This window comes from Carassius carassius, chromosome 27 (assembly GCF_963082965.1).
Source record: "Carassius carassius chromosome 27, fCarCar2.1, whole genome shotgun sequence".
NCBI lineage: Eukaryota > Metazoa > Chordata > Actinopteri > Cypriniformes > Cyprinidae > Carassius > Carassius carassius.
The window spans coordinates 24416364-24478730 of NC_081781.1; the positions used below are offsets into that span (position 1 = coordinate 24416364).

At 41.1% G+C, this 62367-nt stretch overlaps 3 protein-coding genes and 1 long non-coding RNA gene across 6 annotated transcripts; 2 read left to right on the forward strand and 2 right to left on the reverse strand.

Moving 5' to 3' along the window:
* Positions 1–720: 720 nt before the first annotated feature.
* Positions 721–3690, forward strand: LOC132107330 (uncharacterized). Of its 3 annotated transcripts, none has more exons than XM_059513565.1 (2): positions 721–765; positions 1244–3690. In XM_059513565.1, the coding sequence occupies exon 2, from the start codon at positions 1312–1314 to the stop codon at positions 2719–2721; it is 1410 nt and encodes a 469-aa protein (XP_059369548.1). In that variant the 5' UTR covers positions 721–765; positions 1244–1311; the 3' UTR covers positions 2722–3690. The 3 variants fall into 3 exon arrangements, 1 of the variants encoding a protein (XP_059369548.1); XR_009424276.1 differs by lacking the exon at positions 721–765 and having other exon boundaries at positions 1234–3273; positions 3483–3690; XR_009424277.1 differs by lacking the exon at positions 721–765 and having other exon boundaries at positions 1234–2936; positions 3142–3690.
* Positions 3691–5872: 2182 nt separating this feature from the next.
* LOC132107332 (uncharacterized) lies at positions 5873–6930 on the reverse strand. Its single transcript, XR_009424278.1, has 3 exons — positions 6760–6930; positions 6088–6145; positions 5873–5985 (listed from the first exon to the last, which is right to left on the reverse strand). It is a non-coding gene; the product is annotated as an uncharacterized LOC132107332 (long non-coding RNA).
* Positions 6931–13867: 6937 nt separating this feature from the next.
* Positions 13868–15866, reverse strand: LOC132107333 (gastrula zinc finger protein XlCGF57.1-like). The gene has a single exon (XM_059513566.1). The coding sequence runs from the start codon at positions 15664–15666 to the stop codon at positions 13951–13953; it is 1716 nt and encodes a 571-aa protein (XP_059369549.1). The 5' UTR covers positions 15667–15866; the 3' UTR covers positions 13868–13950.
* Positions 15867–50655: 34789 nt separating this feature from the next.
* On the forward strand, positions 50656–52799 carry LOC132107334 (uncharacterized). Its single transcript, XM_059513567.1, has 3 exons — positions 50656–51990; positions 52196–52327; positions 52516–52799. The coding sequence occupies exons 1-3, from the start codon at positions 51427–51429 to the stop codon at positions 52651–52653; spliced, it is 834 nt and encodes a 277-aa protein (XP_059369550.1). The 5' UTR covers positions 50656–51426; the 3' UTR covers positions 52654–52799.
* Positions 52800–62367: the final 9568 nt, after the last annotated feature.

The following is a 62367-nucleotide window of genomic DNA, read 5'->3' on the forward strand; positions in this document are numbered from 1 at the left end:
CAGTCATACACTAAAACAGCTCAACACTGAGTGAGTAAAAGTGCGAAGAATTTTGCCGTTATCAATTTGCAATGGTAGGATTTTGGTATTTTTCCTGATTTATTATTAACAACTCACATTCATAATAAATGTATATAACAACAAAAATAGTAGAAATAATAATAATACATCACATAAAACATACACATTGTACATAAATATTAATGGATGTGCTTGCTATTCTTTTTATATTGTTAAAGATAAATGTTACAATCTTCATTCTTGCAAATATGACGGTGCTAATTTTTTCAAATAGTCAGTAAATAAATAAATCATGCCAGAAGAATGACGTCAAGCTGCCATCAACCGGTGAAGTCACCTGAAGTGAAGCGGTCATACTGATAAAGGGCATCTTTGCCTGACAGCCAAAACCTTGACCTAAAATCACCTCAATAGCAGAGTTGCAAAGTATACTGTAAGTTATATAGCTGACCAACAACTTAGGCTGCTGCGCTCTGCTAATCTTATATTCACTTATAGTATTCATTTTTGCAATAAATGAAGCTATCTTTTTAAATAAACATTTATTTCTATAATGGTTTGTAATAATTTTAATATTTATAGCAGATGTGTCTTTTCAAGAGAATTTTCAGCCAATGAGACCAGTGGATGTGGTCAATTATTACGTCATAATGATCGCTGCATTCCATAGAACGTTCGGTGAGTAGTCTATAAATATGCAGTGCAGATGGATCTTGCATTTGTAGCGAGTTCTGGCGAATGATCGTGAGTATACTCTTTACATCTGAATTAGATTTTTTCTATAAAATTTTCATAACTTGGAGAAAAATATTTCTTTGATAAACAGGTGTGCTACACACTGGAGGTCTGATTGGAAATTTTAATGTTGGCTGATTTGGAAATTAATAATGATGAAAGCTATGACCGATTGGAGTAATAATATATTTTTCTAGCATATAGTTGTGTAACATTTTGCAGTAAATCAAAGGAACAAATACTATGACCATTTTAATCATTTATTCATAAATATAGAGATCTGTAGTTATCTTGTCTATGTGAGAAACTCCACCCATCCTTTATTATGATAAATTCTGAAAGCTGATACTGAAAGCTTTAATAGTTTAATAGCTATCTCTTACAATGACCAGAAGAAGGTATACATATACAATATAAGCATCTCCAACTTCCAGGCTCTTAAATGTGTACTATTATATATCTCTTGCCTTTCTCTTTTCTGCCACAGAGTTTTACAGATAAAAGCAGTATTGTTCATTTCTTTGATCATCTTTCACCATTGTATCACACATCAAAATGATTATGTCAACCATCCCCATCGGTTTTCCTGAGAGTGCAGTGCAGTCCTCATCTTCTGAGCTCTCAGATGAGTTCACCGCTGCCCTCGCTGCAGGACGGTGGTGGGCAATAATGGAGGTCTCCTCTCCTATATCTGAGGAGCCTGAATATGGGGACCTAACCTCACTCAGGTTCCCGCACTCAGGCTTCTCAGAATCAACACTGAATACCAAGGAATCTTGGAGGCAGAAGAAGACACAGAGTACACCCATGCCTCCCAGGTACCTAAAGGGAGCACCTGTGCCTGCCTTTGCTGAGAAGAGGGACCACACCTCATCACTGGTCTTCAACAATGCATCGGAGAAGGCTGTGTCTCTGCACTCAGGCTTCTCAGATGCAAAGCTCAAGACCACGGAGCAACAGAGGAAGTGGAGGCAGAAGAAGCCACAGGGACCACCTGTGCTTGCTGGGTCTGAGAAGGTTGAGTGTGGGAACTCACTGAAGACCACTAAGCAGGTGAGGCAACAGTGGAGACAGAATAAGCCTCAGGGATCGCCTGTGCTTGCTGGGTCTGAGAAGGCTGAGTATGGGAACTCATTGAAGACCACTAAGCAGGTGAGGCAAGAGTGGAGACAGAAGAAGCCTCAGGGACCAACTGTGCCTGGTGACTCCCCCCATGGACATCCTGTGCCCACTCGGTCCCAACAACGTGGAAAAATCAGGATCCCTGAGCATCTGAGGCAGCACCTGCTACAGGCCGCCAATGAACTGGGAGCAACTGTGCCTGCTAGGTCCCCACAGGGACCACCAGTTCCTACAAAGTCTCTACAGATAGAACCTGTGCCTGCCTCAAAGGTGCAAAATTTAAATACCCCTGAGCCACTAAGGCAGGAGCTACAGCAGAAGAAGCCTCAAGCCTCTTCTCACAAGGGAGCACGTGTACTCAACAAGACCCCGGAGAGGCAATGGCTAAAAATCCCTGAGCCGCTGAGGCCGGAGCTGCTGCAGCTGTCTTACCGAGCCTCATCAGTAAAGGGAGAACTTGTTCCCCAAAAGACCCAGGAAAAGCAGAGGCTCAAGATGCCTGAGCCATTAAAGCAGGAGCTGCTGCAGGTGTCATCTAGAGCCTCTACTGAAAAGGGAGCACCTGTGCCTCAAAAGATCCAGGAGAGGCAGAGGCTCAAGATACCTGAGCGGCTGAGGCAGGAACTGCTCCAGAAGCCTCAAGCCTCTCCTGCAGAGGGTAAACCCATGTCTTCCAAGTCCCCAAAGGAAGCACCTTTATCTGACAGGAACCCTGTTCATACCGGGGGCTCACAGGGATCAGGAGTGCTCTCCAGTTCTCCACTGCCCACTGGGTGTCTGAAGGAAGCAGCAGTACCCACCAAAACCATGAAGGCAGAAAAACGGAGGCTTGCTGAGCACTGAGCATGCCTGTCTCTTCCACCCAAGGGCTACATATGCCCTCCTGGACCTCAAAAGTGGCACCCGTGTATTCTGGGACCTTACAGGGAGCCCTTGTGACCAGAAGCTCCCCACGACTGGGAGCAAACCCAAGAATCACAGAGCAGCAGAAGCAGAAGCAGAAGCGGAGGGAGCAGTGGAGACAGCAGCAGAGACAGCAGAGAGAGCAGAAGGCATCAGTAAGTTCTTTCCATTTCTGATTTTTACTTATTCTCAGATTTACGTCTTCAGTCTTCACCTAAGCTACTATGTTATCTACTGTAGGTCATTTACTTAAAATCTCATGACTTATATTTCGAAATGATAGGAAGATATATCTTTGGAATTAAGAAGCACTCCTTAAACCTGCGTAGCATCACATGGTTGTGTCCCTTTCTTCAACAGGACAATATAGATGTGTATGAGCCTCCACAAAAAATACTCTGTGTGGAAATCGACAAGGTGCCACTGAAGCCTAAACTGCAGAAGCAGAACCATCAAGCCCCACAGCTCATGTCCCAGCTCACCCTGAAGATGGTTAGTCCCTTCGATCCCACAGTTTTACACTGGCTTAACTAAAGCACTAAAGCTTCTATTTTCAGAAGTCTGGGATGTGTATCATATCCTTTTCAATTCATAAACCTCTCTAATACTGAAATAGTAGAAGCAATATATCTTTAGATTTTCTTAAATAAGCACTCATTAATCTGCTTAGTGTAACAACATAATGTCTGTTCCTTCAACAGGACAATGCAGGTGTGAGCTGGTCACCTCCAGAAAAAAGGGAGTGCATGGCGAGCGAAATCAGAGACCAACAACTGGGGCCAGGCTTAAAGCATTTATGTAGTATATTCATATGTTTAACAGAATATTTAAATATTTAGTATTCATGTGTATTGTATTTGAATTGATTTAATATGATTGTATGTATAATAAAAAATAAAATCTAAACGTTGCAATCTAAACTCACATCTATTAACACTTTAAGGCAATATAGATTATTTTTGGGGTGCCTGTCCCAGGCTTATTTCCAGTGGGTAATTTATATGAAAAAAAAAAAATTATAATAGGAAAAAACATATTCTTCTTATATGTTTCTCACTGGAATACAATAAAAAATCCAATACACCAAAAAGTGCCATTGTATGATTGGCAGCTGACATACTTAGAGAGGAAAAAATATATATACAAAATAATATATATAAATATATATATAATTGTTTGTGAAATACATGGTTCTGAATGAGTTTCTTAATTTGTTTATACAGTACTGAATTTTGACCATTTAAAAGACACAATTTAATGCATGTTTATCAATTTTAAATGTTAAAACTGACCAGTCTTTGTGAGTAGAAAAGGGAGTGAATCGTGAAGATTGAGTTGTGCAAATGAATCCACTAAAGGGAGGAACTGACCACGATTTTAAGAGTCAGATCTTTAGTTCATTGTTGAAGCTACCATATTTACAATATTGTTCCCATGCTGTTTAGTTTCAGCTGATAAACAATTTTTAATTTTTCAGTAAGACAAATAGCTACATTAAACTAACTGTTTCATAATGTTTTCATTAAATGCCTTTTGTTAGATCAAGTATGCATTCCAAGTCACTGCTCAGGGTGTAATAAAAATAATAATAATACATCAAATAAAACATATATTGTACATAGATAGATATTAATGGTTGTGCTTGCTATTCTATTTATATTGTTAAATATGTTACAATCATCATTTTAGCAAATATGATGGTGCAAAATTTTTCAAATAGTCAATAATTAACCCAGCCAGCATTTCAACTTTGAAACAACGTCAGATACCATGGTTGAATCAACGTTGAATTACCTTTTGATTTTAAAAACATGATATTGTGACGTTGTTTAATCGTTGAAATTGTGGACTGTTTCAATACTTCTTAAACTAAATTGGCCCACATTCTAGTATATAAAAGTAAACTTTTAAGTTTACTTTAAATATAACAGGAGCAAACTTTGACTACACAACTAGTTTAACCTCTATGTTTGTAGTTTGTACTGCAATTATACTAAAAGTGAACTTATAGGTTTACTGATAGTTTACTAATGAAATACTTTCTACACTTTGAAGTGTAGTCTCAGTAAACGACTACTGTAGTTTAGTAGTTTTATACTGCAAGTATACTCATAAGTTTTCTTTAAGTGAACTTTACATCATACTTTAAGTATACTACTGTCCATATTTAGGTTTGAATTTGTATTTATTTTGTTGTATGAATATCTGAATATACAAAACATCCAAAGAAAGAACAGGGTCTCTGTTTGTAAACAAAAAAAAAAACATTCTAGCTCCATGCAATCTATTTAAAACACTTTAATGTGGGTAAGTTTCATAAAAAAAATAAAGAAATAACATTTTGAACAAAGCAATTAATGAATACATTTTTAATAAATTTAATAGCATTCCAAGCATTTTGTATATGTCCTTTCTTTCATGTTGTCCTTGCATAGTCTCCACCATGGTTTGCTGTGCTGCATGGGGTGCTCCACTCGGTCAGAGGAAGGTGTGCAAATGTATGGCTTCCCCGCTGACATGGAGAGGTGAAAATAATGGTTGGATCAAGTCAGCAGAAGCAATCTAAATATAAATAAAAATTACAACAACAAAAAATTGTTAGGTAATTATACTTAAATTTATTTAAACCCAGGGAGCTGAGACATTGCAGGGAGTCTGTGCATTTAATATGTGGGTAGAAAAAAAAAAAAAAAAAAAAAGTTGTGTGTGGAAACTAAACTCAAGTCACTCTGCAGGCACATTGAGGAAAACCAATTTGTCATGACCAAAAAATTAAAGAGTAGGCTGAGACCAGGTGCTATTCCGACAACCTTTGTTGTCAAAAAGAGGAGTGCCCTGCTCCACGGTGCACCCCTAGACCTGTAAACATACAACAAATCGCTGCTGATTACAGCTATATTATTTCAGGTGATACATATATAATAAGTACAAACTCGTACTAGTTGAAGTAATATTTCTAATTTTGAAGTGATGTGATATTTTCAATATTTAAAATTAGCAATTCCATGTTTTCTGCCTCTATCAGTTTCAAAGGTTGTGGAAAAAATGAATGAGGACACTTAGAGAAGGGAAAGTGACAGTGAAGAAATAGAGGATATGGCTAGAGAGGAGAGACAGGGACAGCTGACACTATCCACTCATCCAGCAGCAAGTCAGTCAGCAGCCAGTCAGCTTTCCAGTGAACCATCAGCCAGTTACCTGGGTCTATTAAAAAAATTAAAGAGACAAGAAAAAAAAATATCAAACAATGCAAAGGCAGCACTAAGAAAAATAAAGAATGAAAAAAGTCCCCTGAGCACTCCTGACCTGCATCCTCACTGATGCTCCATCACAGAACAGTCCAGTGGCACCACTAATCCTCCACCTACCAGCACCCACAGAACGTTACAGTATGTTACTTTTATACACTAACAAGTTTAAGTATATAATACAGTAGTATTATAATATAGATAGGTTATATAATATAGACAGGCAATAGTCAATGAATCACAATGACTAAAAACACTCCACCCATGTTTTTCCAAACTCAATTCACTCTAAATTTATATCAATAGGGTGCATTTTATTATTAAGGAATTTAATTATTTAATACGTGTAATAAGGAACAAACTTTATAACCTCATTTTACCACTTCCAGTTACCGCTGTCACACGCGGTCAAACGTTAATATTGAACTAATAGGCTATGTAACGTTAGCTTTCCCCACCCAGCAAAAAAAAAAAAAAATGTTTAGACTCCTTTTCTCTAATTCCAAACACGATGGATGAAACTGAATTAAGAGAACAGATTTTACAATTAATAGGGTGTTCGTTACTAACTTTATTCAGCTACAATCCTAGCCTAATCTGTTAGTTATCTGATAACATCCCTTAAATCTACTCATTTAATGAGTTATAATCTACTAGAAGGTTTTAACTTACAGTTTATTGTTATTAAGATGTACTAATAATTTACAATCGTATTATTTAAACGTCTTACCTTTTAAAAGTGCGTCGCAAACGGTTTGTTCTGCTGCATCTCTACGGCGCGGGTTTGCTGCTACTTCCGGGAACTATTGAGAGGCTACACGAGCCGCCATTGCTGAAAAAAAAAGCGTTCCATTGGAGTCAATGGAGTTGTCGCAACTCTCTCTCTATATGGCTCTGGACTGGGCTATTGTAATGCACTGCTAGGTGGTTGTCCTGCTTCTTCAATAAACAAGCTACAGGTAGTCCAAAGTGCAGCAGTTTGAGTACTTATGTCATGAAAATATTATCATTACCCTGATTTTACAATGGCTACCTATTAAGTTCCGTATCGGTTACAAAATATTACTACTTATAAGGCCCTTAATGGTTTAGCTCCTGTGTATCTAACTAGGCTTCTACACTACAATCCATCAGGCTACCTAAGGTTGCAAAACTCTGGAATTTTGCTGTCATAGTATCTATGACAGCAAAGTCCACTAAAGGATAGAAGTCGACCGTATGGGTTTTTCACTGGCCGATGCTGATATTTAGAAATCAGGGCAACTGATAGTGGATTTTGCCGATACCAATAGCTAGGTTGGACCACACTGGTTGATACAGATTAATTAATTAATTAACACTTAATGATTATCTAATCAAAATAAAAGAGCAGCGCTGAGTCTTGGAGAACTCAAAGGCATCACACACACTCCAGACAATGCATTCAACACAAGCAGTGGTCTAAAACAGTTTATTTAATCTACAAAATGGACACAATTTTACTTCAAGAATGAACAATGAGACATAGAGATGTTTGAAGTATATATTCACATTTGAGTATATACAGTACATTTATTTGTGTAGAAATGCATTACATGTAAAAAGAAAATTGATTTTACACACATTTCTTTTATAGAAGTCATACATAGCGATGCAATTTGCTTAAAGTAATATGAAATTCAAATTTGTCTGACCAAAAATATTGTTCAAAGAGAGTTTAATTATAAAAATCATAATTAAAGAATTAAGCCAAAGTGACTGGGAAAAACCGAAAAATTAACTATTAATAAATACCAAAATGCATAAAATATTTTCAGTATTTCATTAAAAAATTGTACTATGTAAATGTCCCCAAAACAAATGAAGGACATCTCATGAAAAACACAGTTATGAAGGATAAAATTGGCAAAACAAAAATGAATAATGACAGAATAGATTGAAAATCCTCCACCTTGCAACTGAGGTCTAAAAATTAAGCCAGAATCAAATTAATCTTAAAGTTGAAAAAGTTTGGTCTGAAAGTTGCTAAATATAGTTCTGAAGTCATGCTTGTGTGAAGTGACGGCTCTCAAATAGTGTCGCGTTCCGAACTTTGTTTAGACGACAAAGGTATTGCGGTATTTTAAAATTTGATATCATACGAAAAATAAACACCAGTATTCGGTGTGAAACAGTATACCGCCCAGCATTAGAGTCAACCCTTAGAAATCTCCTTCCAGATCAGTTCAATTTCCTCAGGGCACAGTGAAAGCGATGAAGATGAGTTCTGACACCAGCTTTCCAAATCTTCTCACACAGACGACTTTGCTTCACTGTGAATTCTCATGTGAATATTAAATCCCTGCTTATTCGCCTTATTCACCTCGAACGTTCCACCGAGCCTGAGGGGTACACTTACCACTTCCGGGAGTTCTCACTCAGCGCGAATTCTGAATTCTGTCAGTGCAATGGCGCCTCACTGCTGTGTTCCCAAATGCACATCATCACACAGGAAAAAAATAGAATAGAGGACAAACTTTTCACCGCTTCCCAAAAGATCAGGGACTACGTTGACAATGGATAATAAACATCAGAAGGGATCCTGGTCGTAATTTTAAGGTAAGTTTATGACTGGTGATGTGAGGCTAAGCCGTCTCCATACGTTAGCTTGTGTCGCTAGCTAGGCTAGGACAGAACTAACAAGTTTTAGTAGATAGATTAAGGCGGAGAGCCAGGTTGTTGAAATATACAGCATAGTCAAAAATTAGTAGTATGTTATTTAAATCTACCACCACAGATTCACTAGTATAAGCATATTCTGAGTGACCTTGTTTGTATTAGCTTCTAGTCACAAGCTAACCTAGGGAACACATCGCATCAGTTTTCATTGCTAGGAGGATGTACAGGAGTCAGATTGATTCTGATCAATAAAATTACATGTAAAAATGTTTATATGATTGCATTTTACTTGCTGATGCAGATAAACATATACACAAAAGTGTGCTCGGAGCATTTCCTCCCAGACTGCCTTGTGAAAAGCAAGACTGGCATCACCAAGTTGAAACAGGGAGCTGTGCCAACTGTGTTTGCATGGAGTTCTGTCAGATCAGAGAGGAGTATTGTTAGAACTGCAAGGTAGTATTTAACATTAGATGAATTAAGTTACTAGTTTGTAATGCATATTAACTGTGTGTATTGACAGTATTTCTCTGTTGATGATTTCCAGTAATGTTTCCATGGATCTGGATGATCGACATGGTGTGAATGTGTTGAGGTATGTAAAAGATGTAAATTGTTACATGAGTTGAACATGAGTATCATTGTAAAACACCTAATGTGTCCATCAGTATGTTATCTTATACTTCCAGTGAAGAGACACCCGCTCCGCACCCAGACCATGAATATGCTGCACTGCCTCCCTCACTTCAAGATCAACTTGAGGAAGCCCGCAAGACCATCGGTGATCAAGAACTTTTAATTTTAGAGCTTCAACAAAAACAGTTTTTGATTTCAAATTTTCAAGGTGATGATAAACAGATATCATTTTATACAGGGTTCCCAGATTACGATACATTTAAAGCTGTGTTTATGGCCCTGCAACCTACTGCAGAAAATATGGTGGGATGGAGTCAGACTCAGCGACTTAAACATTCAAGTGGGGAGGTACTTCGTCAAGGCTTTAGCGCCTCTAAATTGTCCACTATGGACCAGTTTTTTATTTTTCTTTGTAGGTTGAGGCAGGGATTTCCTGAGCACGATCTTGCAACCCGTTTCCATGTATCACAGTCAACAGTAGGCAGGATCTGTGTGACCTGGGTCAATTATTTGTATTTTATGTTGGGATCACTTCCAATGTGGCCTTCAAGGAAAACTGTGGATTAACTTATGCCAGATTGTTTTAAATGCACGTTTCCGGCTACTAGAGTTATATTGGATTGCACTGAAATTCATGTACAGAAACCTAGCTCCAAGGTCCTTAACTCAGCGATTTATTCACACTACAAAGGTAACACCACATTTAAGGGCCTAATAGGCATTGCCCCCTCAGGTGAAGTGACTTTTGTCTGTGATTTATATACATCTGTCAATATCTGACAAAGAAATAACCAAAAAATCAGGTATCCTTTCTGTTCTTGAAGAAGGAGGTATGGTAATGGCCGATAAAGGCTTTCTCATCGAGGACCTTCTCTCTGAAAGACAGGTCTCCCTTGTAATGCCTCCTTTTTTAGGCCCAAGTGGACACTTCACTGCAGATGAAGTACGAAATACTCAAGCGATAGCAAGACTGCGAATTCATGTAGAGTGCGCAATTAGGCGGATTAAAGAGTACCATATTTTTGATAAAGTCTTACCCATGACACTGGTGGGCTACGTTAACCAACTGTGGGCCGTCTGTGCCCTTTTAACTAACTTTCAAGGTCCTCTCTTTTAAAATTGTAATGTTAATGTAAATATCTAACACTGTTATGTAAATCTCTAAAACTGAAATCTTAACCATCATTATTCTTCTTCTTTATGAATCTGTACAAAGCCTTAACCATCATTATTATTGTTCTTTATGAATCATCACAAAGCCTTAACCATTATTCTATCTCTTTATGAATCTGTACAAAGCCTTAACCATTATTATTATTGTTCTTTATGAATCTGTACAAAGCCTTAACCATTATTATTATTATTGTTGTTGTTTATGAATCTGTACAAAGCCTTAACCATTATTCTTATTTTTTATGAATCTGTACAAATCCTTAACCATTATTGTTCGTCTTTATGAATCTATACAAATATGTGAACTTGTATTGTTACCATAGCACCTTATCATGGTCAGTGTATCACAGGATCAGTCCCTGTCAGACCTTATAATCACTTCTCATGCTCTTTACTTTTACATACCTGTGAGTGATTGTTTACATGTATGTGTGTGTATGTATAAGCTACTGGATGTGTATCTATCTAAAGAATAAAGTAAATTTTGTATTACACATGGATGATGTCCTTCTTAACTTTATGATTTAATATACCAGAACAGGTCGGAATATCAGAAAACATCAAACAAACATTGATAGGCACACTGCTCTAGGTTTGTAAAGGTAACTTTGTACATAGAAGTTGGTACAAGGGAATAATGTAAAATGGCCTGCCTGTATACTGTAAGCATGGAAAAGGAACCAGGACATCAGAAAACAGGCCGTTCAAAAAACATTGATAGGCACAATGGTCTAGGTTTGTAAAGGTAACCATGTACATAGAAGTATGAAAAAGGAACCGGAACAGGTCAGAGCATTAGAAATTACATTAGGAACAAACCATTTAAAAACATTAACAAAAGAGAATTATATATATATATATAAACAGATTATCAGTGATGTATTACATGATTTTGTTACACAAAGATGGCAGAAAGTGAGAGAAAAAGAATCTGTCCAATTTACATTTCATGTTCTCCCACTCCTTTGGTTGGAAGTGCACCCGCTCCAAGTGATGGTCATCACTGCACTTCACAAAAAAGTCACACCACTTCAACCCAGTGATGCCCATCTGCCCCATCACTTGAAAATAGTACTCGTGTGTGGTCTTCAGGCTAAGGCTACCATCAGCCTTGCAATGCAAGTACTTGCAATCCCTCACGCTCTCTTTGTTGGGGCACTTGATCTCCAGGAGGCCGTGCGTTGGTGATGCACTGGGGTCAATCACTTTTCGGTCAGATGAGGCACCTAGGTGTGGGGCGTGGTGGTTGATGACGAACCCACAGGGGAAGATCTCATAGCCAGTGAGGTCTTGATATTCGGCAGCAGCAACAGGCTCCAGTTCCAAACCTCTCTTCATCACCTTAGTCTGCACTATTTTCTTTTTTATATTGGCAGCTAATATGTTGTAGTCTGCCACCCTTGAACAAATCCTCTTGAAGGAAGAGGAGGTAAGACGGTTGGCTCGAACTTTATGCCAGGTCTTGCTATGGCTCTGTTCCCTTGTCTCGATCTCCAGTTGTATTGCAACAGCCTGAGTGACCACCAGGCCACCATAGTAGCATGACTCAGTTTCATCCAGGACAGTGTAAAATGAGCATGGCTGTGATGGTAAGGGAAACAGGGGATCATCATTAGCCCTGGAAGACTGTGTTGCGTGATAAGTAAGCACAGATCCCTTAGGAAGGTCTCCAAAGTCGGTAGAGACAAGAGCAGCAGGCTGTTTTCTGTTCTCTTCCAGCAGCTTAAACATCTGACTCTTGCTTTTTATTTGACTCAGGTTTCGGTGTAGGCTCTCTGCAAAGGCATTTGATGAAAGCGGGAGTGGGACAGGACAGTACAGGTTTGACATCACCCCTTCAGACGAGCGTTGCCTCTTTGGCGGAGGTGCGTTGGTCACCGGAGGTTTTAGCGTTGAGACACTCACAGAGCTCACCGTTCTTGGACTGACACCCAGGGCCCTCGATGGAACGTGCCAGGCTTGAGGCAGTGATGTCTTACTCGTTGTTGGGGGGACAGATGTGTAGCCCATCTTGGCAAAGTGAGCGAGAGTGTAGAGCAGCCCGATGAGATGGTTGCACTGTCCCAAGCCAGCTTTGCAGTTGCACTGTTTCTCCCTTATAAATGGCTGCTCAAGTGACAGCTCCACCTGAAAAGATAATCAAACTTTAGACACTTGACACTTCAGAGTTGCTATTAACAAATATATGGCATATATATACACATATACACACACACACACACACACACCGAGTGTGCAGTGAATTAGGTACATCTGGCATTTAAATGATCTGCCATGAAAATATTACAGCTACATGCTGGTACTGGTAGGTTGTTTACAGCTGTGATACTTGTGAACACAACTTGAAAGATACATAATATCTTGCACACTCATTGTACAAAAAAAGTCAGGGTTGTGGAAAAGCTCATATTAAGATTGAACAGTATGGATTCCATATTATGTTAATTTTAAACAGATTTGTAAGCTAATTACATTTCGAAGAACCTTCCTCAACCCTGGATACACTGCTCCAAGAACTGAGCAACTCTTATCTTAATATGAATGTTAATACTTACCTTACCACTTACCTGATAGTTATACTATCATTACACTATCATTATCAACAAGTAATAGCAACATGCACCTAGCCCTGTCTGGCTTTGCTAATTTAAAATAAGATAATATTTGAGAGTAGATATTAATGAGGCTTATGTGATATTACATCAACTACAGATAACATGTTAATGAGATAAAATCAACATGTTATTTTTAGTAAGACAGGGAAGGGTACATTGTTGATATAAACTCATAATGAACATTTAGCAAGCTGGTTTAACTGTGGCACTGCTCTGCGAACTGAGCAGTTTGTACCACTTAGCACCTGTATGTTGTAAGGTGCCTCATTTTTCCGCACCGAGGAAAAAGACCTTGCCCTCACAAATATGTGTGATGGGCTCCTATTAACTGTCGATTAAAGACATGTTAAGTGTTAAATAAAATCTAACATAGACATGTTAAGTGTTAAATAAAATCTAACATAGTACACATAGTCAACAACTCAATATCACAGCTAAACTTACCCCTAACGTTAGCTGCTACAAGCTAGCAGAAACTGAGGTAAATTAGCGTCCATTCATACCTTCAATGTCGTGGATAAAACCTTCGATCCAGTTACTATATCCCTTAATTAACACAGCCTGGGGGATGTTGCAGTCGGTACTGGCCCACTGCTCCACATTTTGTATAGTTAATTCGGGCAGACAGGAAAGATTGGTGGTCCACACTGGAGTTTCCATTGCTGGTGCTGCATCGGAATCAAACTTCCGGGTTTGTGTACCCCTCAACGGCGTTCGAGTTTTCAAAATGGCCGCCAGGTGAATAAAGCGAATAGGCAAAACTGATTCCACACTGAGAGCAAGTAAAAGGCTTTTCCCCATTATGGATTAATGTGAATCTTAAGACATTCTTTACGACTGAAATGGTTTCCACTCTGAGATCAGGTGAAAGACTTTTCCGAAGAGTGAGTTAGCAAATGAATCTTGAGTTGAAATTTCTGAATGAAACTCTTTCCACACTGTGAGCAGACAAAAGGCTTTATTCCACTGTGAATGAACATGTGATTCTTCAGGCTACCTTTCTGTGTAAAACTCTTTCCGCACTGAGAGCAGCTGAAAGACTTTATTCCAGCATGAATTATCATGTGATTCTTAAGGCTTGCTTTACGTGTGAAACTCTTTTCACACTGAGAGCAGGTGAAAGGCTTTTCTGAAGAGTGAATACGCACATGCTCATTGAGATGTTTTTTGTGTTTAAAACTCTTTCCACACTGAGAGCAGCAGAAAGGCTTTTTTCCAGCATGAATTATCATGTGGTGCATAAGGTTTCTCTTCTGTTTGAAAGTCTTTCCACACTGAGAGAAGTTGAAAGGATTTTTCTCAGTATGCATTATCATGTGATCATTAAGGCTTGCTTTACGTGTGAAACTCTTTCCACACTGAGAACAGTTGAAAGGCTTTTCAGAAGAGTGAATACGCACATGCACAGTGAGTCGTTTTTTCTGTGTGAAACTCCTTCCACACTCAGAGCAGGTGAATGGTTTTATTCCAGCATGAACTAACATGTGGTAAATAAGACTACTTTTCAGTTTGAAAGTGTTTCCACACTGAGAGCAGCTGAAAGGTTTTTCAGAAGAGTGAATACGCACATGCACAGTGAGTCGTTTTCTCTGCGTGAAACTCCTTCCACACTCAGAGCAGGTGAATGGTTTTATTCCAGCATGAACTAACATGTGGTAAATAAGACTACTTTTCAGTTTGAAACTCTTTCCACACTGAGAACAGTTGAAAGGCTTTTCAGAAGAGTGAATACGCACATGCACAGTGAGTCGTTTTTTCTGTGTGAAACTCCTTCCACACTCAGAGCAGGTGAATGGTTTTATTCCAGCATGAACTAACATGTGGTACTTAAGGCTTCTCTTCAGTTTGAAAGTGTTTCCACACTGAGAGCAGCTGAAAGGCTTTTCAGAAGAGTGAATACGCACATGCACAGTGAGTCGTTTTCTCTGCGTGAAACTCCTTCCACACTCAGAGCAGGTGAATGGTTTTATTCCAGCATGAACTAACATGTGGTAAATAAGACTACTTTTCAGTTTGAAACTCTTTCCACACTGAGAACAGTTGAAAGGCTTTTCAGAAGAGTGAATACGCACATGCACAGTGAGTCGTTTTTTCTGTGTGAAACTCCTTCCACACTCAGAGCAGGTGAATGGTTTTATTCCAGCATGAACTAACATGTGGTACTTAAGGCTTCTCTTCAGTTTGAAAGTGTTTCCACACTGAGAGCAGCTGAAAGGCTTTTCAGAAGAGTGAATACGCACATGCACATTGAGTTGTTTTTTCTGAGTGAAACTCCTTCCACACTCAGAACAGGTGAAAGGTTTTTCAGAAGAGTGAATACGCACATGCTCATCGAGTCGTTTTTTCTGAGTGAAACTCCTTCCACACTCAGAGCAGGTGAATGGTTTTATTCCAGCATGAACTAACATGTGGTAAATAAGACTACTTTTCAGTTTGAAAGTGTTTCCACACTGAGAGCAGCTGAAAGGTTTTTCAGAAGAGTGAATACGCACATGCACAGTGAGTCGTTTTCTCTGCGTGAAACTTTTTCCACACTCAGAACAGGTGAAAGGTTTTATTCCAGCATGAACTAACATGTGGTAAATAAGACTACTTTTCAGTTTGAACGTCTTTCCACACTGAGAGCAGCTGAAAGGCTTTTTGACCTCAGTTATCTGAATGTTGCCATTTTCAGTTTTAGAGAAACTCACTGATTTTTGTTGAAATCATGATCTTTCTGATCCTGATGCTTCTCCTCCACTTCATTCAGATCTTGTCTTTCCTCTTTCACTTTCATCAGACCCGAAATGAAAACATTTTAATGATGAAAATCATTGATGCATCCAATGTGAGTGAAATACCCACGCTCAGTTGTCAAGTCATCATAGCCAAGTTATGGCAATACACTGCTATTATAGGTTTTCTGAGGATGTCACCAACTGTTAAAGCATTAGATTTAAAGGTGCACTAAGTGATTTTCGTTAAATTATGTTGATATTTGAAAGCTCCAAAACAAACACGGCAATACCCCAACAGGGGTGTATTCCAGAAAGGAGGTTCAACAAACTCTGAGTTAAAACTTGATTTGACTTACCCTGAGATAGGAAACTCAAGAGTTTTTGGCTTCAGAACAACTAAATTGTGTATGTTGACTGAGTTTAGAACGTGCATTACGACTATTGGGAAGCCATGATCAACGGATCTCTGAAATTATGATCACCATGGCAACAGCACCCAAAAAAACTTCCGCATACTACACAATACTTAACTTTATTTCTTAATCACCATTATAATATCAGAGGTGAAAACCATCAGAACAGTAAGTTATTAAACAAATCTTCATGTGCATTTTAGCCAAGTGGTGTAACTTTGCTTTGAAAAGTGGTGGGGACACCGCGCAACTCGTTTTGCTAGATTTTTATTTAATAACCTAATTTAGGGGACTGGGTTTAGAGTTGGAAAAATTTTTTTTTTGCTATTTCAAAAATATCATCAATGTACCAGGGGCGGCGCCAGAAAATTTTGAACGCAGGTGCTGAGAGGTGCTAGATCACTGACGGGGAGCTGCAATTCAAGTTGCATAACGCGAGGTAAACAGCAAAGATAAGCTTTTCAAAATGAAAATAAAAAAAATATAAGTACAACTAAGCGCTGCCGGTGAAAGTGCTTTCATTTTTTTTTTTTTGTAATTTAGTGTTTTTATTTATTTTGAAAAAGTTTACAAAATATTTGCAATATAGTAAAGAAACTTATACAACTACTAATTTACCTATAAAGCCCTCATCCCGCCCCACCCCATTGCACTTCGGGACATTGAGCAGTATCTGATTAACAAGGGATAAAATAAAATTCATACAGAGAAAGACAAATAAAATAATGCTAATGGTAACACCCATACGTAGCTGCAGATTAATTAGCCAGAAATGTCTTGACTGTAGATATCCAGTTCTCCCACATCAAAACAGTCCTAGGATTAGCGTGATTGGTCCGTGCAGATGACAGCTCCAGGTATAATATTTCCAGTAAGGAGTGAAGCCAATGTTTAATAGAAAGGTCATGGGGAGGTTTCCATCGTTGAACAAGAAACTTTTTTGTGGCGGTCATGGCGGCTAACCAGAATTTCCGTACCTTCTCACATAGAGGAAATTGAGAATTGTCTTTCAACAATAAAATAACAGGATCTTTGGGGATACAAATCCCCGACGCCTTGTACAAAACATCAAGCACCCTATCCCAGAATTTTTGCACATCTGGACAGTCCCACAGCATATGTACCAAAGTGTCCACACAACCCGGTCCACAGAAATTACAAAATGGGTGGGGTGATAGACCCATTACATATCGTATGCGTGTGGTTAGATATGCCCTGTGAATAACTTTAAGATGAATGAACTGGTGATTTGGGTTTGTGGATGCATGAAATGTATTATCCCACACTGTATCCCATTCAATTGTCCTGTTAGAAACTTTCAGATCTATTATCCAAGCTCCAGCTTTAGAAAAGTTATTTTGAAAGCAGAGATAAAAATATGACACAATTCCTGTGCTTGGAGCGTTTGAGATCCAGTTCACCACTGGGTGAGTATGAAGATTTGCACCCCAAGGTACCTTATGGGCCTTTAGCACGGCACGTAATTTGAAATACTGTATAAAAATAAAGTGTTAGACGAGATATTAAATCTTCCTATTAAGTCACGAAAATCCAAAATTGAATCTTCCCCTTTTATGTCGTTTAATGTTAGAATGCCTTTTGTAGACCAGGAAGGCTGAACGAAAGGTTGACCGCCAGACAGTAAGTTCAGGTTGTGCCAAATCGGGGTATGAGTGTGCCATAAAGTTTTAGATGCAAAACAGGCTTTAATCTTTTTGAATATTTGAAGAGTGTAGGAAATTATAGGACCATAATACAGTGAGCATTTCTTGTGCGAAAGGCCTGAAAATAAAAAATCTTGCAAACGAATTGGTGAAATACGATCTTTTTCTAGTTATTTCCATGAAGACTGTGAGCTCGAATCAAACCATTTCAAAACTGAGAGCAGAATAAAAGACCAGTGATACCATTTAAAATTAGGGCAGCCCATTCCACCTTTTACTTTTTTGAAGTGTAGACCACTTAATACGAGGAAGCTTTCCATTCCATATAAATTTTATCAATAAAGAGTCCAACTTTTTCCAATAATTCACTGGTGGGGGGAGAGGAAGCATAGAGCTAATAAAATTGATGCGGGGCAAAATATTCATTTTTATTGTTGACATTCGGGCGGATGGAGATGAAGGCAGACACATCCATCTTTGAATATCTGACTCAACTCCCCCATAAATTGACGTATAGTTAACTTTGGAAATAAGGGGCAAAGTAGGTCTCAACTGAATCCCTAAATATTTGACTTGTGTTGAAATCTGAATATTACCTGGAATAGGAAAATTAAAACCGTCTGAATTGAGAGGCATTAAAATAGTTTTAGGATGATTAATTTTAAACCCCGATAATATACCAAATTCGTCTATAATTTGAAGGGCGTTAGGAAGTGAGCGTTGTAGATCAGATAAAAATAGCAGAGTATTGTCAGCATATAAAGAAATAGAATGGTTTGATGAGCCTAACTGAATTGGGGTAATACGTTTACATTGTCTAATATACTGTGCCAAAGGTTCTAACGATAAGTTGAACATAAAAGGAGAAAGCGGACACCCCTGTCTTGTGCCTCGGCAGATAGTAAAAGAATCTGAAATGAGTCCACCAGTAGAAACCCTGGCCATGGGATTTGCGTATAGAGTTTGAATCATTCTAATAAAATGGTCACCAAAATTGAACTTCTTCAATGTATACCATAGATAGCTCCATTCCAGCCGATCAAAGGCTTTTTCAGCGTCAATAAAGAGGAGGCCGCTGGGTGTTTCTAATTTCTCGGATTCAGCAATGATATGTAAAACTCGACGAACATTGTCGGAAGCCAAACGACCTGTTATAAATCCTGATTGATCTGAGTCAATTAGTTTATGAATCACTGACTGTAGACGCCTGGCAATAACTTTAGCATACAGTTTAACGTCATCATTAATCAAGGAGATGGGCCTATAATTAGAACAGTCTGAATGATCTTTGCCAGGTTTGGGCATAACCGTGATTAGAGCTGTATTGAGATCTTTACGAAAATGACCTTTGAATATGGACTCATTTATAGTATCTAACCAGATATGACCAAGTTGATCCCAAAGCGCTAGATATAAATCCACTGGTAAGCCGTCGATTCCCGGGGACTTACCTTTATTTGAACTTAATAATGCGCAGTGTAATTCTTCTATGGTGATTTCAGATTCAAGACTGTCAGCTTCCTCCTTTGAAAGTATGTTTAAACTCAACTGATCAAAAAATTTTTTTAACTGATCATTACTGGGTTGCGTTTCTGAAGAATATAATTTTTCAAAAAATGACAGGAACTTTTTGTTAATCTCGGTGGGATGTGAGGTGAGAAAATTTTTTGAGCTCTGGATAGCTTGAATGTTAAAACGACGTTCATGTTTTTTTAAGAGTAAGCGCAAGGAGTCTGCTCGGCCTGCTTCCATCTATATAATATTTATGTTTTGTAATGTGCATTAAATACTCTGCTCTTCTTCGCAAAAGATCATTAAGTGCGACCCTCTCTAAATGTAATTTTTGTTGTGTATCATTGGAAAACTGATTGCTTAATTCCTTTTCTAATTCCCCACATCTTTTCTCTAACATTGATATTTGTTCAAGATGAATTTTTTTAAGCTTAGCCGAAAAGGAGATAGCATTGTTCCTTAAAAACCCTTTGATGGAAGCCCATAGCATTTCCTGATTATCAACAGAGTCCTTGTTTATATTGATAAATTCAATCAGTTCTGCTTTCAGTTGAGAAAGAAAGTCTTCATTTTGCAGTAAAAAATTATTAAATCTCCATTGGGATGGTTTACAAGATGTATTAATCTGAAGATGTGCTAGTACAGCATTATGATCGGAAACGCTTTGTGGTAGAAATTCAATATTGATAAGCCCTGCAAGTAACGAAGATGAGAGTAAAATATAATCAATTCTTGAAAATGATTTATGACTTGGGGAGAAATAGGTGTATTCTTTGGCTATTGGATTATGAATACGACAAGCATCACATACATCTATATCTTTAATGAGCGATCTCAGTGCTGTAGAAGACTGAGTTTGTGCTACTGAAACTGAAGGATTGGAATGGTCCAAAACTGTGTCGACCACAGCATTCATATCAGATCCAATGATAAATGAATAGCCTTGGAGAGATAGTATGATTTTGGAAACATTTGGAAAGAAGGAGGTGTCATAAGAGTTCGTAGCATAAATATTAACAAATGCTAACCTCTTTCCTTCTATTAACGTACAGCAATAAGCAATTCTACCATTTTCATCGGAACCTGTGTGCTCAATAGTAAAGTTAGAATTACGTTTAAATAAAATTGTCACTCCCTTCTTCTTAGATTTACAGCTAGATGATACTATGGGGATATAACACCTATTTTGCATTATTTTAGCATCCATGGCAGTCAGGTGGGTTTCCTGAAGAAATGCTACATCAACCTTTTTCCTGTGTAAAAGATCTAACACTCGTGTACGTTTAATAGGAGAGTTTAACCCCCTGACGTTTAAAGATAGCGTGTTTATTTTAACCATGGTCTGTAGTAACCAGACATTCACAAATTAGCATGTAATGGTTAGGGCAAGTTATTGAGTGTACCATTAAAGTTCCAACCGTAGTAACAAAAACAAAAACAGAAAAGGTCCCGAGTGCTTTACGCGCCTAATCGTCCCCTCCCTTTCTCCCCTTCCCCTTTTAGCAAACGTCTGTGGCGATCGCGAGGCAATGTCTGAACACTATTAACCTTCTTAGCCCCCTATGAATTTGACAGATGGGGAGGTTAAAATAAAAGAACAAATATTCCAAAATTAGAATAACTGTAAAACATACACTATTCTCATAACTAGAATTACAGCAACCAGATTTAACTAAGCTAAGGATTGTAATTTAGTCCGCATTTTCTGAGTAGAACCAGACCTTCATAATTAACTATTTACAACCAGCACAATTTGAAAATTGAAAAATGAGTTTTGAAAACTGAAAATAGTTTGATATAATACAAATATTTGTAAATAAAATAATTTACCATTTCACTTTGGTGAACTAAAGTCCGAATAAGCCGATAGAGAATTGGTCCATGTATTGTTATTCAGCAAAAAACTCAAACGATGTCACCTTATGATCAGTTCTACCCCTCCATTTCCTCCGGTAGCTGGAAGTTTAAGGATCTACGAACAGTGGATACTGACGCGTCGACATCAAGACCCTCGAGATATTTTTCAGCACTCTCCGGTGATTCAAACGAGTATTTCTGACCCTTGTGGGAGACTCTCAGCGATGCTGGGTAGATTAGGAAAGTTTCTGCGCCTTTCTGATGAAGCTTGAATCTTACGGTCGAAAAAGCTTTCCTCTTTTGAGCTGTCTCGTGATTGTAGTCCGCGTATAATTCCAGGCGCGCTCCTCCGGGCAAAGTGGGTTTTGCTTTCCGGGCTCCCTGAAGGATGGCTCGCCTGTCAGGATAACGGAGGAGCCGGAATATCAACGATCATGGTTTTGGTGAGTTGGAACTCGAATACACTCGGTGAGCTCTATCAATCTCGATCGGACTTGAGCGCGCCAAAAGGTCGGGGATCCATTTAGGTAGCATTTTCTGTAGAAAACCGACCGGATCATCCCCTTCCATTCCAGTTGGTAGATTGACCAGGCGGACGTTTTTGCGACGTGACTGATCTTCGAGGTCATTGCATTTTCGTTGCATCTGTTCAAGCTGAGATAGGCAGAGGTTCGCGTTCTTTTTAGTGCTGCGTAAACTGCCTTGAAGATTATCCACTTTGGTTGTGATTGACGCCACATTTTTACTCAAGGAATCCATTTCCTCTTTCATCGAACGAAGAGCAGCGTTGTTTTCGCCGATAAAGTCCTTGAATGGCTTAAGGGCCGATTGTATTGCCTCTGTCAACATGCGGGAAACCATTTCGTGCATGGCCTCCTGTTGGGCTTCGATTGCATAGTTAACAATTGAGGCTACGTCGTCCTTGAGTGTTTTGATTCGTTTGCAGCCCGCTGCTGATTTCTGTGGTGAACTCGATTTCTTAGTTGCCATACTTGAAATAAAACTTGTACAGCTGTGATAACATGTGATATTTTCCTCAGCGTGAAGAAACAAGTTCAATTAGGAGGTTTTAGTCAGGAGCCTAGTGCTGTGCAGCCATCTTGCAGCTCGCGCCACCGGAAGTCTCCGGTGAAAGTGCTTTCAAAGTTTTTCTTCCCCCCACAAGAAATCAAACATGTTCACCTTCTCTGGTTTAAGAAACAGTCTTTTACTTAAGCGTGAAAACCATCAATATTCGCATCATTTTTGCTGTGCACCTTGGCGCTCCTGCTCAGCAAGTATGGAGAGCACGGGGCACAAAGTAACGCAATTAGCAAGTGGTTTGAATATTTACCAGTTACATTATCAACATTATACAGAAACAAATGTGTGGCAAAATTCAATAATCTTTTGAAGATATCACTGAACATTTATTTTAACATAGTAAAATTACAATTCTGAATTATTAAGTAAAATTTTCATCCCAGTTTTCTTTATTCATTTATAATGAGGCAAATCTGCTATTATTTTAATCGCCAATCTGTTATTTATAAGTTCAGATCAATAAACACCATTGTTTTATTGAAAAAAATTTTTTTAATAAAAAAAATATATAATATACTTTTAAAATTAAATTTCAATTCATGCATTTAGCAGACGCTTTTATCCAAAGCGACTTACCCATCATGTGTTCCCGGGGAATCGAACCCCGTACCTTGCACTTGATAGCGCAATGCTCTACCAATTGAGCTACAGGAACACTTAATTTAATATATATATTATATTTTATTTTATTAACAAAATTATATATATTTTTTCATTCTATCATATAACATTTTAAGCGTTCATATGGTCAACGTGCCCCTCGAATGTTACAATGTACCCCACCTACGGGGCATGATGTCACATTTCACTTCCATTTTTTGAGGGTAAATAAAGAAAAACGTATACACTGCAATTACAAAACAAAGCGACATATTCTAGGGCTGTGCAAAAAAATTGAATGCGATTTTCATGCGCATCTCCTCAGTAAAGGCGCTCCTGTGATTAGTATATCTCCAGCATTTGTGTTCAGATCAGGATTGCGAGGTTTTCAAAACAAAACCAGCCCAATTGCTTCTCAAAACTATTCCAATCGCTTTTCGGGTGATAAAATACAAGTTTTTTTGGCGGGTTCCCTTGATCTAATATTCGAATTTTAGTGGCTAACCAACCTGCAGACTTGGCACCACTGGTTGGCATTTACTACACAGAGCCGTAATTCACAGACAATCTACACAAAATCGATTTTAAAACCGCAGGCGATTCTTTGTCGATTTTGAAAGCGATTTTGTGTTAGTTGACGGTAGACTACGGCTCTGTGTAGTAACTGCTGCTCCACCTGAACCAGTGTTGCCAAGTCTGCTGTGGTTTTTCCATGTCCGCGGTTTGAAGCAACCCCAATACCAATAACGTGATATTTAGCGCCTAAAATGCGAATTTTACCTAGGCAACCCTGCCAAAAAATTTATATTTTAACCCCGGGAAGCAATCTTTTACCGGGGTTAAAACCATTCGATTTTTTTGCATAGTCCTAATTTATCATTGACAAGTGTAAAATTACAGTGGATAAAATAATAATAATAAATAAATACAAATCTGAACCCCAAGTGGATGCACACAAACTGAAAACGTCAAAAAGTGTTACTTTGCACCCGCTTTCCCCATATAAACCAGAATGCACTCAAAGCGCACAATTCATTTGGTCGCAGTCTGGAGACCTATAACCAAAACAGGTTATTATAATTTTTTATATATGAATAAGAAAATAAATATAATGAAAACTCGCCCACTCGATTTTAGTCCGTATGAAAGGTGCATATCTATGAAAGGCCTCTCTCCCTCTCTTTCTCTCTCTCTATCACACACACACACACACACACACTATAATTTGCTATTATACTCCATATAACTCCATACAAGCCAGAAACTAAGCCTTTTTTTGCACAGGCCTATCTAAAGGGTTAATAGTCCCACCTAGTGATCAACTGTAAAAAATAAAAAATGTTACCTCTTCCCAACAGGGAAAACCACCAACAATCAAGAATCTCACACACACACAAACACTATAATTTGCTGTTATACTCCATATACAAGCCAGAAACCAAGCCTTTTTTTGCACAGGCCTATTTAAAGGGTTAATGGTCCCACCTAGTGATCAACTGTAAAAATACATTTTTTTTACCTCTTCCCAAAAGTGAAAACCACAAACAATCAAGAATGCATGATTATATGGTGTCATGGCTTTGCAATCAAAAAATGTTGTTATAATGGAAGTCAATGGGGTAAAAACAGCCACCAACAACAAATTGGGGAGAAAAAAAAATTAATATAATGCTGCACAAAAACTAACAATGCATCAAAGCCAATCTTGTTACTAATCTTTGACATGCCCAAGACTGTGACCGTTGTGCTTCTGTAAAATAATTAAAGCAAACAAGATTCAGTTTAGGTCTCCATCATGTGAACTTGAGGGAGAAACTTCGAAACTCAGTGTATGAAAAATAAATCTAGAGAGTGAAATGTCTACTTTCAAATAAAAGAAAGAAAAAAAGAAAACGTGTGGGTTAGCATAGATGATTTAAATGAAATGTAATGTGTGGCTTTCAGTTCATTAACATAAAAAATACATTTAAAAAATGTATTTTACTAAAGTGGGCATGCCGGAATTTGTCAGTTACATTGAAAAAAAAAACTGTGTTTTTTTTAATGTAACTGACAAATTCCGGCCAAAAATGTCACCCTCTACTGCAAATCACGTCGTTATTGCGCTATACGAGTTATGCATGAATAGGAAGTCAAATGTATTAGTTTATTAATTCATCACCCCAATTAGATTATGAAGAATGATTTGTTGATCTTGTATTCCATTTAATACATAGGCTACTTTCCGCAGGATATTTTTCAAAAAGTGGTAGGGACAATATCGACCCTGACCAAAAGTGACATGTCCCACCAGTCCAGGGCCGGAGTGGGACTCATTTTCAGCCCTGGAGTTTCATGCCTTAGACCGGCCCACTTGGTTATTTTGATTTTTTTGTACTGGTCTTTTCAGTGTATTTTCTGTTATACTTTTTTTTTTTCTATTATCTTTTGCTCACATATCTCCAACAATGACTTGTTGCTTTTTTTGAGCAAGGTGCCGCTTTCAGGGAAGTCACAAGCCAATTAACAATTGTGATTCCTTATCTTATTTTTTAAGAAAATAATGTTTATTCTTGTATTATTGTTTATTCTTTAAGAAAATAATGGACAGAATAAGGCACGTTCCAAATATTTGTACTGTATACCATAATGTAGGCCTAAGTCTGCTTGCAGTTAAAAAGTTATGCGAAATAAAAATAATTGTTTTTGCTTAACCTATTTATGTACACCTATTCTAAAAATAATTTTAATGTCATACAAAAAATGTCATCAGCCTGAGTAAATTGAACCATCACAGAATTGTGACATAACACGTGTAATTTAGGTGAAAATACTGTGAAATTAAAACTGCCATTACATTTGAAAGCATAACAAGGTCTATGAAGCGTCAGTCAATCAAGTAATTATTATTTTTTTTTTTTTTTATGTTTTGAACTAAAATTGTATTGCAACTTTAGCCTTTGGATGAATGAAAATGCTTTTTCTTTTTTTTCAATTAAAGAAAACTTAGAGATTGTGGACCGCTTGCTTGGATTTGTACTTCAATAATGACGTCCAAGTTTAAGAATAGCCTACGCTAGAAGGATTTTATTTTATTTATTTATTATTTTGTATACCTAATGCATTTTGCCCCTCTCTGTTTAAACAGCATTAACTAACAATGAAAGACGTCTTCCCTCAAGTAGAGTCAATGTTTTCCTGCCGTGCTGGATGTGGGGCTTATTATAAATAAATTGTTTGCATAGTTCAAACCAGTGGCACGCAACACCGGTGTCGCGGCCCAAAAACAAACCGGCCCACCGGGAATCCTCCCGGTGCTCCCGTTTAGCCAATCCGGGTCTGCACCATTCCCACCTGAATATTACACCTATGTGGTGGACTATCCCACGAAAAAAAAAACAACAACAACATGGCAGCAGAAAAAAATAAGGTAAAGGTATCAGTTAAAATCAATCAGGTAAAGCTTCAAAACCTTTTGTAAAAGGTTAATGTAGACATGTTTTTACAAGCATTTGACATATTTAATAAATATTCAAACAAAAGCCAACACTGATAAGTTTTTTATCCATTTCTATCTGCTAATATCTGTCCTGTGCACTCAAATGGCGCGCTCTCTTCAAGACACACCCACTCTTACTGCTGATTGGCTACAAGTGTGTTTTAGGTCTCGGTCCGATACTGGGGTCAAAAGTGTTTTTCCAAAATCGCTTAGTGCACTTTTAAGTGAATATTAATGGCACACTACAGTGTGGTGTTTTGTGGTTCTGAAACCAGCAGGATAATCAATGCCCCTTCACCGATAATTCACCGTTCACCGCGGTTATGTTAAATTAACTAAAATACTAAAACTAAAACTTCTCAGCAATCAGAACACCAGCCCTGCGTCCCATTGTGCATACTATCCACCCTATCTGCCCTAAATAGTACTGAAATGTACTAAGATCACAATTTAGGATGGATAGTGTGCACATTGGACACATGCTAGAAGACACACATCATCACATCACGCACCTGCAGCACATTACAGTTAAATAACGTTAGGTCTACACGCAACTGATTTCCCTTATTAATTAACAAAATGAAAGAAAACGTACTCGGTTACTAACGTAACCTCGGTTCCCTGAGATGAGGGAACGAGTACTGCGTAAGCTAGCTTACGCTATGGGAAAAGGTCCCCTTTTCTCGAGAATATGAAGCCAAAAATTATCCTTAATTTTTAAATAATGTAAAACGCAGTGCTGCAGCACAGCAGACCCAAGCGAAGCGGCTCGCGCGCTTATTGGCTGTGCTGCGGCAACTGCAGCAACCTATGGTGAGGCGGCGGAGAGTAACGAACCAATGGGGGCGCTTCGCGCCCATTGGACGTCAGAGCGCGCCAAAATAGGCGTGGCTGGAACTATATAAGCCACCGCTTCACCATAGGGATCAGGTTTTAAATCGACTGAAGCGATCACCCGGTTCGAGCACATAGCACGGCAGGTTACGCAGTACTCGTTCCCTCATCTCAGGGAACCGAGGTTACGTTAGTAACCGAGTACGTTCCCTTTCGAGAGTACTCTCGTACTGCGTAAGCTAGCTTACGCTATGGGAACACAATGTAAAACGCCGTGCGTGCTCGGGAACTTCGACCTGTCACAGCCCGAGGCGAGAGCTCGGGGCTTTATAGCAGGAGAAATCCCAGTCCCAACAGCCAACCTTAGTGAGCTTTATATAGGGAACGAAAAAAGGGGGACGTGATAAGGCTTAGCACGTCTATATAGAAAGTACCCTGGCCTGCAGGGCAGGGACTTGCAGATTATAGAATCTAATAAATGTGGACGGAGAGGCCCAGCCTGCCGCCGCACAGATATCATCCAGTGGTATCCCGCAGGACCACGCCCATGACGAGGCCATACCTCGGGTGGAATGGGCTCTGATGCCGAACGGGCAGTGAAGGCCCTTAGATTTGTAAGCCAGCGAGATAGTGTCTACTATCCATCGCGATAGGCTTTGCTTCGTGGTGGCGAGACCTCGGGTGCGCCCACCAAAGCATATGAAGAGCTGGTCCGACCTCCTGAATAAGGCGGAGCGCGCAATATAGGTTTTAAGAGCCCTGACGGGGCAGATGAAGCTCGCGTTGCTTTCGTCGCTTTGCGAGGAAAGGGCTGACAGCGAGATGACCTGCGCTCTGAACGGTGTTGAGAGCACCTTGGGGACATAGCCGTGTCTTGGTCTGAGAATGACTCTGGAGTCATTAGGCCCAAACTCGAGACAGTCAGCGCTTACAGATAGCGCATGTAAATCCCCCACTCGCTTGACTGAGGCCAGAGCCAGTAGAAAAGCGGTTTTGAACGAAAGAAGCTTCATATCGACAGACTGAAGCGGTTCAAAAGGGGGGCCCTTTAAGGCCTCTAGGACCGTAGACAGGTCCCAGGAAGGGATTGAAGGGGGTCGGGGAGGGTTCATCCGACGAGCTCCCTTAAGGAAACGAATGACCAGTTCGTCTTTTCCCAGTGATAGGCCGGCCACCGGAGCATGAGAAGCTGCAATGGCTGCCACATACACTTTGAGCGTAGACGGGGATCTGCCCGCATCTAAACGCTCCTGTAGGAAGGAGAGTATCTCCGTCACGTCACATAAGTGAGGGTCTAGGTTCCGTGTCCCGCACCAGGTGGAGAACACTGACCATTTCTGCGCGTATAGGCGCCTGGTTGAGGGCGCTCTGGCTTCCGTAATGGTCTTTAACACTCCCTCAGGGAGGTTCCCGGGTACCCGTTGAGGGGCCATACATGAAGGGCCCAAAGTTCGGGGTGGGGATGCCAGAGCGCGCCCTTCAGCTGCGTGAGGAGATCTTTCCGCAGCGGTATTGGCCATGGGGCTGTACTGGACAGCTGCATCAGCTCGGAGAACCAAGGTTGGGTCGTCCAGAGTGGGGCTACTAGCAACATAGCACATCTGCTCTTCCTGACCCGATCGATGACCTGCGGTAGCATCGCGACCGGTGGGAAGGCATAAAGCGGTCTGTCGAGACTACTTTCCATTTCGAGACAGCGCCCGTGCTTACGCCTAACTGATACCAGTTGGCTATTTTCCAAGGGGCCAGAGCTGTGATGCAGCCGTGGGTCACCCTGATGCGCGCGCGGCCGGAAATCCAGGCGCGCGCTGGAACACGGTCTCTCAGCCAGCGCTGTAGTGGCCCTTTAAGGCCTCTAGGACCGTAGACAGGTCCCAGGAAGGGATTGAAGGGGGTCGGGGAGGGTTCATCCGACGAGCTCCCTTAAGGAAACGAATGACCAGTTCGTCTTTTCCCAGTGATAGGCCGGCCACCGGAGCATGAGAAGCTGCAATGGCTGCCACATACACTTTGAGCGTAGACGGGGATCTGCCCGCATCTAAACGCTCCTGTAGGAAGGAGAGTATCTCCGTCACGTCACATAAGTGAGGGTCTAGGTTCCGTGTCCCGCACCAGGTGGAGAACACTGACCATTTCTGCGCGTATAGGCGCCTGGTTGAGGGCGCTCTGGCTTCCGTAATGGTCTTTAACACTCCCTCAGGGAGGTTCCCGGGTACCCGTTGAGGGGCCATACATGAAGGGCCCAAAGTTCGGGGTGGGGATGCCAGAGCGCGCCCTTCAGCTGCGTGAGGAGATCTTTCCGCAGCGGTATTGGCCATGGGGCTGTACTGGACAGCTGCATCAGCTCGGAGAACCAAGGTTGGGTCGTCCAGAGTGGGGCTACTAGCAACATAGCACATCTGCTCTTCCTGACCCGATCGATGACCTGCGGTAGCATCGCGACCGGTGGGAAGGCATAAAGCGGTCTGTCGAGACTACTTTCCATTTCGAGACAGCGCCCGTGCTTACGCCTAACTGATACCAGTTGGCTATTTTCCAAGGGGCCAGAGCTGTGATGCAGCCGTGGGTCACCCTGATGCGCGCGCGGCCGGAAATCCAGGCGCGCGCTGGAACACGGTCTCTCAGCCAGCGCTGTAGTGGGCGCATGCGCAGCAGGCCCAGTTTGAGAACCGCAGAGGCTGATGCCATCAGACCTAGCATTTCCTGAAATCGTTTGAGCGGGTAAAGAGACCCGGCTTTGAACGACACGGCTAAATGCTGAATAGTGAGAGCGCGCTGTGACGTCAGACGCGCTGTACATGTCACAGAGTCTATGTCTATCTCCAAAAAGGAAATCCTCTGGCTGGGAGACAGAGCGCTCTTGACAGTGCTGATCGTGAGACCCAGGCATTCTAAATGGCTGAGGATCCAGGATCTGTGTGTCTTCAGTAGTTCCTCGGAATGGGCTAAAACTAGCCAGTCGTCGAGGTAGTTCAATACTCGCACTCCCCGCATTCTCAGGGGTGCGAGAGCGGCATCCATGCACCGTGTAAACGTACGGGGCGCTACGGAGAGGCCGAATGGAAGAACCATGTACTGATAAGTCTGCCCCTCGAAGGCGAATCTCAAGAATGGCCTGTGATGGGGTGCTATTTGAATGTGAAAGTAAGCGTCTTTCAGATCCACTGAGAAAAACCAATCCCTCGGGCGAATTTGCGCGAGTATTTGTTTGGTAGTTAACATTTTGAACGATCGCGTCATAAGCGCTTTGTTCAAACGTCTGAGATCATGGATGGGTCTGAGACCGCCATCCTTTTTTGGTACGAGGAAGTAGCGGCTGTAAAAGCCTGACTCGCGCTGCGCAGGGGGGACAGTTTCTATCGCCCCTTTTGCAAGAAGGTTTATCAGTTCGGCGCGAAGGACGTGTGTCATTTCGCTTTTCACTTTCGTTTCGACCACGGCGCGAAAGCGCGGCGGTCTGCGAGCGAACTGGAGCGAGTAACCTCGTTTTACTATATTCAAAACCCAATTTGATATGCCGGGGATGGCCTGCCATGCAGCGGCTCGTGCGGCTATGGGTTGAATGTGCTTCGGGCACTGGCCGCCTGTTATGAGGGGACCAGTAGCTCGAGTATGCTGTGCTTGTGACACTGTGGTGACAGCGCTTATCTGTAGGGTTGCGCACTGAGAAGTGGGCACGCGCGCTACATTTAGAGCACCTCCGGCGCGAGCGGGAAGGTGGGCATGAAAGGAGACCCGAGTGAGTCTTTGTGACACTTGGGGGAGTGTGTATACATGTAGGGGTGCGTACTGTGTAGTGGGCACACTGCCTACATAGAAAAAGCTCTTTTTGTGCTTTATTGAGGTCGCCGTGAAAACGGCGTTTGTGTGCAGGCGTGCGTGCATTGTAACAGGCTCGTTTACTGCAGTATAGACATCTCCAACCGCCTTTAGTGAGGGGATTGGAGGAAGCATGTGAGGTTTCTTGTGTGGTGGTCCGGCCGCAGCGGGACTTAACCACGGTCTTTTCAGCCCGAAGGTCAGGAGGGCTTCGGAGGCTCGGGGTTCAGCACAATCCTGGGCCGAGGTCCCTGTCTCTCTGGCGGTTTGCGGCTCGTAGAGCGAGAGCGGTGCTGGGTTTTGGTCGCTGGGCGAGACTGTAAGTCTGGCTGCGATGGCTTCGAGGTCTGAGGGGGCGGCACATTTCTACGGCGTCCCGCAGCAGAGCTAGAGCGTTTCGGCAGGAAGTGTCTTATTGCCTGTGACGTTTTCTGAGCCTCAGTGAAGCGTTCAGCGAAACCCTTAACCGACTGGCCAAAGAGGCCGGAAGGCGAGATAGGAGAGTCGAGAAAGGCGGATTTGTCGGCGTCTTTCATCTTCGTGAGCGTGAGCCAGAGGTGTCGCTCTAAAACAGCGAGGCTTGCCATGCTTCGGCCGATCGCTTGTGCTGTGGTCTTTGTCGCACGCAGGGCTAGATCAGTAGCGCTGCGGAGATCTTTAAAGTCATAGGTATCTGGGGCAGACTCGTCCAGGTTACGGAGAAGTCTGGCCTGAAAAACCTGCAGCACAGCCATGGTGTGTAGAGCCGAAGCAGCTTGACCAGCGGAGGTGTAAGCTCGGCCAGCGAGAGCTGAGGTGGTGCGGCACGGCTTGGATGGATGCACAGGCTTCGACCGCCATCCAGCGGCTGAGGGCGGGCAGAGGTGTGCAGCAATAGCCTCCTCGAGAGGGGGGAGGCTCTCGTAACCGTGGTCTCGGGCGCCGTCGACAGAGGAGAGCGCTGACGAGACAGAAGTCTTCGAGCGTGCGGAGAATGGGGCTTTCCACGACTTCGTGAGTTCATTGTGAACTTCCGGGAAGAAGGGGGCGTTTCTTTGCGGAGGGGCCGAAGGGCGCCCCTGCAGGAACCATTCATCCAGCCTGCTTTTAGCGGGCTCGTCTGGAGGAGACCAGTCGAGCTGAAGGTCGCTGACAGCCCTTGTAAGCACGCGAGTAAGCTCCGCGTCGATATCGGCGCATTGTCCGGTGCAGCTGGGTGCTGTAGAGGGGGGGGGGTCCGCAATGGAGCCCGACCATTCCTCACTACTGGACGCGGCGAGAGAAAGGCTGTCGTGTCTGTCCTCTTCCGCCTCAGGCGCTCCGAAGGAGAAGGGGGCGCTGGTGAGCAGGGACTGGCGCTGCTCGTCCACGAAGAGGACAGGCGAAGGAGAGAGAGCGGGCGAGGCACGCGGGGAGTGTTCCGGCGTGAGCTCGCGTGTAGCAGTATGCTCAGGCATTCTCTGAATGCGGCGTTTCTTACGCGGCACTTGAGAGAGAAGAGGCGGAGCGGGTGGAGCATCGTGGCTGGTTTGAGCTAATCGAGCCCGCAGGGTCGATATAGCCATGTCGTCGCACTCAGGGCAGCTGCCCTTGAAGAGTGCGCTCTCAGCGTGCTCGCGGCCCAGGCAGGAGACACAGATGATGTGGCGGTCCTCGCTGGGCAGAGGGCCTCGGCAGGAAGCGCAGGCCCGAGGCATTTGAAACAACGCCTCGAATTCTGGAGGAAAAAAGTGTGATGCAGTGGCAAACACACTAGCTTTGAAAAGGATATAGTCACGCCGGATGGCGCAGCAGGAAGCGAGTGCTGAAGGCGGCGTCGAGATGAAGCACGAGCCGGCGTCCTCAGATCTGCGTTGCAGTGCTATCCCGCTGAGAGGCTTTTCGACGGCGTGTAGAGGCTTCTCCGGAGAAGACAGCGAAGTGCAGGTGAGATCGCTGAAGGAGATGAAATCTGATCCCTATGGTGAAGCGGTGGCTTATATAGTTCCAGCCACGCCTATTTTGGCGCGCTCTGACGTCCAATGGGCGCGAAGCGCCCCCATTGGTTCGTTACTCTCCGCCGCCTCACCATAGGTTGCTGCAGTTGCCGCAGCACAGCCAATAAGCGCGCGAGCCGCTTCGCTTGGGTCTGCTGTGCTGCAGCACTGCTTTTTACATTATTTAAAAATTAAGGATAATTTTTGGCTTCATATTCTCGAGAAAAGGGGACCTTTTCCCATAGCGTAAGCTAGCTTACGCAGTACGAGAGTACTCTCGAAAGGGAACCCGCACACACGAGCGAAAATAAAATGTAAATCTTCTCTGTTCAGCTGCATTTTAAGACATTTGAAACGTTTTAAGCGTCAGTGGATAATAAAGAACAACCACCTTGGTCCTCGTGTTTTATTCCGCTGGTTTCTGGTTCCTCGTGTTTTATTCCGCTGGTTTCTGGTTCCTCGTGTTTTACTCGTGTGTTACATTGCTAACTAATTTGTATTTAAGGCATGCATAATCTCCAAACAATACCAACCAAACCAAACAAAGGTAGCAAACAATAGATGTCATTGACACCAGATGACAGGAACATTAATAAAACGACCTCAATTTATAGAATGGGTAAGGGAGGAATTGTGTGAGATGGCCATTGAACACAGGACACATGAGGTAATGAAAAAGTACTTTAATTTAAAAAGTCAAACAAATGCTATTGACAAAAAATGAGCTGTGCGACAGAAAAAAGGTTTTGTAAACAAGTGCAAACAAAAATTAAAAGTGCAAACAAAGTAAACGAGTGCAAACAAAAAACTAAATAAGTCCAAAAAAATTAAACAAGTCCAAAAAAGTAAACAAGTCTAAAGTGCTGTGTGCAAAAGAGCACAAGTGGCTGGATCATGGCACAGGGTTGGGGCGACTACTCAACGCCTGCACCAGCTGACTGAGCGTGCCGAGGAAGGCCTGATTGAGGCTTGCAGACTGCTCCATGTGTTGGCGAGTTAGTTCAGCCTCATGCCGCCTTGCCTCACGTGCATCCTTCAGCATAAGTTCGAAGCGCCGGTCACGGCGTTCCTCCATCCTCTCCAACCACTCCTGCTGCTTCTCATCAGCTGCCTGCATCTCAACCAGGGCCGCATGAACATCCTGTTGCCCCCTTTTCCTCTTGCCTGGAATGCAAAAGAGACAGGAATGTTGGTTTGTTTAGCGAAGCATTTTGATCCTTGTGATTTGAGCCAACCAATATTATGGGGAGATATCTACAGTACTACAATACAATGTATAAATTGGACATGTATATATTAACATATGACGATAATGAACTCATGATACAATATTGCGATACTCCACGCCATATGATAAAAGGTAAAAAAAAAAAATTGTCGATTAAAATGAAAACTTGGATATTACATTGTGGGTTTAAATGGATAGGCTTGGACTTGGTGCTTGTAACCCAAGGACAATGGTGACACCAGAATAAAAATATTCATGATTCTGAAGCTGAAAATACTGAATTATTTTAGACGAATATTCTTAACGTTCTGGTAATAAGACATCTGCCATTATGAGGACCCACAAATATTCCCCCATTGCATTAGTATACATCATAAGCAACATTATATAGTAATTTAATGTAGTACTGACACTCTGAAAACATGAATTTTTTCTCACACAGTAATTTTTATTTTGGGAGAACTATCCATGATACATATTGTCAACATCCACAATACGTTTTGTTGCGCTTTTGTATTGCGAAATATATTATGGCACGATATATTGTTACACCTCTAGTATATATTATTACAGTATTATACATTTCTTTTCACTCTGGTGTTCATGTCTTACCGATTGTAATACGCCGAGGTTCACTCGAAGTTGATGGAGCAGATTCTGGTGGTGGTGTCGGGGTTGATGTCCTGGCAGGCGAACTTGAGCTTTCAAGGGTGGAAATCTCATCAAGTGCCTCCATTTCCTCCTGACAGCTAGGATGCTCAACTGAAAATTTACAAAAGTCACGTTAATAACACAAACGGCAACAATGCGGTTGAGATAAATACAGAACATACAACGTAGTAGGACTGAGTGGGTAGCCAAACAAAGCATTTTTACTTTGTATAATGTACATAAGTATTTTTTTTTTTCAAGTATCTATAATTTTATAAGAGTAACTTTTATTGCACTACATTCCAAAGCATAATATTGTACTTTTTACCCCACAACATTACTGTACTGTTTAAGCCTATTGAATGTGGACATTTTCACCTTGCGCTATTTCATAATAATTTTCAGACGGAGTTCTTACTCTTTCCTTAAGCTATATCATTGGACCCATCTCTCTTTAATATATATTTAGTAGAATATGTTTAGTAATAAAACAGTTGTATTTTTTACACACATCATCACCTGCAGCACATTACAGTTAAATAACGTTAGGTCTGGCGTTAGGCAACTGATTTCCCTTATTAATTAACAAAATGAAAGAAAACCCGCACACACGAGCGAAAATAAAATGTAAATCTTCTCTGTTCAGCTGCATTTTAAGACATTTGAAACGTTTTAAGCGTCAGTGGATAATAAAGAACAACCACCTTGGTCCTCGTGTTTTATTCCGCTGGTTTCTGGTTCCTCGTGTTTTATTCCGCTGGTTTCTGGTTCCTCGTGTTTTATTCTGCTGGTTTCTGGTTCGTCGTGGTTTATTTTCCAGGTTTCTGGTTCCTCGTGTTTTATTCCGCTGGTTTCTGTTTCGTCGTGGTTTATTTTCCATGTTTCTGGTTCCTCGTGTTGTATTCTCCAGTTTTCTGGTTCCTCTTGTTTTATTATCCAGGTTTCTGGTTCCTCGTGTTTTATTCTCCAGGTTTCTGGTTCACTCGTGTTCTCTTCAATCTCTTCTTTAACAAACTCCATCTCCACAGCCGCAGATCTCAGTTCAGTTGTTACTCTTCCAGATATCTCTGCTTACTGTGAGGACAATAATATATATATTTTTTAAATGGATTCAAAACCTTTTTGCACACTAACGTTACCGTTAAATTTCTAACAGTTAGTATTAAGCCAGCATCACAAAACAGAGAGCGCGGTTGAACTAATCTTCTTCCTCTGAGGTTTAATGGTGGTTTGCAAACAAACGTATGCCTCTTAGCGCCTCCCGCTGGACTGGAGAGTGAAATAATACGGCGAAAGTAGCACCTTTATGACATATAATTATCTGCTAAATGCATAAATTTAAATTACACATTAATGTTCTATTTGGGTTCAGTTTAAGGAGGTGTTTAGAAGACACAATATTCATAGAAAACAAAATAAGCTTTTTATGCATTTTGGCCGTTTATCTACAAATTGCAATTTGGGTGCCGTAAATTGTGAACTCCTGAAAATGGGTATCAAAGTGCAAAAGTTTACAAGCTACAGAAATACACATTTGTGAACAGTGAGGTCATGCACGTCCAGTGTTGGGGAGTAACTAGTTACATGTAGGCTAACGGCGTTACGTAATTTAATTACAAAATTATTGTAACTGTAATTAGTTACAGTTACTACGAAAAAATGAGTAATTAAATTACAGTTACTTATGAAATTTTTAACGATTACAAAGGGGATTACATTTGAATATTTACACACATCCACATGCAGATTTAACTGATTTCTTTCCCAGATTGCACTGACTATTCTGAGACATACCGCCCTAATAATTTCCGGGATGCGGAAACACAGTCTGGTTTGTAGAATCCAGTCATAAAAACGGAATGCCTATAAGCGACGGAATATGCCACATTTTGGATGACTAAATCAAAAGTAGGTCAGTACACTTGAATCAAAACATGACATGGACTAGTGTCTGTGAATATTAAGCCCCAAAAATGCAATATATGACTTGCACATTCTGCGTGTCTGTGGAAATCAGGCGCGGACTGGACACCGGAAGAACCGGGACAATTCCCGGTGGCCTGACAGCCGATTTTGCCCCACTATTTAATATCATTATTGTATAATTGCCTGCCGAATGTACTAAAGCAATCATTTGCGAATCCGCCATTTGATAATGAAATCTCTAATAAATCATGAATTGTTAGTCATGACTCGCGCGCTCTCCGCGCCTCCGCCAAACGGTTTGGATCAGACTCAGAGTAATCAATGCGAGAGAGAGAGAGAGAGAGAGAGAGAGAGAGAGAGAGAGAGAGAGAGAGAGAGAGAGAGAGAGGGAATAGAGTGGACTGCTGGAGCAGAGAAGCAGAACTACTGTTCAGGGTTTTAGGTCAGTTTCATCTGTAAAGATGCTTTTTTGTCTTTGTTTTTTATTTATTTAATCAAGCAGCAGCACGTTGCTCACCAGTCATCACTCAAAATACTATATAAAGGACATCATTATTATCTGTTGTAATGTTACGTTTAGGGGGAGCTACTACAGACAACAACACAACCCTTACGGAAATTAACATTTTAATATTTAACTATAAATCCAGAGAAAATAGTTACTATTGTTTAACAGTAATAACCAAAAATGTAACATTATTTTACAAATGTATTTATTTAAAAATAAATACAAATCCATTTGCAAAAAAAAAAAAAAAATTAAACAAGGTTATTTGACTTTTATATAGGCTAATAAAAGCATGGTTAATTTTTGTAAGGGAAAAATATGACTCGTGTACAGTATTAGGATTTTTCTATAAAGCTATAAAGCTATAAAGTTTTGTTCAATCTTGAGTATTAAAGTCATGAGAGAGATGGATAACGGCAAAATAAAGAGACTGAAGAGAAAAATGGAAGTGAAGGTGCAGTTAAGGAGAGAACTTTTAATTATTTTGCATGTCCCCAAATTAAAGATTTAAAAAATAGTTTTGTCCATGAATTAGTTTGTATGAGTTTGAATTTTCCAGTCTGATTTTTTTCCCAGTCCGCCCCTCCTGTAAATTAATGGCAAAGACATGGTTTCATTTTCTACACATAGGCCTACTAGTGTTTTCAACCTCTGCCGCCTCAATATAGGAGTACACGAGCACATAAACATAATTTCTAGAACTGCTCTGTGTCACTTCATGTGCATTTTACTTATTTTGAGAAAACTATCATCATATACAGAGACATCAGTTTCAAAAAAACACCAATGTTTCAGGAGTTTATTACACAGAATACGTCACATGCTTATTAGATAACTGTATTTAAGTTGATGTATATGCTTTTATTTATTATTCTTTAATTTTCACAAATTTAGAAAAGTAATCAAAAAGTACTCAAAAGTAATTAGTTACATTACTTTAATAAAGTAATTGAAAAAGTTACACTACTATTACATTTTAAACAGGGTAACTTGTAATCTGTAACCTATTACATTTCCAAAGTAACCTTCCCAACACTGTGCACGTCTATATGACGTGTTCAGTCAATAGGTGCATAGGGTGTACCTATACCATAAATGTCATATATTTCAAGAGAGCATCTTGCTTTATTAATGTTCATTATGAATTCCTTAAGACATGTTAACAATATAGGGGCAGATCCTTTTAGTTAAGCTGATGACACTGTCAAGTGCTGCTGGAGTGGTCAAAAATATTCCAGTGCTGATCCTTTGATTCCTCTGTCTTCATTTCTTTTCCTTGAATCCTTCCCTCACATCCTAAGGGGGTGGAGATAAGACAAGAGGTAAGGCAAGGAAAGAAAAAAAAGGAGGATCCACAAACAAAGAAATGAAACCCAGTTTTTCTTTACAGTGACATTGCCATCTACTGGTCTGTCAGCATAACATCATGTTTTAGTTAAGTTCTCTTACGAGAGTTCTCTCGTACTGCGTCTTAGCTAAGACGCTACGGGAAAAGTCTCTTTTCACGAAATACTGAAGCAAAAAATTATCCTTAATTTTGAATTTTTGTAAAGCGCATTTGCAGCAGTACACAGCCATAGGCGAGACGGCTCGCTCGCTCATTGGCTGCTCTGCGGCAACTGCACAGCCTATCGAGCGCAGGCTGATGCCATATCAGACCAATAAGGGCGCTTCGCGCCCTTCACGCCACTTCCCGCCGAAACGGGTGTGGCCCAACCTTATAAAAGGAACTCGAAAAGGCTGACTCACCTGATTTTTCATCTCTTCAGCGAAGCTCACGCATCGCTGGATCACGGAGGAAGCAAGCGCCGTCTGAGAAGCATATCAGCGGGACGAGCCATTCTGAAGCTGCTGGCCTTCGCCGCCTTCCACTGCCGTTCCTGCTGCGCTGTCCGGCGCCTATATCCTTTCAATTCTGTTATATCCAGCTGTTCTTTATGCGTGTGTGTGTGTTCGCCCTGTGACACACACTCGTAAAAGAGCTTGCATCTTTTTTAAGATGCCTTCCTGCGGCTCGTCAGAGCCCCACTCAGCGAGGGAGACCGGTACGTCATCTGTGTCTCCTGCCTGGGTGAAGATCATGCAGCGCTCGCGCTCGCTGACGGCAGATGCCCTCCCTGCGAGCTGTTGCCATGGTGACTCTGAGGACTCGCTTGGCCTTTTTCTCTGAGCCTGCATTCTCCGCTGCGCTGAGGCGCTGTAAAAGCGCCGCTTCCAGAGGGCTGGGCGAGCTCCGAGGATCTCGCGCCTTCTGCTCGGAAGCCCAGCAAACGAGCTGACATCGAGAAGGAGCCGAGGCGAGTGCTCACGCTGGCGGCGACGAGTCTCGGCCTCGAGTGGTCTGCACCGGCGCCCCTCCTCTCGGATGAGCGTACTTCTCAAAGCCCGTCTCATTTCTTCCTGAGCTTCACGAAGAGGTGGCAAAGGCTTGGAACGCTCCATATTCAGCGCGAACTCGTTCGTCTGTCTCACTAGCATTCTCCACACTGGGACGGAGGGCTCCCCCCCTCTCCTGTCCTGGGCTCTCTGTGAGTCCCTCGGGTGTGCACTGTAAATCCTGGGCGTTGCTTCAGGTTTATTGGTGTGTGATCCCTGCGCACACGGCGTTTTACATGGGGTTCCCGTAGCGTCTTAGCTAAGACGCAGTACGAGAGAACTCTCGTAAGAGAACGTACTCGGTTACTAACGTAACCTCGGTTCTCTCTAGAAGAGGGAACGAGTACTGCGTTCTCTGCCGTGCGTACGATTCACTCTGGTTCGCTTCAGGTGAATAAATCAGGTCAGTTAGCCTTTTCGAGTTCCTTTTATAAGGTTGGGCCACACCCGTTTCGGCGGGAAGTGGCGTGAAGGGCGCGAAGCGCCCTTATTGGTCTGATATGACATCAGCCTGTGCTCGATAGGCTGTGCACTTGCCGCAGAGCAGCCAATGAGCGAGCGAGCCGTCTCGCCTATGGCTGTGTGCTGCTGCAAATGCGCTTTACAAAAATTCAAAATTAAGGATAATTTTTTGCTTCAGTATTTAGTGAAAAGAGACTTTTCCCGTAGCGTCTTAGCTAAGACGCAGTACTCGTTCCCTCTTCTAGAGAGAACCGAGGTTACGAGGTTACGTTAGTAACCGAGTAAGTTTTCATGGATCTGTGTTAGCAGGGATTGTTTTGACAATGTTGTCATCTGTATGGAAAACTTAAAAAAGAAAATGCAAAGAAAAAATGTTTGCTTGCTGTTGTGTTGAAAGCACCCAAATTTCCTTTTGTTTTCCAAATGTCCCAATTGATTTTCATCACTTTTAATGTTTTCATTTTAGGCCTGATGAAAGTGAAAGAGGAAAGACAAGATCTGAATGAAGTGGAAGAGAAGCATCAGCATCAGGAAGCTCATGATGCCAACACTGGAGAGAAATCAGTGAGTTGCTCCAAAACTGTAAGCAGTTGCTCACAACGCAACATTCAAAGAAAAGAAGCCAAAAGTCCTTTTACCTGCTCTCAGTGTGGAAACAGTTTCAAACAGAAAAGAACCCTTGAAGAACACATGATGAATGTTCACAATGGAAAAAAAGCCTTTTACCTGCTCTGAGTGTGGAAATACATTTATACGCAAAGGAAGCCTTAAGTATCACATGTTAAATCATATGGGTATAAAGTCTTTCACCTGCTCTCAATGTGGAAACATGTTCAGTCATCGTGGAAGCCTTTGGAATCACATGAAAATTCATGCTCAGATAAAGTCTTTCAGCTGCTCTCAGTGTGGAAAGAGTTTCACACGAAAAGCAAACCTGAATAACCACATGATAATTCATGCTGAAATAAAGCCTTTTAGCTGCTCTCAGTGTGGAAACACTTTCACACGCAAAGCAAGCCTTAACAATCACATGATAATTCATACTGGAATAAAACATTTCAGCTGATCTTAATGTGGAGACTTTGTATGTTAAGGGCCTCAGAAGCTGAACCATCAATGACAAAACAGTTTCCTTCATGTCATCACTTCTTGATGCTGATGAAAGTTAGTGGACAACCTAACTTGACCAAGATTTTAAATTAACAATTTAATACCCTTAATTATTTTTTTTATTTATTTATTTCAGTTTATTAATTTTAAGGCGAGACACTGTGGGTGAACAAGAGTAAAATAAAAATAATTACATTAAGAATTTGAAACCTTCTTTGTATTGCAAGATTTCTGAAATGTTATATTTAGATATGCATTTGAGGCACTATATAATTAAATATGCACACATTTGCGTTACATTTTATAAGAAAAATATAAAATGAAGCCAGCGCTCTCATTTATAAATGTTGCGTACATACAAAACGGGCATAGACATTTTGTATGCAATTTTCCCCGCACATAGCGTGATTTATAGAACACAAACTTGGCGTAAATATGTATGCACCTTACAGACATTCTAGACCACATGTATGCACTCTTTTTCCTGGAGAGAGAAAAGTAATGAAGTAAACAACGACTTGGAACTCTTGATTTCAACTAGAGGGGCTCCCGATCCCCAGTTAAGCCCATGGACGGGACTGTGTGAACAGCCTCTTCCTTGATTGGTATCTCGCCGTGGCTATTCTGTTTGGCTGATGAATGTGACGAAATCTATGGAAGCACATAGGTAGCGATATTCAATTTGCAATGTAATATGCAAAATGACAATGCAATATGTAAAATGACAATGCATTTCTGTATTTACATTTTCATTTTCCAATACATTTGTGCAACGTTTGGTGCAAAATGAAAATGAAAATTAAATTACATAATTTTCATTTGCCATTTCATACACCAGTTTTAATATGTAAAATGAAAACTAATTTTAACGCTTTATAAGTTGCAAAATTAAAATGAAAATGTATTACAGAAATGATTAGATATGTATGTTCAAGCAAACATGTTCAAGCAAAAACTGTGGCAAAATTATCATTTAAATGCTATTTTTCTTAAATGCATTAACACTCACAGTCAAGCACTTACGATTGCATTTTCATTCAATGTCCCGCAATGAATGTAGCAAAATTCAATGTCCACATTGAAAATGCATTCTGAGCCGATCACGTCTCCGCCCCCTCCCGCCATGTCAATCAGTGCGTGAACAAGGCGGGGCTTGCAGAAGGTCAGAGACTCAAATCTCAAGAAGAGGATTCAAGTGAGAGAACATGGACAAGACCGTTGGTCCGTGTACGTTTTGATCATTTAAGTTTATGGCTTTAATATTTCATTCGCACTGGTAGGCGGAGCTGAAACTCGGCTTTCATCTGATTGGTCGAATCGCTCCAGCTTCAGCTCGGTCTTTCCATTCTTTCAGGCAGAATAAGAGTCAGTGCGAGTGAACCACCGCTTGCTGTTAATTAGCATAATATTTGAATCAGATGTAGCTGGGCACATAATTCGTGCTGCTGAGACCTGCAAATTATTTCTAGGTTGTAGTATTGTAGGAATTTTGTCCCACTGATAAATACAGTGCAAATAGTTCTGTGTCTTTGGAAAAAAGTGAAGTGGAAATAAAAATCAATAATAGACTGAACAGTTCCATGTCGGTAACATTTACCACTCTCATCTTTTAAGTCATAAGGCACTAGGTATGTGTGTGTGACATTAATAAATAATTCTAAAAATTAATATAGTTACATTTCTAAAAAAAAAATATTAAAATTAGCTCTATGCTGCTCAGTGCTCCTGTAGCCTCTCACTGAAAACATAGAGCGCCCTCTCGTGGCTGTAGACGGTAATGTTTTCTCTTGGTTCTGAATAAATGCGACTTATATATGTTTTTTTCCTCGTCATGACGTGTTTTTGGACTGATGCAACTTATACCGAAAAATACGGGTAACATTATTATTATTATTTATTATGAGAGTAACTGACACAGGCTAGAACTTTAATGTTTCACCAATTTCAGCTCAGATCATCAGACTCGTCTGACTCGTGTTGCTGTATAACTGGCCAGACTTACCTTCCCAAAAAAATCCTATTTAATTTTATTTCATAAATTTAACTATATTTATTTCCACTTCACTGTTATCCAAGGAGACAGAACTATTTGCACTGTTTTTATCAGTGGGACAATATTTATACAATACTATAACCTAGAAATAATTTAACGGGGTCTCTTGCAAGTCTCAGCAGCACGAATTATGTGGCCAGCATCATCTGATTCAAATATTATGCTAATGAACAGTGAGCGGTGGTTTCAGACATTACAGTGCTTCACTCGCACTGACTCTTATTCTGCCTGAAAGAATGAAAAGACCGAGATTTGAGTCTCAGACCTTCTGCAAGCCCCGCCTTGTTCACGCACTGATTGACATGGCGGGAGGGGGCGGACAAGTGATCCGCTCGGAATGCATTTTCAATGTGCACATTGAATTTTGCTACATTCATTGCGGGACATTGAATGAAAATGCAATCGTAAGTGTCTTGACTGTGAGTGTTAATGCATTTAAGAAAAATAGCATTTAAATGATAATTTTGCCACAGTTTTTGCTTGAACATGTTTGCTTGAACATACATATCTAATCATTTCTGTAATACATTTTCATTTTAATTTTGCAACTTATAAAGCGTTAAAATTAGTTTTAATTTTACATATTAAAACTGGTGTATGAAATGCCAAATGAAAATTATGTAATTTAATTTTCATTTTCATTTTGCACCAAACGTTGCACAAATGTATTGGAAAATGAAAATGTAAATACAGAAATGCATTGTCATTTTACATATTGGATTGTCATTTTGCATATTATATTGCAAATTGAATATCGCTACCCATGTGCTTCCATAGAAATCTGTCCTCTTCCAGCACTCGTTTGGGTGGATAATACCCTCGCAGTGGCAGCACCGCTGTCTCGTTCCAGATCAAACTTCATTGAGTCTGTGTGTGTGTTAGGGCACGGCCGTGCTGTCGGACCCATGACATCGGATTTTGTCTTAGTTGTGTATAGGTTTTTTTTTTTTTTTTGAAAGTTTGAGTCTTTATTTTGTGTTGTAGTTTTGTTTGTGATTTTCTATTCTATTCATCTTTTACAAATTAGTTTATTTTCTGTATAATTTATATTTATTCAAGTAGATTTCTGATTCTGTTAATATTGTGAAATTTGGTTTTGATTTGATCATTTCTGTTTTCATTTGATAATTTGAGTTAAAGACTTTTGTGTATTTTTTAAACCATAAGAATTAGTTATCTGATACTTTTGAAACCAAATCTTTGCATAACTACAGGAAACACTGCATCTAACAATGGTTTGGGGGGAAAAAAGCTGATAAAAAAATTATAATAAATAAAAGCATATACATCAACTCAAATATGATTATCTATTAAGCATGTCTCCTATTTTGTGTACTAAACTCCTGAAACATTGGTGTCTTTTTGAAACATTGCTGTCTCTTTATGATAAGATGATAGTTTCTCAGAATAAGTAAATGCTCATGAAAGGACTCGGAGCAGTTCCAGAGATTATGTTCATGTGTTCATGTACTCATATATTAAGGCAGAAGAGGCTAAAAACACTGTTACAGCTTCAGTAGGCCTATGTATAACTGAAACTGCATTTTTATTTGAATTTTGAATAAAATATTATTATTTGTCTACTTAATTACTAGCTACTGTAAGATTACAATAGATAATGATGTTCTTTGTATGTTGAGTGATGACTGATGAGCAATGTGCTGCTGCTGCTTAACTAAGTAAACAAAGACAAAACTACAAAAGCATCTTTACAGATGAAACTGACCTGCACTTGAAACCCTGAACACTACTTTATCTTCCCTGCTCCAAATACACTCGACATGTCAACAAAACGATAACAGAACATCTTCCCAAACACATATCAAGCTTATTTAAAAACCTCGAAAGCATAAACACTCATTCAAAGTACCTGGAAAAGGGAGATGTAAATAACCATAACCATAAGTTACTGCCTCCTCAGCACGAGCTGACGATAACACCCCAAGAGAGGCGGGACTTAAGGCAGAACAGCCAATCATCAACCGGTCACACTCAAAGCCGGTTTCATGTTTGAGAGGGAGGGGGAGAGGAGGCAGCCGCAGCAAGCGCCAGTGTTGCCAGACGTACGATAATTATCGTATTTGTACGATAATCTTTACCTCTGTACGATGTACGATCAATAATGAAAAAAATCCCGTAATGTACGATAATTTCAGAATTTTATGAAAAGTTAAATGATGACAGTTGCAGTCATAGGGCTTCTTTACTCATACACTTAATCGGCTCATTACAGACACTCTAAATGCGTTCGTGTGCACCTCAGGGAGGGTGGGTGCCCTGCTTTAAGGCCAACGAGCACTATGTTGCGGTCCATGACAGCAAGAAATCCTTCAACATCTGGCAACACGCAGTCTTCCAATAAAATCGGCTCAGATTTGTAGTTATGAGTTAACTGCGCCACACTGCAACAGCTAAATTCCGCCTACACTGGACGCGACAAAGCAAATGTTAAAATCATTTTAATATGTTTTAATATGCGCCGCGACGCAGACAGTCACTGAAAATAATGGGATAGTATTTTGTTGTACTGCTTCCATCCAACCATACGGCTTATCGCTTATTGGTAATTTGCAGGCCGTGTTAAAATGTAGTTGGTTTAGAATAGATAACTCTTTTGACTCGTGTACAATAATTTTCTTCCAAATACGATAATTTTGAACTTCTGGTATGATACTTGGACATTTACAATCTGGCAACACTGGCGAGCGCAGACACAGAGCGGCCAGAGACACGGAGGAGCGACTGTAGTAAGGCGTTTGTGCAAAACTGTGAAAAAAACTGCAGAAAACGTGCGGGTGTTAAACCCTCTCACCAGGAAAAGTGATCTGGAATTTCATATGCTTCTGTGTCGACCATTCTGGCTACCGAGGGAATTTACAGTGACCATAATCACAGCTGTTTACATCCCCCCTCAAGCCAACACAGACTAGGCACTCAAGGAACTGTATGGGAACTGTAACTGTACTATTTTTGTTGTTGTCTTTTTCTCTATAAATTCTTTTAGTAATCATCATAAATCATATATCATTTGAAAGCTTAGAAGCCCAAGATTCATCCTGTGAAAACCATTTTGAAATCGGACATTCCTTTACCATCGAAATGGTACTTTAAAATCTAATGGTGGTCACCTCCCCCTTAGTGGGCAGGGTTAAGTGTCATAAAACATAATGCATTACGGTCTTCTAGAACCAAAACCTTTTATAATCTTGGCAACAAACATATCATTGGAAAGGTCTGAGTCTCAGGATTTCATATTTGATGGTTATTTTCAGATGTAAAATTCACAGAGAAATCTAGAGAAAAATGCATTAAGCAAAATTCAAAATAGTTTTGATGACTCCCAGTGGCTGTGTGTGGTATGACGCCCTAAATAAAATCTCACAGGAACCTACTTTTTTTTTCATATCAACTTTAAATTTGTAACATAACTTATTTAGACTCAAGGCTTTAATTTTATACCAATTTTAGAGTAAAACCTGTTATGTAAAATATTTATAATAAATAAAATACAATTAATATAGCTCATATTATTTACAGTACATTTAAACTTCTATAACTTTTTGATTCTTAAATTATTTGAAAAAATTCCACTTTTGCCACTTTGCTCTTTTTCTTCTTTAAAAAGAGACCAACCTTAGGTTTATATTCCAAAGTGTTCATAAATTACAGCAATTTAAGTTTGGATAGTGCACTTTAATTTCTATTTATAAAATGGGGAGGGGGGTGACAGTTAAGGGGTTAAGAACTTTTCAGTAAACCATTTCTCCTTTCCCCTTGTAAAGTCATCAAGGATCCAGCTTGTTCTTGAAACATTGGTAAGAAATTGTTCATCTGCTACATTGCACTGTCACTTCTGCTAGAGATGCTTTGACCTTTTGTGATAGGTTTTGATTGTGCTTAGTTTAATAAACATTTACTGAATTTGTTTTACTTATTTTACTACACTGTATTGCTAGTGTTCTGATTAAAACAGTGTAACTGGGGGCTCTGAAAACACTGCTTGTGAATAATTTGTTAATATTGAAAATGTTCATTTGAATACATTGAATAAGTGTTTAATGAATAGTGTTGTCCACTTTGTTTCCAGCCTCACTGTTGCTGAACTGTAAAGGGAAAATATTGTGTGATTTATTTTGTATTCAGTTTTCAGTTAAATATATTTCACAATATCAAAGTTATTGTGAAACATTGTGAACATACCTAAACTCACTGGTTAAATCTTATGTGCCCTCCAGAAGTTTGCGCTCTGCAAGTGAACGATACCTTGTGGTGCCATCCCAAAGAAGTTCAAAATCACTCTCACGGACCTTTTCCTGGACTGTACCCAGCTGGTGGAATGACCTCCCAATCTCAATTCGTACAGCTGAGTCTTTACTCATCTTCAAGAAACATCTACAGACTCATCTTTTTCACCAGAGCTTAACCAACTAATACTAGCACTTTTCCTTCTTTTCTTGTCTTTCATATTAAAAAAACAAAAACCTGGGTATGTGTTCTGTACTAGACTAACTGAGACTAGTCATGGCACTTGGTGTACTGTTGTTGTTCTCTTGTTGACCTGACTGCTTCTATTGTTCTCATTTGTAAGTCGCTTTGGATAAAATCTAGCGCTGGGACACTTTCAAGGATCACCCGAAGCACAACCACACTGTATGCACGAGGCTGTTGGTTCTAACATTTTAGAGTCCCCTTCGATAGAAATCTCATTCTGCATGCCCCACGGTAAAGAAGACTCAGTCCGTGGGGGGTTCCCGTTAGAAATCACCCCCCCCCCACTGCACAAATGTACACATCTCTTGTAATGAGACACATTACTAAAACATGTTTTTTTTACAGAAACTGTAGTTTTCTACCAACATAAAAGATCCACTGGTTTCAGTCATAAAGGTACAAGGGTTTGTCTTTGCAAGTGCTGCAAAAAATATGCATTTATATGCAAAAAAACCTTTAAATATTATTGTATTTGGATTATTCTACTACATGTTTTTAACAAAACATCCATGCATACTCTGCATAATAAAGTTTGGGATTATTTTCATCTGTTTTATACAGTATGTTTCCAAAATAAAACTGCTGTTTTACAATTTTGAGCATGTAGTAGTTTATTGTAGTTGATTGTCAAGCCATTGCTGCCAGTCATTTGATTTTTAGCCTTGCATGTACAGTGTTGATCTAAATGTAAACTAGGATCTAATTGAACATACAATGGTGTATTTATACACGGTGCAAGGTACGACGGTGAAACAACGTCGTGTTATCAACATTGATTAACTTTTTAAAATCATTCTCATTCAGCGTTAATCCAAGGTCTGCAGAACGAGCATAATTCACCCGTAATGGAGGTAAGACGGTGAAACAGCGTTGCGATTTCAACGGTGAATCTACGTCGTGTTTTAAACGTTGATCCAATTTGCAAAATCTAAAGGTAATTCAACGTTGATTCAACCATGGTACCTGACGTTGTTTCAACATTGAAATGCCGGCTGGGAACCCTTATGACTGGTTTTGTGGTCCAGGGTCACAGATGTTCAAAGCTTGTATGTCTTATAACCTTGTCAAAGGTATGTACAGTCTTTTCTCAAATTCTTGCAGCATAACTGTGAATTGATTTCAATAAAATATATTATAGGCTACATTAGATAATCGAAACAGTTAGTAGGCGGCAATGAGTCACTACTGTTTTAAAGAGTGAGTTCATTCAGTCGAATCGTTCAAAAACGCAGATTAATTCAGTGTAAAAATATAACACATTTCGAAATTACATCTTTGTATGTAATACGGCCTAACTATGTGTAACACTTCCAACGTGAACAACCATGTCAAGATAATAAAAAATGAACATAACAAAAGGCTGTTTTCGCTAACTTGATATGGTAACAACTGTTTGCTAGCTACAATAAATGAGGTGCTGTTGGTTAGAATACACAATATTATTATACCTTCTCATCCTGTTTTAATCTTTTTACTGTCCTAGTTGACCATTAATGCCAAAATCGTCTGTTGGGCAGTGATTTTCTTCGTTTTTAACGTTGAGTGTGCTCTCTCCCAGTCAAACAGCAGTCATACACTAAAACAGCTCAACACTGAGTGAGTAAAAGTGCGAAGAATTTGGCCGTTATCAATTTGCAATGGTAGGATTTTGGTATTTTTCCTGATTTATTATTAACAACTCACATTCATAATAAATGTATATAACAACAAAAATAGTAGAAATAATAATAATACATCACATAAAACATACACATTGTACATAAATATTAATGGTTGTGCTTGCTATTATTTTTATATTGTTAAAGATAAATGTTACAATCTTCATTCTTGCAAATATGACGGTGCTAATTTTTTCAAATAGTCAGTAAATAAATAAATCATGCCAGAAGAATGACGTCAAGCTGCCATCAACCGGTGAAGTCACCTGAAGTGAAGCGGTCATACTGATAAAGGGCATCTTTGCCTGACAGCCAAAACCTTGACCTAAAATCACCTCAATTGCAGAGTTGCAAAGTATACTGTAAGTTATATAGCTGACCAACAACTTAGGCTGCTGCGCTCTGCTAATCTTATATTCACTTATAGTATTCATTTTTGCAATAAATGAAGCTATCTTTTTAAATAAACATTTATTTCTATAATGGTTTGTAATAATTTTAATATTTATAGCAGATGTGTCTTTTCAAGAGAATTTTCAGCCAATGAGACCAGTGGGTGTGGTCAATTATTACGTCATAATGATCGCTGCATTCCATAGAACGTTCGGTGAGTAGTCTATAAATATGCAGTGCAGATGGATCTTGCATTTGTAGCGAGTTTTTGCGAATGATCGTGAGTATACTCTGAATTAGATTTTTTCTATAAAATGTTCATAACTTGGAGAAAAATATGCTTTTGATAAACAGGTGTGCTACACACTGGAGGTCGGATTGGAAATTTTAATGTTGGCTGATATGGAAATTAATAATGATGAAAGCTATGACCGATTGGCATAATAATATATTTTTCTAACATATAGTTGTGTAACATTTTGCAGTAAATCAAAGGAACAAATACTATGACCATTTTAATCCTTTATTCATAAATATAGAGAACTTTAGTTATCTTGTCTATGTGAGAAACTCAATCCACCCATCCTTTATTATGATAAATTCTGAAAGCTGATACTGAAAGCTTTAATAGTTTAATAGCTATCTCTTACAATGACCAGAAGAAGGTATACATTTACAATATAAGCATCTGAATTATGCACATTAATTGGTAAAATAATATTAATAAAAACTCATCTGTGCAGTCCTCATCTTCTGAGCTCTCAGATGAGTTCACCGCTGCCCTCGCTGCAGGACGGTGGTGGGCAATAATGGAGGTCTCCTCTCCTGTATCTGAGGAGCCTGAATATGGGGACCTCACCTCACTCAGGTTCCCGCACTCAGGCTTCTCAGAATCAACACTGAATACCAAGGAACCTTGGAGGCAGAAGAAGACACAGAGTACACCCATGCCTCCAAGGTCCCTAAAGGGAACTTTCAGCCTTTGCTGAGAAGAGGGACCACACCTCATCACTGGTCTTTAACAATGCATCGGAGAAGGCTGAGTCTCTGCACTCAGGCTTCTCAGATGCAAAGCTCAAGACCACGGAGCAACAGAGGAAGTGGAGGCAGAAGAAGCCACAGGGACCACCTGTGCTTGCTGGGTCTGAGAAGGCTGAGTGTGGGAACTCATTGAAGACCACTAAGCAGGTGAGGCAAGAGTGGAGACAGAAGAAGCCTCAGGGACCAACTGTGCCTGGTGACTCCCCCCATGGACATCCTGTGCCCACTCGGTCCCAACAACGTGGAAAAATCAGGATCCCTGAGCATCTGAGGCAGCACCTGCTACAGGCCGCCAATGAACTGGGAGCAACTGTGCCTGCTAGGTCCCCACAGGGACCACCGGTTCCTACAAAGTCTCTACAGAGAGAACATGTGCCTGCTTCAAAGGTGCAACATTTAAATACCCCTGAGCCACTAAGGCAGGAGCTACAGCAGAAGAAGCCTCAAGCCTCTTCTCACAAGGGAGCACCTGTACCCAACAAGACCCCGGAGAGGCAGAGGCTCCAGATGCCTGAGCTGTTAAAGCAGGAGCTGCTTCAGGTGTCACCCAGAGCCTCTTCTGAGAAGGGAGCACCCATGCCCATAAAGACTGCAGAGAGGCAAAGGCTCAAAATACCAGAGCCACTGAGGAAGGAACTGCTCCAGAAGCCTCAAGCCTCCCCTGCAGAGGGTAAACCCATGTCTTCCAAGTCCCCAAAGGAAGCACCTTTACCTGACAGGAACCCTGTTCATACGGGGGGCTCACAGGGATCAGGAGTGCTCTCCAGTTCTCCACTGCCCACTGGGTGTCTGAAGGAAGCAGCAATACCCACCAAAACCATGAAGGCAGGAAAACGGAGGCTTGCTGAGCAACTGAGTATGCCTATCTCTTCCACTGAAGGATTACATATGCCCTCCTTGACCTCAAAAGTGGCACCTGTGTATTCTGGGACCTTACAGGGAGCCCTTGTGACCAGAAGCTCCCCACGACTGGGAGCAAACCCAAGAATCACAGAGCAGCAGAAGCAGAAGCAGAAGCGGAGGGAGCAGTGGAGACAGCAGCAGAGACAGCAGAGAGAGCAGAAGGCATCAGTAAGTTCTTTCCATGTCTGATTTTTACTTATTCTCAGATTTACGTCTTCAGTCTTCACCTAAGCTACTATGTTATCTACTGTAGGTCATTTATTTAAAATCTCATGACTTATATTTCGAAATGATAGAAAGATATATCTTTGGATTTAAGAAGCACTCCTTAAACCTGCGTAGCATTACATGATTGTGTCCCTTTCTTCAACAGGACAATATAGATGTGTATGAGCATCCACAAAAAATACTCTGTGTGGAAATCGACAAGGTGCCACTGAAGCCTAAACTGCGGAAGCAGAACCATCAAGCCCCACAGCTCATGTCCCAGCTCACCCTGAAGATGGTTTTACACTGACTTAACTAAAGCACTAAAGCTTCTATTTTCAGAAGTCTGGGATGTGTATCATATCCTTTTCAATTCATAAACCTCTCTAATACTGAAATAGTAGAAGCAATATATCTTTAGATTTTCTTAAATAAGCACTCATTAATCTGCTTAGTGTAACAACATAATGTCTGTTCCTTCAACAGGACAATGCAGGTGTGAGCTGGTCACCTCCAGAAAAAAGGGAGTGCATGGCGAGCGAAATCAGAGACCAACAACTGGGGCCAGGCTTAAAGCATTTATGTAGTATATTCATATGTTTAACAGAATATTTAAATATTTAGTATTCATGTGTATTGTGTTTCAATTGATTTAATATGATTGTATGTATAATAAAAAATAAAATCAAAAAATTGCATTTATTTATTTATCAATGACAACTCACATCTATTAACACTTTAAGGCAATATAGATTATTTTTGGGGTGCCTGCCCCAGGCTTATTTCCAGAGGCTTATTTATATGAAAAAAAATAAAATAATAATAATAGGAAAAACATATTCTTCTTATATGTTTCTCACTGGATTTGCTATTTGATATGGATATTTAAAATACAATACACCAAAAAGTGCCTTTGTATGATTGGCAGCTGACATACTAAGAGAGGAAAAAATATATATACAAAATAATATATATATATATATATATATATATATATATATATATAATTGTTTGTGAAATACATGGTTCTGAATGAGGTTCTAAATTTGTTTATACATTACTGAATTTTGACCATTTAAAATACACAATTTAATGCATGTTTATAGATTTTAAATGTTAAAACTGACCAGGCTTTGTGAGTAGAAAAGGGAGTGAATCGTGAAGATTGAGTTGTGCAAATTAATCCACTAAAGGGCGGAACTGACCACGATTTTAAGAGTCAGATCTTCAGTTCATTGTTGAAGCTACCATATTTACAATATTGTTCCCAGCCTTTTTACTTTTCAGCTGATAAAACAGTTTTTAAGTCTTCAGTAAGACAAATAGCTACATTAAACTAATGAATTGTTTCATAATGTTTTCATTAAATGCCTTTTGTTATATCAAGTATGCATTCCAGGTCACTGCTCAGGGTGTAATAAAAATAATAATAATAATAAATCAAATAAAACATATATATTGTACATAGATATTAATGGTTGTGCTTGCTATTCTATTTATATTGTTAAAGATAAATGTTACTATTTCAAGTAGTCAATAATTAACCCAGCCGGCATTTCAACGTTGAAACAACGTCAGATACCATGGTTGAATCAATGTTGAATTACCTTCCGATTTTGCAAATTGGATCAACGTTGATATTGTGATGTTGTTTAATTGCTGAAATTGTGGACTGTTTCAATACTTCTTAAACTAAATTGTCCCACATTCTAGTATATAAAAGTATATGTGGCAGTATAAGTATATGTATATTTGCGCCCTCTTCCCTTAATGCAGGTCCCCTTCGAGAGAATTGGTAAGGACCTCATCGGGCCATTAGAGCGATCGGCACGAGGACATCGCCATCGCTTTGCATTAGTCATAGTTGATTATGCAACACGATATCCTGAAGCGGTGGCCCTCCGCAACATTTGATTGTTGGGCATTAAATCGATTCGAACTAGCGTCTATCACCCACAAACCGACGGCCTGGTCGAACGATTTAATCGCACTCTTAAATCCAGGAAGACGCCAAAAATTGGGATAGGTGGCTAGAGCCCTTGTTATTCTCTATGGAAGCCAGCCCCGGGGGGTGCTCGACGTACTGAGAGAAACTTGGGAGGAGGGACCACCTCAGGGCAAAAAACGAAATTCAGTATGTGCTGGACTTGAGAACAAAACTCCACCCATTGGGGCGGCTATCAATGGAGAATTTGTAACAAGCCCAGGGCCGCCAGAGCCAGTTGTATAACAGGGGAACTAGGTTACGCAAATTTGCACCGGGAGAGAAAGTACTTGTATTACTCCCAACGTCGAGCTCTAAATTAATGGCTAAGTGGCAGGGACCGTTTGAGGTCTTACAACTAGTCGGAGATCTCGATTATGAGGTAATACTGTCCGATAGGAACGGGTCCCGTCAGATCTACCACCTCAACCTCCTTAAAAAATGGAATGAGGCAGAATCCGTGATGTTGGCAACGGTGATTGGGGGGGAGGATGATCTCGGACCAGAGGCGAATATCAAACCACAATCCCTCGCCCTGGCTCCAGGTGGAGATCACCTCTCTCCGTCCCAACTCACTGATTTAACGAAAGTACAGGCAGAGTTTGCCGACGTCTTCTCGCCCCTACCGGGCCGTACTAACCTGATTCAGCACCATATCGAGACCGAGTCGAGGCGTGGTAGTTCGCAGCCGGCCGTATCGCTTACCTGAGCACAAGAAAAAAGTAGTTCAGGCTGAATTAGGCGCTATGCTTGACATGGGGGTAATAGAAGAATCCAACAGTAACTGGGCGAGCCCGAGAGTTTTAGTTCCGAAAACGGACGGCTCAGTCCGGTTTTGTGTGGATTATCGCAAGGTGAATGCTGTGTCGAAATTCGACGCGTATCCAATGCCACGGGTTGACGAGTTGCTTGATCGGCTAGGCACGGCTCGTTTTTATTCGACATTGGACTTAACAAAGGGCTATTGGCAGATCCCCTTGTCTCCATTATCCAGAGAAAAGACAGCTTTTACAACGCCGTTTGGTTTACACCAATTTGTTACCCTTCCGTTTGGCTTGTTCGGGGCACCTGCTACCTTTCAGCGCCTCATGGATAAGATTCTGCAGCTGTGGCTGCGGCTGCCTACCTGGATGATATCATTATATTTAGTAATGATTGGCAGCGGCATATGCAGCATCTGAGGGCTGTCCTGAGGTCGCTGAGGGGAGCGGGGCTCACGGCCAACTCAAAGAAGTGTGCGATTGGGCTTGTGGAAGTAAGGTATCTGGGCTTCCACTTGGGGCATGGACAGGTGCGTGCCCAAATTGATAAGACAGCCGCTATTGCGACCTGCCCACGTCCCAAGACCAAAAAGGAGGTAAGGCAGTTCTTGGGGCTGGCGGGATATTATAGACGTTTTATTCCTAATTATTCGGACCTCACCAGCCCTTTAACTGACCTTACTAAAAAGGAGGTGCCAGATACGGTCCAGTGGACGGAGCCATGTCAGCAGGCCTTTACCCAGGTCAAGGCTGCTCTGTGTGGCGGGCCGTTGTTACACTCTCCTGATTTTTGTCTCCCTTTTCTGTTGCAGACAGACGCGTCGGACAGGGGGCTGGGAGCAGTCCTGCCCCAGGAGATAGAGGGGGAGGAACGGCCGGTGCTGTACATTAACCGGAAGCTCTCGAAGAGAGAGGCTAAGTACAGCACCATAGAGAAAGAGTGCCTTGCCATCAGATGGGCCGTCCTCACCCTCCGCTATTATCTCCTGGGACGGGAGTTCACCCTCTGTTCAGACCAGGCTCCGCTGCAGTGGCTCCACCGCATGAAGGATACCAACGCGCGGATCACTCGTTGGTTTCTAGTTCTTCAGCCTTTTAAGTTCAAGGTGATCCACAGGCCGGGTGTTCAGATGGCGGTGGCCGACTTCCTCTCCAGAAATGGGGGGGGTAGGGGGGGGGGGGGGTAGGGGGGGGGGGGGGGTGGGCTGCAGGCCGGATGGCTCCCCGGCCTGAGACAGTTATTTTTCGTAACGGTTGGATTAACGTTGAATTAGGTGTTGATTTTGAAGAGAGAATCAACATTGTTTCACCGTCGTACTTTTCACCATGGGTAAATACAACTGTACGTCCAATTATAGCCTAGTTTATATTTAGATAAACACTGTACATTATAAACATTAAAAATCAAATGCCCAGTGGGCAGCAAAGGCCCTTAGACTTATAAGCCAGAGCGATAGCGTCAACTATCCATCTAGAAAGGCTCTGTTTCGACTTGGCTAGTCCCTTAGTGCGGCCACCAAAAGAAACAAAGAGCTGCTCTGACTGTCTGAAAGCAGCAGACTGTCCGACATATATCCTCAGCGCCCTGACTGGGCAGAGGAGGTTCACATCGCCCTCACTATCAGATCTTGGAAGAGCTGACAGTGGAATGACTTGTGCTCTGAATGGAGTGGAAGGCACTTTGGGGACATAACCGAGTCTCGGTTTGAGAATGACTTTAGAGTCGTTAGTTCCAAACTCGATACACATAGCACTCACAGAGAGCGTGTGCAGGACACCCACTCACTTGATCGAGGTGAGAACCACAAGGAAAGCGGTCTTAAATGAAAGATACTGCAAATCCACAGACTGCGGTTCGAAGGGGCCGCCCTTCATAGTGTCCAGGACCGTGGCGAGGTCCCAGACTGGAACCAGAGAGGGCCGGGGAGGGTTTAATCTCCTAGCACCTCTCAGGAAACGAATGATGAGATCGTTCCTTCCCAGTGGCTGGCCAAGCATAGGTTTGATAAATGCTGCTAAGGCAGCAACGGAAAACACTTACCACTTTAAAGCGTAAAGCCTTCTAGTAGAAGGCACTCTCGTCCATGTAATAGTGTTCAACACTCCCTCTGGGAAGTCCGCGGGTACCCGTTGATGGCCCAGACGTGCAGGGCCCATAAGTCGGGGCGCAGGTGCCAAATCGCGCCCCTGATCTGAGAGAGCAGATCCCTCCTCACCAGAATCGGCCATGGGGTCATGCTCACTAGCTGCATCAGCTCTGGGAACCAAACCAAATAGAGCATTCATTCTCCCCGATTCACTTGATCAGCTGTGGTAACAGTGAGACCGGGGGATACATGGGCCAGCGCATTCCTCCCTTTCGTGAAAAATGCTGGGCAGTGCGCGTTCTCTGGCGATGCAAAGAGATTGATTTCTGCTCTGCCAAAGGTGTCCCATAGTAACTGAACTACCTGGGAGTGCAGGGACCATTCCCCTGGGGATCATTGTCTCTGGAGAGCATGTCTGGACTCACATTCTGACATCCTGGCATGTGCGCTGCTCTCAGCGAGCGCAGGTTGTGCTGCGACCACACGAGGAGGCGTTCCGCCAGTGTGTGGAGGCTCCGTGATCTAAGACCGCCCTGGCAGTTGACCGTACGGACTAAGACATTGTGGCCTTTTAAGAAGGGGAGAAAATGTCCCAAAGCGTTCTCGACCGCTTTCATCTCCAGACAGTTTATGTGTAAGCACCCTTCCTGGGCTGCCCACAGGCCGAATACCTTTCCAGGGCTCCAGTGCTGACACACAGTTCTGAGTCACCCTGAGGCGAATAGTGCCAGAGGTCCACGCTCGACGCGGGACCTGTGTTTTCAGCCAGTGCTGTAGAGGGCGCATGTAAAGCAAGCTCAGTTGGAGCAGTGCTGAGGCCAAAGCCATAAGACCCAGCATCCTCTGAAAATTCTTGAGAGGAAAAATGCTGCCGGCCCTGAAAACCGCTGCTGACCGTTGTATTCACAGTGCGCACTCTGACGTCAGTCGCGCTGTCATTGATACAGAGTCCAAATCTGTCCCCAGAAAAGAAGTTTTCTGGCTGGGAGACAGTGAGCTCTTGGTCCAGTTGATTTGGAGACCCAAATCCTTTAAGTGGCTGGGTAATAAAGCTTTGTGCACTATCAGCTCTACTTCTGACTGCGCTAGCATTAGCCAGTTGTCTTAATAGTTCAAAATTCACATCCCCCGTTGTCTCAGGGAAGCGAGCGCCACGTCCATGCACTTCCTGAATGTACCAGGTGCCAAAGATTGAGGTTTTCTGCACTTCAGAGTACCTCTCAGCAAAGCCCTTGACTGCCGTGCCGAAGAGACACAGGCGCAAGGGCTTTGACCACCATCCAGCAGAAGGTGGACACAGATGTGTTGCTACCGGCTCCTCGACTGCAGGAATGGAGAGGTAGCCTTTGTCTTTCGCGCCGTCCACATGGGAAAGTGTCGAAGATACAGTAGGCCGCAGCCTAGCAGAAAATAGCGCCTTCCAGATTTTAGTTATCTCCTCGTGGAGTTCCGGCAGGAAAGGAGCGGGCTCGTGTGAGGCGTCGAGCATTGCTCGGGCAGGAACCAGCCATCCAGCCTGCTGGGCGCGGGTTCCTCAGGCAGAGACCAATCCGGGCCGAGGTCCTCGACGGCCTGGGTGAGAAGGCGTCGAAGCTCCACGTTGAGCTAGACTGCACACCGCTCGACTCTTGTGTGGAAGGGGCGGGGTCCAGGTTGGAGCCCGACCATCCTTCGCTCTCAGAGGCTAGAAGAGATCAGCTGTCCTCTTCTGCGATTTCTCCCGTCACACTCAAAAGGGGGACTCAGAGAGTGATGCACACGGTGCCCACTCGGTCCCAACAACGTGGAAAAATCAGGATCCCTGAGCATCTGAGGCAGCACCTGCTACAGGCCGCCAATGAACTGGGAGCAACTGTGCCTACAAAGTCTCTACAGAGAGAACCTGTGCCTGCCTCAAAGGTGCAAAACTTAAAGACCCCTGAGCCACCAAGGCAGGAGCTACAGCAGAAGAAGCCTCAAGCCTCTTCTGACAAGGGAGCACCTGTACCCAACAAGACCCGGGAGAGGCAAAGGCTAAAAATCCCTGAGCCGCTGAGGCAGGAGCTGATGCAGCTGTCTTAATGGGCCTCATATCTGTGAAGGAAGAATTTGTGGTCCAACAGACCCAGGAGAAGCAGAGTCTCAAGATCACTGTGCGGCTGAGGCAGGAGCTGCTGCAGGTGAGCCTCTACTGAGAAGGGAGCACTTGTGCCCCAAAAGACCCAGTAGAAGCAGAGGCTCAAGGTGCCTGAGCCGCTGAGGCAGGAGATGCTGCAGGTGTCACGCAGAGCCTCTACTGAGAAGGGAGCACTTGTGCTCCAAAAGACCCAGGAGAAACCGAGGCTCAAGATAGCCTCTCCTACAGAGGGTAAACCTGTATCTTCCAAGTCCCCAAAGGAAGCACCTTTACCTGACAGGAACCCTGTATATACGGGGACCTCACCTGTACATACGGGGATCAGGAGTGCTCTCCAGTTCTCCACTGACTACTGGGTGTCCTGGAGGAAGCAGCAGTACCCACCAGAACCATGAAGGCAGGAAAATGGAGGCTTGCTAAGCATCTGAGCATGCCTGTCTATTCCACCCAAGGGCTACATATGCCCTCCTGGACCTCAAAAATGGCGCCTGTGTATTCTGGGACCTTACAGTGAGCAATTGTGACCAGAAGCTCCCCACGACTGGGAGCAACTCCAAGAATCACAGAGCAGCAGAAGCAGAAGCAGAGACAGCAGCAGAGACAGCGGAGAGAGCAGAAGGCATCAGTAAGTTCTTTCCATTTCTGATTTTTACTTATTTTCAGATTTACATCTTCAGTCTTCACCTAAGCTACTATGTTATCTACTGTAGTTCATTTATTTAAAATTTCATGACTTATATTTCAAAATGATAGAAAGATATATCTTTGTATTTAAGGAGCACTACTTAAACCTGCGTAGCATCACATGGTTATGTCTGTTTCTTCAACAGGACAATATAGATGTGTGTGAGCCTCCGCAAAAAATACTCTGTGTGGAAATCGACAAGGTGCCACTGAAGCCTAAACTGCGGAAGCAGAACCATCAAGCCCCACAGCTCATGTCCCAGCTCACCCTGAAGATGGTTAGTCCCTTCTATCCCACAGTTTTACATTAACTTAACTAAAGCACTAAAGCTTCTATTTTCAGAAGTCTGGGATGTGTATAATGTCCTTTTCAATTCATAAACCTCTCTAATACTGAAATAGTAGAAGCAATATATATTTAGATATTCTCAAAGAATCACTCATTAAATCTGCTTAGTGTTACATCATCATGTCTGTTCCTTCAACAATGTAGGTGTGAGCTGGTCACCTCCAGAAAAAAGGGAGTGCATGGTGAGTAGAAATCAGAGACCAACAACTGGGGCCAGGCAGCTTAAAGCATTTATGTAATATATTCATATAACAGAATATTTAAATATTTAGTATGTGTAAATGTGTAGCATGTGTGTCATGTGTATTGTGTTTGAATTGATTTGATTGTACATATAATAAAAAATAAAATCTAAACGTTGCAATTATTTATTTGTCAATGACATCTCAAATCTATTAACACTTTAAGGCAATATAGATTATTTTTGGGGTGCCTGTCCCAGGATACATTTTTTGGCTTATTGCCATCAGTGGGTAATTTATATGCACAAAATAAATAAATAAATAAATATATATATATATATATATATATATATATATATATATATATATATATATATATATATATATATATATTATGTTTTTGTGAGTAAAAAAGGGAGTGAATCGTGAAGATTGAGTTGTGCAAATGAATCCACTAGAGGGCGGAACTGACCACGATATACCATTATTTGGTCAATCTAAGAGTTTAACGGAAATATCTATAATATCTTCAAATTCTCCGTCCTAAAAAGTCCTGCATGGTGTGTTCTGTTCTTGACCACCACATCTACACATTTCAGAGTGAAGATAGAGACAGTTTTTCAAAACCTAGCGAGTATTTTTACATCATGAATGCGTTCCAGGTCACTGCTCAGTGTGAACATGTGAGAACGTGTCTGTGATGCCCGAAAAATGCAGTCTACCTCTATGTAGGCAAGTCACATGAAAACACAACCAAACTAACAGCATCAACTTTTTTCAGTGTCTTGCGTGTTGCCATTGTATAATAGTGTTCCTCTCCCAGAGGCAACAACGGTAACCCTTAATGGAAAAAAAATCATGTTTTATTGATGAATCTGACTTTGCTCTGGGGCTTGACTACACTGACTGTATACACTGTATGCAAGTTATTGCTTCAGTGTGAGTGATATGTCATTTATAATAGTTCATCTGCTGCGATGGAAAAAGAAGCCAATATGTCTTTTAATTAAAATCTATGCTTAACAAATTGGTTGTAAGCTCAACTATTAAGACTAAATTAATATCATATAAGATTTTATATATAAGATTTTTTTTCTGTTGTTATTTATCCTTTTGATATTGAAGATCATTGAAGCTTCTCTTAATTTGTAAAATAGTTATGATTCACAAAATGAAATCTAAAAAGTGTTTGAGACCAACAAAGAAATCCTCTGCAAAAAAAAAACAAAAAAACCCCCACACAATTTAGGCTTACGTACGGGACTTAATTCAAAAAGTTCAGTATAAGATGGACTAATACAGCCCTTGTGACAACTAGCCCCGGTCTCTTCAATGTTTTTTTTTTTTTCCTTCAATGTGTTGATCTGCAGCAGATGTGGCCCTACTAACCCTCATCTCAGTGAACACGCTTTAGGGCCATTGAGGACCATCAGGTGGCGCTATTGGCTTAAATGGAAACAGGACACACACGTGCAGGGGCCTAGCACACAAAATTACGTATAGGCTACCTTGATTCTCAGCATTGGGGATGTACAATGAGGCCTATCACTGTAAATTAAATGCAAAAGACAGCACGCGATATTAGTGACATCTTTTATTTTTGTAAGCACAGCATTTTATTAAAAAAAAAAACAGCAGTTTCCAGTTTAGTTTTGCTGAAATACCTAGTTCTTACGCCATTTCTATAAAAACGTGCATTATAGAACATTTTGCCACGACAGTGGAAGAAGCTTTTAGAAAAACAAAAAATTATAGGCTATATTTAATTAAATTATAAATAATTATTAAAAGTATGCTACTTTTTGATTTAACTGCACAACAGAGTAGTCCTACATTTCTTTTCAGTTTACAAGTGAAATAAAAAGCATGAACTGCTTTTTAAAAATGTTTAAGAATAAAAAATACAGTAAAAATCTTCGAGTTCTAATATTAAAACATACATTTAGGCCTATTTTAGCTGTAAAATGACGTCCCAAAAAGAAACGAATCCCCTTTAGCCATAGGCTATTTTATTTATCATCAGTTTTATACATTGTAGTGTTTTAGGTTATTAAGCAATGTTTATTGCATTATTTCACCACGCGTCATTACCCTGATGGGGTTTTGTGTTTGTGTAGCTCTTTTAATTTAGCATGTGCTCTTCTGTTATAAGCCAGTTGTATTTTAAGGCGCAAA

Coding starts and splice junctions, on each gene's coding strand:
- LOC132107330 (XM_059513565.1), top strand. CDS start 1,312: ATGATTATGTCAACCATCCCCATCGGTTTTCCTGAGAGTGCAGTGCAG.
- LOC132107333 (XM_059513566.1), bottom strand. CDS start 15,666: ATGTTAGTTCATGCTGGAATAAAACCTTTCACCTGTTCTGAGTGTGGA.
- LOC132107334 (XM_059513567.1), top strand. CDS start 51,427: ATGCCTGAGCTGTTAAAGCAGGAGCTGCTTCAGGTGTCACCCAGAGCC. Junction 51,991..52,195: donor AGAGAGAGCAGAAGGCATCA/GTAAGTTCTTTC, acceptor TTTCTTCAACAG/GACAATATAGATGTGTATGA. Junction 52,328..52,515: donor CCCAGCTCACCCTGAAGATG/GTTTTACACTGA, acceptor TTCCTTCAACAG/GACAATGCAGGTGTGAGCTG.